Genomic DNA, 72,089 nt, shown 5'->3' on the forward strand with positions numbered 1-72,089 from the left:
CATTCTAATACTGTACAGAGAATTTGCTCAGTTCAGTATTCAAACAAACTATTATGCGAATCGACTTTGGAATTTTTATCCAGAGTTGATTCCCTCATCCCCAATTACAGTTCACATTTTATTTTTGGGTAAAATATTCCTGTTTGTGGGGAGACTTCTGTTACCTAAACCAAAGATAAACATGAAACCTAAATGTTTTACTGAATTACGTTGATCAGGTAATATTGGCCATCTGTAAACCGCTAAACAAAACAGTGCCGTGTTGGTGAAATAACCAAGTAACACAAGACGAATGCAATGAATTCTAGTTAGAATTATTTTTCCCCAGGCAGTGAATTAGTTAGAAACACCCAATACTCTATCATTTGACTGAATTTGCAGGACTAGACACAGCGTAGGCTTACATCTAGGTCAGTGCTTTAGACAAAATATTGATTATACTCAGAATGGGTCATTTATCAAAAACCAGCATATTTAATATCATGAGGAAATTTCTAACAATTTTAGGTGTGTACAAGAGTTTGCTGTAAATTGAGAACAGTTTAAAAACTAAGCCCCAGATTTAAAAAGGCATCTGTGCCACAACTTTGTCTAAAAATGTGATGCATCTTGAGTTTCTACAGGAATTAGACAGTTATGAAATTTACGTGTGAGCCATTGTTTGCATGTAGGAGTAAAAACAAAGACCATAACTGTTTGCCATTCAACTTTTATTTTAATAAAATCAGTAATGCACAGCACATGCAGTGCCAAGCATCTATACTAGTACAATAAGCAAAATCTAAACTAATGCGACTTGAGGGTCAATCTTGACATTTAGCAAGTTCAAATGCATTCTTTGCATATAAATGAGTGAAACCTTATTCTTGTTAAAAAGGTATTGCCAAAGTTACTTGCTAATATGTAATCATTGAGGACACAAGTCACAGATTTTTTCAGTATGACAAAGATAAACCACATGTTTGAGGATTGCAATGTGCCAGACATTCACTGAAATAAAAAAAAAAAATTAACCACACAACTAAACAAAACTCACGCAACAAACATCTGAGAATCTGGACACTTCACATCAGTGTTTTGAAGTGTTGCATTAATATCTTAAGACAAGTGTATCAAAACCTTGGCATGTTTAATTTCAAATTGCCAATCATATTTCAATTACACCAGAACGTTATGGCTGCTCAGCCAATACTGGGTCTGCTTAATTTGACTTAAGAGTTTAATATGACTTAACATTAAAAGCTCACACTACCCCGAAATATATAATTTCACGCATACGTTGACATTCAACATTCAAGTGCCAGTGTTTTTGTACTGTCTTTTGGTCAAGTTTCTTTAAGCTTTCAAAGAATCACTTAGGCTTACAAAAATAAATATTTGTCAAAATGTTCAATAAATATTACACAAAACTAGCAGCAAAAAGTATCTAGAAATCCATTGTGTGCAAAATAGTTGCTTCCCCATCTATCACTCCCATGGTCCCAAATAAATCTCAATCCTGCCCTAGACTCTAAGCAGTGTTTTTGCCATTGCAAAGAGACAAAAATAAGATTTGAGGTTAAGGACACGTACACAAGACATATAAAAATTCTCTGAATGTGCAATAAAAGAAGTTTAGTATAAAGTTATGGGCAAAAATGTACAAGGGCCACCTATATTTTAAATAGCACCATAACAATTACCTCAATACTGTCAAGTGCACCTACAAAAAGACTTAGAGCAAGGCACAAAACACTTGTAAAATCTATTGCACTTAGATATTTTTTTTTTGCCATTCCTATGCCACCAACGTTGTTTGAATTCAACTACGGAGCTAAATTTCAAGTGGCAGAGGTGTCAAGGTGGGAATTACTCTTTGGCCAGATTTAGCATATACATACTAAATACAATGGAAACCTATGCAACTAAAACTGACTATACTGCACACATTAGCAGATTTTATACCTTGTGCAGTCATGTACATTTGTTCCCCCAAAGATCTTAAGATTTCAATTTACTCCTCTGGAGCCATTTTACAAAGTCTACTGTAAGCCAAGTATGTTTATAACCTCTCAACGCAGCTTGAACAGAGTAATGTGGATCTGCATTAAAATAAAGCCTGCTGCATAATTCTTCCTGTTCACTCCCTCTTGACCAAAAAACATCAACACTAGCATGCGTTATTAGACCAAAATCAGCCAGGCCTGTCACAGAACCACAGACTGCTGTGGTCAGCCATTCTGCCTTTTCCTTCATGACAGGCTTAAAAATTAATTTAATGATGATACCTCCAAAAACTACTTCAAGTCTCAGATAGTTTAACGTTCTCTGTAATGTTCGGCCCATAGCTGGCTAAGCTCACGAGTTACTCTCCTGCCTAAACATTGTTCAAGGAATTGCTGTATTGCATTCTCTGAAAAAACAGTGCCTCACGTGTACGAACATACACCTATGTGACTGGAATGGCTTATTAAAAAAGACTTCAGGTTCTAAGTACCTTTCCAGGATAGAGTGAGCATATCAGAACTTAACTGAGTACAGTTTGCCACATTAGAAGCCACTCTGATATGCGTTAAGGTTTTGTTGCCTCAAGAAGGCAGACTTAACAGAAACCCTAATGCAGGCTCACTGCACGAGTTTGTTTTTTCTTGTAATATTAAACTTGTGGATGAAAAGATTCCTGTTTCGAGTGGTATCACACCTGTGTGCCAAGGTTTGATTTCGCCCAAGTTCAAGAAATTTATTTTCGCATAACAATTTAGATCTTGAGCAATACTGAGCCAACAGGACATCAAAATAAAAAAGTTGTCTAAAGTTAAAGGCACAGTACATTAACAAACAAATTTATCCTCAGTCAAAAATAAATGCAGTTGTTGGGAAAAGGGGTGGACTTGGGAATTAATCCAACACTACAGCAATGAAATCTTCCAACACCATCAGAGTAGGTCTCTTTTCCTATTGTTTGTTTTCTTCATGGCCCAGAGCTCCCTTGAAAAGAAAATTCAGTGGAGAATCACAGCTGGTAATGTACAAGTTCTTGAAGCTACACAAGGTATAGTCTGGCTAAAGTTACATGTGGTTTCCATATTAGCTTGTTTGGTTGAGTCATTTTTTGTGGTAGACTTTAGTTGCCCCACCAGTCGACCTGGGAGCTGCCACCATAGTTTCCACCATAACCATCACTGTTATAGAAGCCACCGTATCCACCTGTGATCAGAAAGAAAAAAAATAAGTGATGAGATTGTGTTATAAATGACAGATTCTCATTAGTGCATTAAAAGGGGTTTTCCTACAAAAGCCATTCTACTTTTGAAACCAGCACTTTGATTTCAATACTTCAGCAATTTCATGTAGTTAAAAATTTTAGTATAGGTTTTTCACTGAACTCTTAGCACCACCTGCTTTTTGCTTTGTTTCCAATTTCTGTCCTGCTTACTGAGATGATAGCACAAGCTCAGTGCCATCCATCAACAGCAACTAGCTGCAGTAGAAAGGACAAGCTGCCAGCTGGAAATAAATCTAGCAAAGCAATGACAGGTGAGATCTCTGGATCCATGTGAGGTACAGGGACGGTTCTATGTTTGTTAGGAAGACACTACAAGATATTGGATTTTCAACTTTTTACATTATGGGATAATCCCTTCAACGCTTACCTCCTCCAAATCCCCGGCTACCACCACCATGACCACCACCACCACCGCTTCGGCCTCCACGACTGCTGCCAAAGCTGCTGCCAGTGCTACTGCTCTGCCTATAGTCTCTTGCACCAAATCCACCACTAAACCGACTATGGAGGAGAGAAAAATAAGGTCACAAAAATTATATACAAATACCCTGTAATTAAATTTAAAACTACAAAAAATATATATAAATAACTGGTTTATACCTCTTTGACCGTCCTCCCCTGGTGCTGGTCTTGTGATGCTGTTCATAGGCCATGTTCTCCAACCAAGATGGCACCTCTTGTTTTGCTTCAACCAATAGGTCCAATAAATCTTTTGTTATATTAATGTTTTTTTCATTGAAAAATGATGTTGCAAGACCTAAAACAAAATGGCAAGATGATTAAAGAAACCCACAACTATTCAAATGCAAATATAGCAAATAGTTTCCCAAAATGGTGCCAAAATTCTACAATTCCACACTACAGAACACTCACCAAGATTACCCACACGGCCTGTACGACCTATTCTGTGTACATATTCTTCAATGTCACTGGGCAGGTCAAAGTTTATAACATGCTTGACGTTTGAAATATCAAGACCTCTTGCTGCCACCTGTAACAGAGAAAATGGTTTGCACACAGCACTACTAAACACAAAAGACTTTTATGCCCCCTAAAATTCTTAAATATGCTTACGGCTGTTGCCACAAGGATTGGGCTTTTTCCAGATCGGAACTGATGAAGTGCTTCTTCACGATCTCTCTGAGATCTGTCTCCATGGATACTTGTGCAAGCATAGCCTTCATGGTAAAGGAAGTCCTCAAGGGCATCGGCACCCTTTTTAGTTTCCACAAACACCAGAGTTAATGAATCCTTGCCTGAAAAACATGGTCAGAGTGGCTTAATAGCACTTAATTTACCAAGTTTAAAGTTTGAATTCTAAATCCAAGGTAGAGTCTCACCTGTTGCATTGAGAAGGTCCAATAAAAATGACCTTTTATCCAATTCCTCCACCCAGACCACCTTTTGTGTAATATTTTCAGATGTGGAGCCTACTCTGCCCACTGCCAAGAAAATGTATTCCTCCAAGAAGTCTCGTGCAAGAATCTTTAAAAAGAGGGAAACCATTACATTTAGAAAGTCAGTTTTTTTTTTCTTCAGAATTTAAATCCATTATGGTAATTTGTCTTCAGTACCTGGATCTCTTTGGGAAGGTAGCGCTAAACATCATGGTCTGACGAACACCTTTGGGAGGCATAGTGTCTTGCTCAACAATTCGTCTAATTTGAGGCTCAAATCCCATGTCAAGCATTCTATCAGCTTCATCCAACACAAGATATCTTTAAAAGATTTTAAAAAGTTTCAATATCAAGGTGTGATCAAACAGCATTAAACATACTGAACAGTAACCCTTTCAACATGATGATTTATTTATTTTTGCATTTGAGTGTTTACATCCTGCCTTGCTGGAGCCACCACTTATTTTTCAGTTCACAGCTGTATCAGGGCTTGTTTCTTGTGGGACAAGTTGTACTTTCTAATGGCACCATTTAAAAGGGTTTCCCTGATTACCTATTCTCTGGATAGGTAATCAATATCTGCTTGGTGGTCTGACACCCAGGACAACCCTGTCAATCAGCTGTCTTGAGAAAGAACTGGTGCTCTTGTGAGCACTGCTGCCTTCTCGCAGCTTGCCAAGCACAGCCTCATACATTGCATAGTGGCTGTGCTTGGTATCGCAGCTCAGCTCAATTCAGTTGAAAAGGAGCTGAACTGCTCCTACACCACATGAACGATGAATGCAGCGTCACAGTCTAGGAAAAGCAGAGAAGACCACACTGTCTCTAAAACAGCAGATATTGCGGGTCCGACACCCAAGCCTCCTGACTAAGACAACCGATAGGTCAATATAAAAATCTCAAAACCCCTTCAATATTGCATACCATGTAGTGGTAAAACTAGAAAAAATTCCAAGTAGGGTGGAATTTGAAAAGCCACAATGCTGGCACAGAATTGAGTTGTTTTTAGGGCACTCTGCTGTAAAGCCAACCTGTTTCCTTTCATTCTCCATGTCATTGCAATGATAACCTTTATACAAATTTTAGTTGTGTTTATACTTTATGCCTTGAAAAGAAAAAAAAAATGTACCATTAGCATATTCTGACCCCTCCCATAACTTTTATATTAGTCTACAGTGCTGAGTGGAGGCTCATTTTTCTGAATTTTCTACATAATTCAGCTGATACCATATTGGATGGCCTTTTATTCAAATTTTGAGGACCCATCATATTCTGCAATTTTGATTTTTATTTCCGTTATGCCATTCACCTTATGGGATAAATCCATTTATATTGTAATAGTTTGGCCATTTTGGGATGGGCCAATGCCTATATTTACTTTTATTCTGGGGAAAGAGGAATAATTTATATATCTTTAAACTTTACGCCACCAAGGGAACCTCAACAAGCTATCAGATTGTCATTTTCATTCCATAATGTTATTCAATTAACTACTGAATAGAAAATGCTGTATATTCCAATGTAGTGCTGCCACCTGCAGGTCTACAGTGGAATATACCCATGAAGAGCATCAGAGCCTCTAGCAGGCTTGCGACCTTTCACAGCCAACAAACTCACTCAATCGCTGCATGGGGGAGCCATTCCCACCTTCAAATGAGTTAAATACAATTCCAAACTAGAGGAACAGAAAACTTAGAAAATTAGGTACAATCTATACTAATAGATTCACATACTTGCAATAGTCCAAGCCGATCTTTCCCCGTTCCATCATATCAACTAAACGGCCGGGTGTGGCCACAAGCAAGTGACAACCTCTTTCTAAGTCTCTAATCTGCTGGCCGATGTCTGCACCTCCATATACAACACATGGACGAACTTTAGATCTATAAGCAAACTAGCAGAGGGAAAATAAAATAATGAAATACTTATAAGATACATTGAACAAAGACTTAATGGAAGGGCAAGGTGAAATGACCTACCTTTCTGGCCTCTTCATAGATTTGCACTGCCAGTTCTCTTGTTGGAGCCAATACAAGGGAAAATGGAAACTGTTTACGCCTTCCATATCTTCCATTATCCTAAAAAAAAAAAAAAAAAAAGCAGTTTAAATAAATAAAAAAAACAAGTGGTCTGGGACAGACATCCCATCTACTATCTGTTAATAAGCACAGTGTTAGTAAAAGTACCTTTAAGTGCTTCATGGCGTCACCAGGACCTTCTGTATATATCTGACTTAAGATGGGGAGCAAAAAAGCTGCCGTTTTGCCAGATCCTGAAAGCACAAGATTTCCAAGATCAAGTACAAGTAATACAAATGCATGAAATGGACTGCAAAATAGCTAAAAAATACTTAATGCTGGTATATGGCATTTAGGTCCCGCTTTATTTAAGAGAAAAAGATTGATAAAATTAGAGATTGTTTTAACATTTGCAAAGTGATTTTTCAGGCAGTATCCCTACAGAGGAGGAAAAAAAAAAAAAGTTCAAATCTGTAAATTCACCCTTCGGCTACTGTCACACTAGCGTTTTGGTTTTCTGTTTGTGAGCCCTGAACGGATTTCACAAGCAGCCAAAAATGGTTCAGTTTTGCCCTAATGCATTCTGAAAAGGATCTGCTCAGAATGCATAAGTTTGCCTCCGTTCAGTCTCCATTCCGCTCAGGAGGCGGACACCAAAACGCTGCTTGCAGCGTTTTTCTGTCTGCCATGTCGTGCACAGAGCAAGACTATATAATACGAATCCGTCCGTCAAGGCTATAGAAAACATAATACAACCGGCTCCTTCATGACAGATGCATGCGGTTAAATAATTGTAACTAAAGTATTTTTGCAGATCCATGTAAATCCTCAGAACGTGCAGATTTCATCCTTTTCAACGGAAGGGTGAGATCTACAGCAGAACTGCATCAAATCCACACCAAACATCACAAGTAATGTGGATTTAGATGTGAGCAGTGTGCAGGTAGCATTAGGGCTGCAATTACATGGTCCTCATGTGGTTTTGCCATGCACGGTTTGTACAGGTGAAGCTCAATGTCAATGCGCTTTGCATTTACAAGCCATGGTGGACTAAAACTGCATTGCAAAATCCCTGAAAAGACAAATGCAGTTTAGAGTGGTCAAGAAGAGTACCATTTAAATACACCCTTAAAAGGGAACCAGTCAGACTTTATTCTGCTGTTAGTATGGGCAGCATAAACTAGAAAAAGGCGAGTTGATTTCATCGGTCTGTCATTTATAAGTTAAAAGTAAGTGGCTGCCGAGAATCATCAATCATTGCAGACTGGGCCTGGAAAAGAGTCACGGCCACCTGAGAAGAGTCCTGGTTATTCATGAATTCCTGCTCTCCTTGACTGACAGTCTTCTACCTAGTTTTCTCCCTTTCTCTCTAGGAGAGAACTGCCAATCAGCAGATGGGCGGTAGAGCAGGAGATTATGAATAACCATGACTCTTTGCTAGATTTGACTTTTTCCAGGCCTGTGATGCAATGATTATAATGCTGGTTTTAGGCGATAACTTACTTTTAGCTCATGAGTGACACCCCGCTTCATGAGTGACACCCCGCTGAAATCAGCATTTGTTACCAATTTATGCTGCCCTCTGAGGTCAGTATTAAAGGGGTTGTCCGGGTTCAGAGCTGAACCCGGACATACCCTTATTTTCACCCCGGCAGCCCTCCTGAGCCTGGCATCGGAGCATCTCATGCTCCGATGCGCTCCAGTGCCCTGCGCTAGATCGCGCAGGGCACGGGCTCTTTTGTTTTCAATAACACACTGCCGGGCGGTAACTTCCGCCCAGCAGTGTGTTCGGTGACGTCACCGGCTCTGAGGGGCGGGCTTTAGCTCTGCCCTAGCCGTTTTACTGGCTAGGGCAGAGCCAAATCCCGCCCATCAGTGCCGGTGACGTCACCGGGCTGCCTGTCAGCCCCATAGAGAGCCCGGTACGTCACCGGAACTCAGAAAAATGCCTTTGCCCTGCGCGATTTAGCGCAGGGCAAAGGAGAGCATCGGAGCATGAACTGCTCCGATGCTCATGTCAGGGGGGCTGGCGGGGGGAAAATGGAGGTATGTCCAGGTTCAGCTCTGAACCTGGACAACCCCTTTAAGTTAATGACAGGTCCCCGTGCAACAAATTGCTGCAAAAAAAATAAAATAAAAATTATGAAGTACAAAAACTAAAGTTAGTTTTTTGGGATGGAGGGGGGGGGGGGACCCGATTGGACCGCTATCATAACAGTGAGGTTAAATATGGTAAAAAAAAAAACATACCAGTCTGCGCACAGGCCATCAAGTCTCGCTTCCCTATGACGATTGGAATAGCATGCTTCTGTACTGGAGTGGGCCGTGTGTAACGTGTGAGTGCAATGTTTCCCATAATTATTTCTCCCATGTTGACATCGTGGAACTTTTGTAGGGTTAAAAATTGAAAGAAAAAAAGTTATTCTGGGAGCAATGTACTACACAAACCACATGTATCAAGCTAACACCATTTAGTACATTTTGATATAAGCATCAAATTAACCTTAGCACTACAGATGAGTGAATTTCACATTTTGAAATTCATTCATGCTTCCTTTACTGGTAAAAGGTGAATTGCTTTAGGGATTCTGTTATTCAGTCATAGAATTGCCTTATGGTCTGTGGTGTCTTTAGAGCATTCCGTTATTCATTCCATCATAATAAAAGATGAATCCCGTTTCCGTCATAGGAGAGGACTCCCCTGCATAACGGAAACAACCTGTTTTGCAGCCCATAGACCTCTACTATGACTGAATGAATAACGGAAGGACTCTAAAGGCTTTCCGTCACAGAACTGCGTGATGGTCTGTGGTAATGGAATCCCTAATGCAATTAACCTTTTACCGGTAAACAAAGTGAAAGTTCCAAAATATGAAACTCATCTCTACTTAAACACCCATGCCATTCTAGGTTGTTTTAATTCATTGTAAGAACCAATATGAATTCAAACTTTTCTAGTTTCTGGTATTGTGCCCACTTCAAATCATGGCATTTACTGTATATAAAATTGTACTTTTGCAGGTCAATTAGGTCCAAAACTTGCTGCTGGCCACAATGTACCATCATAAACCTCTGATGGAATTAGGTGGATAAGGTGTTCCCTAGGAGTTTGATACTGATTGGCTATAGGTCAACAATTTGATAGGTGGGGGTCTCATAGTACCCTGCTAATTAGTCCTCTTGCTTAGCCAGTAATATGTTCAGCGGGGACATTAGGAAAAAATTGCATTAAGACATTAAAGTGAAAAGGCTTGGGCAGCTATACCAGGTGCAGCGCTGTGTTTAGTAGGTTTTGATAGGCCACCAGTAGTGTTGAGCGAACTTGTGTTTTAAGTTCGGCGTCTAAAGCTCGGGTTATCCAAGAATCCCGTTATGGATTCCGCTACCATGGACCATAATGGAATTTACAATCTATAACAGGATACTTCGATAACCTGGACGCGAACTTTAGACGCCGTACTTAAAAAACACAAGTTCGCTCAACACTAGCCACCAGTATTTGGCAACAAAAAGTCAAAACCTTTTCTTATCTCTGAACTTTTTAGGCCAAAAATATCCTGGTTAAGAGTAGATAATTTAGCTTTCTAAACCCTACTCTGATGAATTTAGGAGCATTTAATATTTAAGCTTTTTTTAACTACACCACAATATTACTTTGAATTTACACTAAATACCCTTATATTCCCAATTGTGTTATAGTACCGCCACCTGCTGTCTTGTTTCCATTTATCAGCCTTTTTAAGGGCCCTTTCACACTTGCGTTCTTGTCTTCCGGCATAGAGTTCCGCCGTCGGGGCTCTATGCCGGAAGAATCCTAATCAGTTTTATCCTAATGCATTCTGAATGGAGAGAAATCTGTTCAGGATGCATCAGGATGTCTTCAGTTCAGGACCGGAACATTTTTTGGCCGGAGAAAATACCGCAGCATGCAGAAACGACGTTTTGCTCCGGCCAAAAATCCTGAACACTTGCCGCAAGGCCGTATCTGGAATTCACGCCCATTGAAAGGTATTAATCCGGATCCTGCCTTAAGCTAAATGTCGTTTCTGAGCATTACCGGATCCGACGTTTAGCTTTTTCTGAATGGTTACCATGGCTGCCAGGATGCTAAAGTTCTGGCAGCCATGGTAAAGTGTAGTGGGGAGCGGGAGAGCAGTATACTTACCGTCCGTGCGGCACCTGGGGCGCTTCAGAGTGACGTCAGGGCGCCCCACGCGCATGGATGACGTGATCGCATGGCACGTCATCCATGCGCATGGGGTGCTCTGACGTCATTCTGGAGCGCCCCAGGAGACGCACGGACTGTAAGTATACAGCTCCCCCGCTCCCCACTACTATGGCAACCAGGACTTTAATAGCGTCCTGGCTGCCATAGTAACACTGAACGCATTTTGAAGACTGATCAGTCTTCAAATGCCTTCAGTTCACTTGAGTTTTTCCGGATCTGGCGTGCAATTCCAGCAAATTGAGTACACGCCAGACCCGGACAACGCAAGTGTGAAAGAGCCCTAAGCTGTGTTCACATCTGCGTTGTAAACTACGGTAGTCTGTTTAGCCACACGAACAGACCGCTGGAGTTCACTGTATCTGGCACAGCCAGATAGCACCAGGCACTGTTGGATCCCCATTCACTGCAGTGGGATCTGGCAGTAATCCAGCCGCTTTCCAGCATACGTGCTGACTTAGCAAAAAAAAAGTTTTAGCCAAGTCAGATTTATGATTGGCCCTTTAAGACTAATAAATGTGGTTTGACGGTAGCAGTTTATCCGTCAGTTGGCAGCTTTACAAAAGTTGCACATCTTTACAAAAAAGTCGCACTTTATGAAAAAGTAATATGTGCTATTAAAAAGTCCCATAAGATAAGCATGGTCCTCACTGGAGTGAAATTGCAACTTTTTAAATAACCCCAATAGTAAATATGTCTAGAGATTCATTTACATAAGAAAACATGCCAACTTTCAGAAAACTGGCGAGCACAGTGCAGAGCAGAAAAAAGTCGCAAATGTGTGTGCAGTTTTAGCGTTTGCGCATTTTTTGGGGACCTTTTCACTCCATTATTCTGACCTGAGCTAATGATAAATCTGGCCCAATGGCTGTTTTTTTTTTATCTGGAGCACTGCAAAGGTTCAATGAAACACTTGTCAGGTTGGTGCCATCCTGGAGGAGACACATTATGGGTAACAGATTCCTGTCCTGCATATACAGTTGTGTTCAAAATAGCAATGTGTTCAAGTGAATAAAGTCAAGATCCTTCGAAAAGAAAATGTCAAATTTGAGTTCCTCTAAAAAATAAAATAGAAGATATTAGACTGTTTAAAAAAATGCAGTGTTAGTATTCTTTACTGATGCAAACATTCACTATATAAACTGAAAAATGAAGACTTCGCTTTCCTTTGAATCACTTAATATTTAGTTGTATAACCAATGCTTCTGAGAACTGCTGTACATCTGTGTTGCATGGAGTCAACCAACTTCTGCCACCTGTGAACAGGTATTCCAGACCAGAATGATTGGACTACATTCCACAGTTCTTTATTTCTTAGTTTTGCCTCAAACTGCATTTTGTCACCCCACAAGTTTTCTATTGGATTAAGATCTGGGGATTGGGCTGGCCACTCCATAACAATCTTGTTGGTCTGGAACCAACACAGCACATGTCTTTTTTCAACAGTGGGACTTTGAGGGGCTTCTTGCAGATAGCTTTGCTTCACATAGGTGTCTAATTGTAACAGTACTCACAGGTAACTTTAGACCTTTGATCTTTCTGGAGCTGATTGTAGGCCAAGTCCTTGCCATTTTGGCTATTCTATCTGCGATTAATTGCTACAATAGCGCTTAGCTTTTGCCTCACTAAGGCTGGGTTCATATGGGCGTTGTAAGAAAAGATGCGGGCGCGCTGCGGGAACATGTGCAATTTTTCCCTGGCATATTTGGTACCCAGACCCAAACTACACAGAAGTTCGGGTTAGGTGTTCTGTAGATATTACTTTCCCTTATAACAGTTCAGGGAAAAATATAGCATTCTTAACACAGAATGCCAAGTAAAATAGGGCTGGAGGGGATAAAATAAATAAAAATAACCTCACCTTAATCCACTTGTTCTCACAGCCCGGCTTCTCTTATCTGTGAGGAAAAGGACCTGTGGTGATATCACTGCGCTCATCACATGGTCAGTCACATGATCCATCACCATGGTGGTGTGACTGACCATGTGATGAGCACAGTGACATCACCAGTTCCTTTTCCTCCTGGACAGCAAAGACAGAAGAGAAGGCAGGCTGCATGAAGTGGATTAAGTATTTTTTTTATTAACCCCCCCTCCAGTCCCATTTTACTAAGCATTCTGTATGAATGCCATTTTCCCTTATAACCATGTTATAAGGGAAAATAATGATCGGGTCCCAATCATCTCCTAGCAACCATGCATGAAAATCACCTCATCCGCATTTGCTTGTGATTTTCACGCAGCCCCATTCACTTCTATGGGGCCTGCGTTGCGCGAAAACCGCTCATGTGCACAGCCCCATAGAAATGAATGGTTCCGGATTCAGTGCGGGTGCAATGCGTTCACCTCACACATTGCACCCGCGCAGAAATTTCGCCTGTGTGAAAAAGGCCTAAGACTACTTTCACACTGGCGTTTCTGGGTCCGCCTGAGATCCGTTTCAAGGCTCACAAGCATTCCAAAACAGATCAGTTCAGCCCCAATGCATTCTGAATGGATAAGGATCCACTCAGAATGCATCAGTTTGGCCGAGTTTGGTCTCCGTTGTGTTTACTGTCACTAATAAGCAGCTTGCATCATTTTGGTGACTGATGATGCGGAGCCAAACAGATCCATCCTGACTTGTAAGTCAATGGGCAGGGATCTGTTTTTCACTGACAATATGGTGCAATTGAAAACAGATCCATTTCGACTTAGACTTTTTTGAATGAATAATGCAAACGGATCAGTTAATAATGGATACAAGCGTTAGCATTATTGGTGTGGATCCATCTGTGCAGATACAAGACGGTCTGCACAAAACGCAAGTGTGAAAGTAGCCCAGGTTGGGCTGCAGAATCGCAGCAGGACTTCAACACTGCTGCTAGCTTCACCAACTGGCAATGCAATATATGTGATACCGCGCAAGAGGTTTGTACCTAGAATGAAGTATATTATAGTGCAGTGAGAGGCGGGTAAGGAAAAATGCAATTGCTGATGTACCTTATAGCTAGTCTTCCCAGCCATACCACACGATCCTACAGTATTCACTTTCCAAAACAGCACTTCTGTGCTGGAGTCAGTGTCTTCTTGTTGAGTCCAGGCTCTCACCACTAGTAGGTAAGTTTTTTCAGGTTAACAGCATGTGCCCCAGCCAGTGACAATGTAGAAAAAAAAAGTAGGCTAGTTGCGCTTGTTCAAAGCACTAGTGACGTCACTCCTGCAGCTACAGAATGCTGCAGGTGCCAAGAAAACCTCAAACATGTTTCGGACAAATGCTGTCCTTCCTCAGGGAGCATTACAGGGCTCTTCTAGTGCTCCCTATTTATGTGCTCCATAGGTACCCCTCTTTAACCCCTACAGTGCTGCCTTACTTGAACGCAAAGGGTGCATCAAGGAATCCATATTAAAAATCCATTTTGATTTGGCTCTAGACATTTATGAAATCTCTGCCCTTTTTATTCCTCCTAACCAATTCCACTACAAAAATTTGACATCCTGTCACGTCACTACAGAGAAACATAATGGAAATTTTTCTGGCTCATTCATGTTTTCGCTGCACGTTATATATACGTTCCCCCATCCTTTTCTTCAGTTTGCATATTTTGTTGGGCAGATTATATATTATACTGCTACTGTTGCAGGTTATAAATTGCTTGATGTCCTGCCTATATGAATTTACTGTACTTTCTACACGTTGTAATTTTGTTGTCCTGTACTTTTACATCCCATGCATTTTTTAGATGGTGAATCTACATAATTGGCCTTTATCCTGTTTTCCCTGGCCATTTTGTGTTCCTGTACATTTACTCGTGAATGCAATTAAATTCTCTAGCCTTGCGGAATACAAATTTTGGCTCTACTGGGATAAAATTTCCCAATTACTTTATCCCCCCCTTAAGGGTGTTCCAATGCTTTTTGATTATTCTGAACTGTGGCCCTTGGCCATTAACCCCTTAAGGACCGAAGACGTACCGGTACGCCCTATTTCCCGAGTCCTTAAGGACCGAGGACGTACCGGTACGTCCTGACTTAAAATCTGAATTCCGGCGCCGCGGGGGTTAATCGAAACGGGATTTCGGCTGAAATCATTCAGCCGGCATCCCGTAACAACGCAGGGGGGGGGGGGGGGGGGTCATTGGACCCCCCCGTATCGGCGATCGCAGAAAACCGCAGGTCAATTCAGACCTGCGGTTTTCTGCGTTTCCGGTCCATTCGGGTGTCCTGTGACCCGATGAACCGGAAAAAGACTGCGATCGGTGGCGTAATTTTACACCACCAATCGCAGTCCGGGGATTTGCAGAGGCGGAGCTGGCCCTGGTGCTGAACGCCGCTGTCCAGGGTGCTGATTGGTGCAGGGGAGAGAGGCGCGAGATTCAAACTTCCTGCGCTCCTCTCTCCCCTCCTCTTCCTGTCCAGCACCCTGACCGTGCAGCATCGTCCAGCACCAGCTCCTGTGTCCCCCTAAATCGGCATCCATCACCCTCCTGCACCCATCGCCACCCAGGTAGGTTAGGGTCAGTGAGGGAGAGGCACCTTTAGGCAGGGATAGAAGGGAAAAGTTAGAAAAAAAAAAAAAAAAAAAAAAGAAGCACATTTATTCCAAACTTTTTTTTTTTCAACTTTCAGACCCCAGACCCCCCCTGCCACTTGCCCCCCCCGCATCCCCCCCACCACCAGCCCCCCCCCCCCACCCACCAACCCCCTCCCCCCACCACCAGACCCTTCCCCCACCACCACTTTTTTTTTTCCTGCGTGCGCTGACTGGCTGGCACTTTTTAGCGTCCGTCCACTGTTAGCGCATCGCCCGCCCCACCACCCCACCGACCGCTGATCAGCGTTGAACCGCTGATCAGCAAGTTTGAACTTTTTTTTTTTTTTCCTAACACTTGCCCATTTTTTTTGCCTGGACTTTTTAGTACGTGAACACCCGTGCCCCCACACACACGCACATAGAATAAAGGTTTACACGCACGCACACACATGGCCCGCCGGGTGTTCTCGGCCGAGGAGGCATATGCCCAGATTGCCTCCGACTCTGAGAGCCCCAGTGAGGATGAGGATGACCCCACGTTCCTTTTGTCATCCGCATCCTCCTCATCATCATCGGATGACTATGAGCCACCAAGGCAGCGGAGACGCCGCCAGGCGGAGCCAGGGGCCACACATGCTAGGGATCCTGTGGCCCACCCTAGTACGAGCCGCCCTGGGGTTCGTACTGGTTTCCCGGCCCACCAAATAAGTTCACCGGAGCCCCCTGCCGATGAACTTAGCTGGTGTCCCCCAGTGGACTTTGAGCCTGAGATTCCGGATTTCGCTGGCAATCCTGGAATCCAGATTCCCACAGTGGGGTTTACTGAAATAGACTTTAGTTTTTTTTCAGTAACCCACTGGTGAATTTGATGGTGGAGCAGACGAATCTGTACGCCCAACAGTTCGTCGCTCAAAACCCAGGCTCAGTTTTGGCTAGACCCGGTGGCTGGACGCCGGTCAGTGCAGCCGAGATGAGGACATTTTGGGGCCTCGTGCTGCATATGGGTCTAGTCCAAAAACCCAGTGTCAGGCAATACTGGAGTGGGGACATCCTGTACCAGACCCCACTGTACAGTATGGTCATGACACGTCACCGGTTTGAGGCCATCCGGAAATGTCTGCATTATTCCGATAATGCAGCATGTCCACCCCGAGGTGATCCTGCCTATGACCGGCTGTACAAGATACGGCCGGTCATCGATCACTTTGGGGCCACATTTCAGCAGGCCTACGTACCTGGAAGGGAGGTCGCGGTTGATGAGTCTCTCGTTGCGTTCAAGGGGAGACTCAGTTTCCGCCAATACATTCCCACAAAGCGGGCGAGGTATGGCGTGAAGCTATACAAAATTTGTGAGAGTACCTCAGGGTACACTTACAAATTTCGTGTGTACGAGGGGCGAGATTCCCGGATTCAACCACCAGAATGTGTCCCCCACTCTGGGTGTTACCGGGAAACTCGTGTGGGACCTTATGTACCCACTGCTGGATAAGGGTTACCACTTGTACGTGGACAACTTTTATACCAGCATTCCCTTGTTCAGGTCCCTTGCCGCCAGATCCACGTTCGCTTGTGGGACCGTGCGGAAAAATCAACGCGGCCTCCCTGCCTACCCCCTCCAGGTACCTATCCCCAGGGGTGAGATCCGTGCACTTACCAGTGGAAACCTGTTGCTGGTCAGGTATAAGGACAAGAGGGATGTCCTTATGCTGTCCACAATCCACGGTAACAGCACCACCCCAGTCCCTGTGCGAGGTACCGCGGCAACGGTCCTCAAGCCCGATTGTATCGTCGACTACAATCGGTATATGGGAGGAGTTGATCTCTCTGATCAAGTCCTCACGCCATATAACGCCATGCGCTAAACCCGGGAATGGTACAAAAAAGTTGCGGTCTACATGGTGCAGGTTGCCATGTACAACTCTTTTGTACTATCCCGAAGCGCTGGCAGCACAGGGACATTCCTCCAATTCTATGAGGCAGTCCTCAAAGACCTGATCTTTTCGGACCGGGAAAGAGCAGGCCGGAGTACCTCGGGAACTGGAGGCGCCCGGATCGTCCCTGGCCAACACTTTCCAGGTGTGGTCCCCCATACTGGAAAGAAGGGACGAACCCAAAAAAAGTGCAGAGTGTCACAAGAGGGGGATACGGAAGGACACCACAACTCAATGTGACACGTGCCCCGATCATCCGGGCCTCTGCATTATCGATTGCTTCAGGGAGTATCACACTTCCATGGAGTACTAAATTTTTATAATCCCCAACAGTTCACTAGAGAACATAAAACACTATGGCTCTCAGACTTGAGACACGAAAACAATTTTTCTTTCCCCAAAAAATATTAGTTTTAGTGCAGGCATCCTCAAACTGCGGCCCTCCAGATGTTGTAAAACTATAACTCCCAGCATGCCCAGACAACCTACAGCCATCATCAGGGCATGGTGGGAATTGTAGTTTTACAACATCTGGAGGGCCGCAGTTTTAGGATGCCTGCTTAGTGTCTCCAAAGTCTGAGAGCCATACATATTGGGCATCGTCGCGTGCGTAAAAGTCGTCGCTATAAAAATAACTTTTTACCAAACGCCTCGGATGAACGGTATTAAAAATATAAAATAAAAACGGTGCCAACACACCTATTTTTGGGCAAAATTTAAATCCAAGTCCATTTTGCCGGTAATAAAGCAAGGGTTAACAGCCAAACAAAACTAAACATTTATTGCCCCAATTCTGTAGTTTGCAGAAACACCCCATATGTGGTCGTAAATGGCTATATAGCCGCACGGCAGGGCATAGAACGAAGGGAACTCCATACGGTTTCTGGAAGGCAGATTTTTACACCATGTCCCATTAGAAGCCCCCCCTGATGTAGCCTAGACTAGAAACTCCAAAAAAGTGACCCCATCTAAGAAACTACACCCCTCAAGGTATTCAAAAATTACTTTACAAACTATGTTAACCCTTTAGGTGTTCCACAAAACTAAATAGCGAATGTAGAAACAATTTTAGAATTACATTTTTTTGTTACATTGCCTCAAAAAAGAGTAATATAGAGCAACCAAAAATCTAATTTACCCCAAAAATTGTCCCAAAACAACCACCTTATCCCGTAGTTTCCTAGATGGGGTCACTTTTATGGAGTTTCTACTCTAGGGGTGCATCAGGGGGCTTGAAAGGGTACATGGTGTAAATAAACCAGTCCAGCAAAATCTGCCTTCCAAAAACCGTATGGCGTTCCCCTTCTATGTCCTGCCGTTTAGCCAAACAGTAGTTTACGACCACATTTGGGGTGTTTTTGCAAACTACAGAATCAGGGCAACCCATTTTGAGTTTTGTTTGGCAGTTAACCCTTGTTTTACTCCTGGAAAAAGGAGATTTTTGTATAACTTACCAGTTAAATCTCTTTCTCGCTCTTCCTTGGGGGACACAGACCTTGGGTATAGCTCAGCTCCCTAGGAGGCGTGACACTAAGTAAAACTGTTAAGCCCCTCCTCCATCAGCTATACCCTCAGCCTGGAGATAGAGGCTACCAGTTGCGTGTCCAAGTAGTGAAAGGATAACAACCAATAACGGAAACAACCAGCCAGCAACCCAACGGGGCGCCAGACCATAACCCTGTAACCAAACACAGAAGGGTGGGTGCTGTGTCCCCCAAGGAAGAGCGAGAAAGATTTAACTGGTAAGTTATACAAAAATCTCCTTTTCTCGCCCATTTTCCTTGGGGGACACAGACCTTGGGACGTTCAAGAGCAGTCCAAGAAGGGAGGGACCACAAACCCAAGGCGGAACACCAGAGCATCAGGAAACCGCTGCCTGCAAAACCAGGCGGCCCAAAGCAGCATCCGCTGATGCATGCGTATGCACCCTATAGAACTTTGTGAAAGTGTGCAGAGAGGACCAGTGGCTGCTTTGCACAACTGTTCAGCCGAGGCCCGATGCCTCTGCGCCCAGGAAGCTCCGACTGCTCTGGTGGAATGAGCAGTGACGCCGAAAGGCAGAGGTCTGCCCTTGGCTCGATAAGCCTCAGACACCGCCAGTTTAATGAAACGGGCAATAGCCACCTTGGAGACCGCCAACCCTTTGCGCGAACCCTCCGGAACCACAAACAGGGAGTCCGTGCGCCGAAAGGACCCGGTGACCTCCAAGTAAATCCTCAACGCCCTGACCACATCCAGACGGTGCAGTTCCCGTTCTCTGGGGTGGGAAGGAGAGGGACAGAGCGACGGAAGGACGATGTCCTCATTGATGTGAAAGGCGGAGACCACCTTTGGCAGGAAAGTCGGGACAGGCTGAAGCACAACCTTATCCTGGTGGAAGATCAGGAAAGGCTCGGAGCAAGAAAGAGCCGCTAACTCCGACACCCGTCGGAGAGACGTGACGGCCACAAGAAAGATGACCTTGCAGGACAGAAGGCGAAGGGAGACCTCCCGTAAAGGCTCGAAGGGGGCTGATTGGAGCGCCGAGAGCACCACATTCAGGTCCCAGGAAGGAACTGGAGGGCGGTACGGCGGAACAGAGTGAGCCACCCCTTGTAAAAAGGTCTTAATTGGCCCTAGAGGGGCCAGGGGACGCTGGAGAAGAATAGACAGCGCCGAAATCTGACCCTTCAGAGAACTGAGGCACAGCCCCAGGTCCAGACCCGACTGGAGGAAGGACAGGATTGTGGGAAGAGAAAACCGGAGAGGTGGGATGCTCCGGGACTCACAGAACCCCAGATAGGACCTCCAAACCCGATAGCAGATCCTAGAGGATACGGGCTTACGAGCCCGGATCATGGTGCGGACTACGTCCGCGGAGAAACCCCGTCGCGTTAAGACGGCGGTCTCAATAGCCACGCAGTCAAACGTAGCGAGCCTAAATGCTCGTGGAAGATCGGTCCCTGAGAGAGAAGGTCTTCCCTGGAGGGCAGTGGCCTTTGGGTGTAATAAAGCGGACGTTAGGCCGAGTCCAAGCCTTGGATACCACAGAAGAAAAATCAGCGTGTATGGGAAAAACCTTGGAGGCCTGTTTGGGGCGGAGAAAGGACACGCCGGCCTGTTCAGAGCTGGGGGGGTCATCGTGTAGCTGAAAGGTATCACGGATGCTAGTGACAAGATGCCCCACCGCGGACGTCAATTTGGACGGAAGCTCTGAGTCCATGTCCACGTGCGAATCCGCCAGTTCTCCCTCAGAATGCGTATCCCTTTGAGAGGATAGACTTGACTGAGCTCGCACGCATGGCGGAGAGAGCGAAGCATCTGGAGAAGATGTGCGCTCAACCCTTGAACGTTTCTGAGTATGCCGGGCCCTGGAAGATTTGCTGGGAGGCAGGGAACCAGTGGGGGCGGCAGAAACGGTAGTCCCAGCGGGTGCGACAGGGATTGTGGCAGCCTGCGGGAGAGGCGGTCTATCCACGAGACGGCCCACTACGTGTGTAAGGCTTTCCACCGCCTGAGACAGAGACCTAGCCCAGTCAGGGGGTTCAGAGGCACCGGGGGGCGCAGCGGGAAGCGGGCCCTGCACCGGGGCCTGACATGCAAGGCAATGCGGCTCAGATTGCCCACGCGGAAAAAGTTCCTTACAGGCGGTACAGGCATGGTACCAGGGTTTGGGGGGCACCTGTGGGATCTGACATGCTGAAGTGTGGTTGTACTCTAATATAGAGACCACAAAGGGTTATAGCAGCTATGACCAGGAGGGTTAGGAGAGGGTTAACTGTCCTACCAGTGCCTCAGAAGAACGTCAGGAGATGGCCCAGATCAGCAGCAGCAGAGAAGCAGTGAACAGCAGTGAGCAGCAGAGAGCGCCCACAGAAGCCGAGCGATGTACACAGGAGGTTAGAGTCCCCTACCGTGTCCCAGCTTCCTGTCAGGAGTGAGGAAGCGCGGGAAACCTCAGCAGAAAGCGCGGGGAACAAGCTCCGCCCCCTCCAGCGCTTGAAATGTCTCCTGTGAAGGAGAACGTAGCTCCGCCCCCAAAATGACCGGGACCGCTAAGCCCCGCCCCCCGTTCTCGGCGGGAAGGGGGAGAGAGAGAAGAGAAAAATGGAGTCAGCCCCGAATGAGGGGGAGGGGGGAGAAAGATAGCAGCGTGGGGGGGAACGGCGTGGGGGTGCTGAGGATGCTGCTGTGCTGCATTGTCCTGCAGATGAGCGCTCAGAATGAGCGACCACGGGTGCCCCCCTTACCCAGAGGGGTAGATGCTGCAGATAGGGACGGGGTATGGGCTGGAATAGCCATCTCACCGTCCGACGTCTTCACCCTCAGTCCTTTCCAGCAGGGTCGCCCCTTCAGCCACTGGCACCGCAGTGGCAGGAAGCTGGAAGAGGGGCTTGGCGTGCGGGCGACCCCCTAGCTGGCGGGATGTAGGGGAGCCATTGCTGCCCAGATCCTCCTATTGCTTCTGTGGGGGAGGCAGCAGTGCAGATAAGTTGGCACTGGCGCAGCTCAACCCCGGGAGAGCAGAGAGGTCTAATGCGTCTCTGGTATCCCTAGGAAAAAATAAAATAAAATTAGAAGAAAAAGTAAAAATAACAAGGAGAAAACAGCCCTGCAGTAGCAGGGAGTGTCTTGCCTCCTTGGACACTAAGCTAAAACTGGTAGCCTCTATCTCCAGGCTGAGGGTATAGCTGATGGAGGAGGGGCTTAACAGTTTTACTTAGTGTCACGCCTCCTAGGGAGCTGAGCTATACCCAAGGTCTGTGTCCCCCAAGGAAAATGGGCGAGAAAAACTGATTATATTGGAAAATTTTCCAAAAAATAGAAATTTCTAAATTGTTTCTCCATCTGCCATTAACTCTTGTGGAACACCTAAAGGGTTAACAAAGTTTGTAAACCCAGTTTTGAATACCTTGAGGGGTGTACTTTCTTAGATGGAGTCACTTTTTTGAAATTTCTATTCTAGGGGTGCAACAGGGGGCTTCAAATGGGACATGGTATAAACAAAACCAGTCCTGCAAAATCTGCCTTCCAAAACTCATATGGTGTTCCCCTCCTTCTATGTGCTACCGTTCGGCCAAACAGTAGTTTACGACCACATATGGGGTGTTTTTGCAAACTACAGAATCAGGGCAACCCATTTTGTGTTGTTTGGCAGTTAACCCTTGTTTTACTCCTGGAAAAAATTGATTATATTGGAAAATTTTCCAAAAAATTTAAATTTCTAAATTGTGTCTCCATCTGCCATTAACTCTTGTGGAACACCTAAAGGGTTAACAAAGTTTGTAAACCCAGTTTTGAAAACCTTGAGGGGTGTACTTTCTTAGATGGAGTCACTTTTTTGAAATTTCTATTCTAGGGGTGCAACAGGGGGCTTCAAATGGGACATGGTATAAACAAAACCAGTCCTGCAAAATCTGCCTTCCAAAACCCATATGGTGTTCCCCTCCTTCTATGTGCTACCGTTCGGCCAAACAGTAGTTTACAACCACATATGGGGTGTTTCTGCAAACTACAGAATCAGGGCAACCCATTTTGAGTGTTTGGCAGTTAACCCTTGTTTTACTCCTGGAAAAAATTGATTATATTGGAAAATTTTCCAAAAAATAGAAATTTCAAAATTGTTTCTCCATCTGCCATCAACTCTTGTGGAAGACCTAAAGGGTTAATAAAGTTTGAAAAAACAGTTTTGAATACCTTGAGGGGTGTAGTTTTTGGGAGGTTTCTATTATCTAAGCCTCACAATATGACTGCAAACCTGAACTGGTCCATAAAAAGTGGGATTTTGAAGATTTCTCAAAAATTTCAAAATTTGCTTCTAAACTTCTAAGCCTTGTAACATCCCCAAAAAATAAAATATCATTCCCAAAATGCTACAAACATGAAGTAGACATATGGGGAATGTAAAGTCATCACAATTTTGGGGGGTATTACTATGTATTACAGAAGTAGAGAAACTGAAACTTTGAAATTTGCTAATTTTTCAAAATTTTTGGTAAAAAATGTATTTTTTTATGCAAAAAATTAACTTTTTTGACCCAATTTTAGCAGTGTCATGAAGTACAATATGTGACGAAAAAACACTCAGAACGGCCTGGGTAAGTCGAAGCGTTTTAAAGTTATGAGCACTTAAAGTGACACTGGTCAGGTTTGCAAAAAATGGCCTGGTCCTGAAGGTGAAAATGAGCCTGGTCCTTAAGGGGTTAAAGGATATAATTAGTGAGGGAATTTACATTTTCTTCTGTTTCTTTTATTATCTCTTTCGGTAAGTTCTCTGTTCAATTGGCCAATTTCTATCCTTTGTTGCATTAATTTTCCATTCTCAAAGCCTTTATATTCAAATTACTTTAAATTCTGCCTCCCTCATATTCTTCCGTTTCTGTAGTTTCCTTTAAAATTTACTCCTTGGGACACTCTCTAACCAGTGCGGTAAATGATAACTCTCCCTAGCAATAAAACTATTTGCATCAGTGGGCTTGTTAAATGTTTTTGTATAGATCCCACTTAGATATATTAATAAATCCCAAAAAGTAATTTTTTTATCACTAAAGGTTAGGGCAAACTCAAAATTCATTTTTATTAATATCTATTAAAAATTCTTGAAACTTATCCCCCCCATACAAACAAAAAGGTAGTTGATAAAACGCCACCTGACAAGGCTGGGCCGGAGCTTCATCCCCATGGCGGTCCCCCATATCTGGAGGTAAAAATTCTCATTGACCTGGATTGTTCATGGTTTTTATTGCACTGAATTATTAAAGATTTCTGGTTATTTGGAAGCTGGACCTCTTTTTTACTTAAATTCTCATTGCATGTAAAATAATTTGTTAAAATAAACATGATGCACTCCCCTATATAATTTTTTTGGGCATTTCCCTTTTGCTTTTAAAGCATACTTGACTGCATCATACCCTTTTTTATTTTCAATCACTAATACTCCCTGAGTAAGGACAGAGTCTGTCTGAAAATCATTGGAGGTTTTCTGGCACCTGCAGCATTCCGTAGCTGCAGAAGTGATGTAACTAGTGCAACTAGCCAACTCATTTCTACACAGCATTGCGTCACCGGCCACGGTGCATGCTGTTAACCTGAAAAAAAGAAGAAAAAAAAAAACTTACCTACTAGTCGCAAGAGCCTGGACTCGCAACAAGTCGACATGAACTCCAGCACAGAAGCACTGTTTTGAGAAAATACGAGGCGTAGGAGTTTTGGAAGAAATTTTGAGCCACCAAAATAAGTATAAAACCCAAATAAAATAATTTACACAGAAGCACTGTTTTGGAAAGTAAATGCTGTAGGATCTAGGTACACTGTTCTTCTGAACAAAGTCTGGAACAACCCATTTTCCTCAGAATTTGAGAGAAATGCACTGTAACCAGCATGTACAACATTTGCTGCCTTCCTTAAATAAAAGCAATATTTGCCACCTGTTTTTTAAAAAAATTATTAACAATCTATGACCTCACTCATTGAGCTACACTGCTATTTTGAACATGCCCCTTTCAATTAGTGATTGAATTACAGAGAATCAGCAGCATGCAAGTCACGACTGTTAGGTTTCTATTACGCTACTACACCTGCTAGTAAAATTTGCCATGTAGAAACATTTCTACCAAAAACAGTGATTGATCAGGTTAGGGATGTCTGGCTTATGTTGAACACAACTGTCATTTTTGTTTCCTTTTTTTCTGTGGACAGATATGAACCGTTTTTATTATGTGCTCCTTTGACCCCCTTCACACGTCTGCAATTTTGTTCCGCATTTTGCAGAACGGAATTGCAGACCCATTCATTTCTATGGGGCCGCACAATGTGCTGCCCGGATACGGAATTGCAAACCCGCACTTCCATTCCTGAAAATAAACTGAACATGTCCTATTGTCTGCAATTGCAGACAATAAGCATATTCTATTAGTGCCGGCAATGTGCAGTTGGCAAAATGCAGAACGCACATTGCTGGTGTCAGTGCTTTGCGGATCCGCAAAACACACTACAAACGTGTGAATGGACCCTTAGGTGATGTCGCATTTTCCCTGCACTTGTACTTGTTTTTAACTTAGGATTTTTTATCAGATAGATTCAAAGCAGACTGGCAACTTGTTTTATAGGCATTATGCTTTTGCCATAGGCTTACACTCTTGAGTAACATTAGGCTACCTTCACTCGTGTTTTGGGCAGATCAGTCATGGACGGATCCTTTCAGATAATACAACTGTCTGCTTCACTTCAGAACGGATCTGTTTATATTATCTGTAACATAGCCAAGACGGATCAGTCTTGACCACCATTGAAACTCAATGGAGGACTGATCCGTTTTCTATTGTGTCAGTGAAAACTGATCCATCCCCATTGACTTACATTGTATAAAAGGATGGATCAGTTTGGCTCAGTTTCATCAGACGGACACAAGAATGCTGCAAGCAGCATTTTGGTGTCAGTCTCTAAAGCAGAATGGAGACTGAATCGATTCATTCTGAGCAGATCCTTTTCCATTCAGAATGTATTAAAGAAAACCTTTCACCGATTATTACACTGAACTAAGTATACAGACAGGTAGAGCAGTGCCCGGGGATCTCACTGCACTTACCATTATCCCTGGGCGCCGCTCCGTTCTCCTGCTATGCCCTCCGGTATCTTCGGTCACTAAGTTATAGTAGGCAGAGATTTTAGTCACTAAGTTATAGTAGGCGGAGTCTGCCCTTGTTCTTCTGTAGCGCTGGCCAATCACATTGCAGAGTTCACAGCCTGGGAGAAAATAACTTCACAGGCTGTGAGCTCTGCATTTGGCCAGCGCTAGAGCAGAAGGGCAGACTCCGCCTACCATAACTTAGTGACTGAAATCTCCGCCTACTATAACTTAGTGGCCGGAGATACCGGAGGGAATAGTGGGAGAACGGAGCTGCGCCCGGGGATAATAGCAAGTGCAGTGAGATCCCCGGCGCCGCTCTACATGGCTGTATACTTAGTTCACATTGTAAATCGGTGAAAGGTCCTCTTTAAGGGCAAAACTGATCTGTTTTGGACCTCTTGTGAGATCCCTGAACAGATCTCAAACTGAAAGCCAAAAGATGTGTGAAAGTAGCCTTAGTCAGTATGAGATTTTTTTTTTCATAAATAGGCTGAGTTCCCTTATGGTTTGTTATCTGGAGCAGTATATCAGAAAAACAAAGCTCTGGCCATTATAAAGATATGCCATGCATATTTCATTATGTGTCCTATAATAAATAGTTCACAAATTTACAATGCACACTAAAGTAATACATACGCTTTCTATGTGAGGAGGACAGTTTGACCCTGTTGCTTCAACTGGGATGTCATCATACTTCTCGAAGTTTATGCCAGTATTGCTTCCAGAGAAAAGTTCTCTGAAAAGAAGAAATTAAAGTGATAAGTAGGAAGCCAAAGTGCATTACAAAAGCATAACCAAAGCATGTGAATTAATACTCACTGTTCTACGCGGTCATTTGGCGCAAGAGGCTTTGACCAGTCATCTTCTTCATTTCTCTCATCTGTCCAACGACTGCTTCTACCAAATCCACCCCGATCACTGCGATTTGCCATGCCATCATAACCATCTGTGCGACGATCCTCAGGTCTACACGCAGTATACAAAAAAAATATTTGTGTCGTCCCATGGAATGTCACAAGGATATAAATGGTGTGGACATGCAAGGACAAGTCCACATGGGACAGCACTGCTGCAGATTATATGTTCAGATTTGCACAGGTAAAATCCACAAGGGATTACAGATCAACTGATGAATCTGCAGAAAAAGTCACATTTAACATAGATTTGTCGTCATTTGCGGCGAGAACCGCATCAGAAGACTTCAGCCCAGTGCAGGCTTGCCCTACATTTGGAACCATCAAAATATAGTGTCAGGATAGACTGAAGGTATAATTCAAGTTAAATTATAGTTGTGGGAAGTACATAGGCTCTCCTTCATACAGCTGCACACTGCTCTGTGTCGTAGTGAAAGCTTACCTGAGGCTCAGTAGGTCCTTTACCAGTTTATGCTCTGGTGGCCAGGGTGCGAGAACAGCACAGGACTACTCCTCAGGTTTATTGGGTTTGGAAAGTTGTGCACACAAGTAAGGTGAGATCAAACACAAGGTGTTTAACAACCATTTAATATTGTTCCCCCCCCCCCCATATCAAGCTTTAAAACATTAAATTGTATTGTATAAATGTTATAAGTGTTAAAAAGAGGCACTAACCAAAAAGCATTATGAAAAAAGTCCTAATTATAATTAAAGGATTTTCCAGTCCCTTTAAACAGATAGCCTATCATGAGGATAGGCTATCAATATGTGATTGACAGGGGTCTGACACCTCATCTGTTGTTTCAAGTAGAGCTCCATCCACTAAAGATGGAGCAGTACATCCATAGCCCCTGACAATCAGATATTGATGGCTTTTACTGGATTGCATCTATTGTGATAAAAATTATGTTTGTAATTGTTTTGTTTTATGTAGTGAGAAAATCGAATGTAAAAGATGCAAAATAAAAAAAATTACATCTTGCAAACTTGGGGTTGTAGAAGTTACACATTGCCTAATAAATCTTCAATGTAAAAGCTACTCACATACAAGCTTGAAACATCTATGTTAGCAAGCTACCTTAAGGGACTCACCTCCGTGCCCCAGTGCCCCTATCATTAAATACACCTGGTCTGCCACCACGGTCAGTTCTTGACCCAAAACTGCTGTAGGCATCTTTGTCTCTACTGGAATTCCACCCAGAATTCTCTTTGTCATAAAAGCCTAAAGAGAAGAAAAAAAAAAAAAGTTAAAGCTTTTCATTTTATTCATTCCCCCATTACAATATTTACCATGTGGCATGCCTGGGAGCCTTAAAACTGCCTCAGAATGCAATTATAACTGATCAGCACAGCCCAGTATTACTGCAGGGGGTGAGGGAGCATCTGTCAGCAGATTTTTATCTGTGAATCTGGATGACCTAATACATGTGCACTTGGCAGCTGAAGGAATCTGTAGGTCCCATGTTCATATGTGCCAGCATTTCTGAGAAATATATGCAAATGAGCCTCTAGGAGCAACAGGGGCGTTACCATTACACTTAAAGTGCAGAGCACGTGGCAGTGTAAATGTCAAAGAGCAGAACCTCTAAGTGTAATGGTAACTCCATCTGCACATATCAAATACTTGTCAGCAATGTGGGAACATAAACATGAGACCAACAGACATTTTCAGCTGCCAAGTGCACAAGCAGGTTAACCAGTTTCATAGGTAAAAAAAAAATTGCTGACAGATACTGTTTAAATGACCAGGCTTTACATTCAGTTACTGTAGATGGCTGTCACCTGTAACAGAGGTGCCAACTGCTGAATACAGAAGGCTCAGCTCCTAAACCCTCCCAATCTGGCATTATTATGTCAAATGTCAAAGGGGTTAAAGCAGTGTTACTGTAAAAAAAAAATTTTAAAAAAAAATATATATGCTGTCAAATGCTTAATAGTGTTGAGCAAAGCAAGCTGGGTGCTTCATCCAAAGTAGCTCCATTTGAGGGTGGAGCATGGCCACTTGACCCTTCCGCTCCGTGAGTGTCACAATAACAAGAAAAAAAAAATAGTATTGTATATGTGTGTATATATATATATATATATATATATATATATATATATATATAAACTAATATAGCACAAGACACAATAATAATGCAGTGACTTCAATGATATTATGTCCCCAGATTTAGGCTACTTTCACGCGTATTCATCGTGGATCTGCACAGATGGTGTTCAGATACCATCTACATCCGTTCAGAACGGATCTGTTTGTATCATCTTTAACATAGCCAAGACAGATCAGTCTTGGACACTATTGAAAGTCAATGGAGGACGGATCAGTTTTCTATTGTGCCCGACTGTCAAAACGGATTCGTCCCCATTGACTTACATTGTGTGTCAGAACTGATCCATTTGGCTCAGTTTCGTCAAGCGGACAGCAAAACGCTGCAGGCAGCATTTTGGTGTCTGCCACCAATGTGGAATGGTGACTGAACCGAGGCAAACTGATGCATTCTGAGTGGATCCTTTTCCATTCAGGATGCAGTGCCAAACTGCCCTGTTTTGGACCGCTTGTGAGATCCCTGAATGGCTCTCAAACAGAAAGCAAAGACGCCAGTGTGAAAGTAGCCTTAGACTCCATGTGCTCCATCTAGACAATTCTAATATACATAACCTTGTTAAAGGCTACCCAGATGACTGGAGATGCCACCACGGAACCAAAAACTATACCTTTTATTCTATACCAAAACATCTATTCCAGAATAAATATGTTCCTCATAAGTATACCGGACCCAAAACCCATCAATTGGGAATCTCATGGTCAGACCATGCACCAACATCAATAGAAATTAAATACTACCATCTAGGTCCATCTACACCTCTTTTGCATCAAAAAGACTAAATCACCCAGAATACAGACCTAAATCCTCCCTAAAATAAATTTACCATTGAAATCAGATTGCAATCCCCTTAAAAGGGAAACCTGTCACCTAGAAAATGCATATTAAACCGCCAGCAGAACCTTATTGCAGCCTGTAACATGAATATGAAGGTCTGTATTTTCTGTACAATGTGGCAAAGGTCTAAAAAGATGTATTCAACTGACCACGCTATGTAAATGATAGTCTTGAAGTCCCCAAAGCATTTGATAAGATTTCCTTCACTACTGGACGCATAAAATGTAGTCTTGCGTGTGCGCCATGTCCTTCCTTTGGGGAGGTAAAGGGGTGGGGGCACACTTAACTTCAGGCAAGAAAGCTGCTGCCCCCTTGACTTCACGGCTATTGTTTACATAGCGTAGGCAGTTCAATAAAAAAATAAAAAATAAATGTATTTTCAGACTTGCCACATTGCACAGAAAAGACAGGCTGCTTTATAATCCTGCTACAGGCAGCAAAAAAGGTACTGCTGGTGTTTTCTAGGTGATAGGTTCCCTTTAAATAGGCAATGCACATAAAGCAGTAATAAGCAGAATACTCAAACAGCAGCGCACAAAAAAATAATTACATGCATAACTATTAACAAATCTTGAATAAAAACAAACCAGATTCCAAAATATTCAAAACTCAGGCTAGAACTACAACAAACTCCTGCCAAATATAGAAAGTTACTAAAATATATTACATTTCTATGCCAATAAGCCTGGAAAAGGCAAGAGAAGCCAAAACCAAAACAAAGGATAGCTTACCTAATAAATCAAAAAGTAATAAGCCCACAGATAGGAGGAGTTTTGACTTCAACTCTTTACAACCTTAAATGACCCAAATATCACTCAACCAACTATCACCAATATAACAAACTTTCTGAAATCTATCAATCCACCAAAGATTAATGATAACCAACTCAAATTTATCAACACCATTTAATAAAACAGAAATGTTAAATTCTATACAACATTTAAAAACTAGGCAAACCACCAGGGCCAGACGGCCTTACTAATAGACATTATAAAGTATTTGCAGAAGAACTAACACCTAATCTGGCCACCAAAATAAAATCCTTCCCAAAAGAAATGCTGACAGCTACAATTATAACCCCACCTAAAGCAGGAAAAGACCCTACGCCACCTCATTTTCGCCCAGTTTCCTTTATAAAACACAGACATCAAAATATACCGTATGCAAAAACCAAATGGATTAATATTCTTCCCTTGATAATTAAACCAAGACTGTTTTATTAAGGGAAGACCAACTACACGTAGAATAAAACAATCTTGACAGGATACACTGGGGCTACCTAGAATCTGTACTACACAAATTTGGATAATAAGTGAAAATAAATCACATTTTGAACATAAGTATTCTTTATAAAAAAAACTATTGGAAATAACCACACCACTCCCATGTCAATGGAACAAAAAAAAACCTCTAGGAATATACATCACATCCAGTCAAAATCTATATAAAGAGAATTATAAACCCTTATTAACTTCAATACCTCAAGAATTACTCATGTAAAAATACAACTATCCTGGGCTGGCAGAATAGCCTAAGGGTACTTTCACACTTGCGGCAGAGGATTTCAGCAGGCAGTTCCACGAATTTTACAAAGTATTGTGAAATTTTAGCATAGTGTTGAGAACTATACTCAAAGATGAGGTTTTACTGAAGAACCTACACTTAACTTCATTATTGTATAGTTCATTGTACATTTATTACTTTTTAGTCTGGCCAGACTTGTCATATTTAAGATTTTATGGTTGGATTAATAAAGTTCCATTTACTCCAGATAGTGTGAGTGCCCAGCCTTTTGATATATTTAGCTTTATAGATTGGGTGAATCTGTAGGCCGAGAGCACCCATCCGGGGAACCTGATGTAGTAGTGCTGCCTTTTTGATTTTTCAATCCAGCAGGCAGTTCATCGCTGGAACTGCCTGCTGGATCCGTCAAAACGTATGCAAACTGATGGCATTTATTAGACTGATCAGGATCCTGATCTGTATGACAAATGCATTGAAAGGCCAGATCAGTCTCTCCGGTGTCATCTGGAAAAACAGATCCGACAATTTAATTTTTTCACAGTCTGAGCATGCGCAGACCGCAATGCCAGATCTGTTTTGCCAGAACACTTGGGGCCAGATATGGCAATTAATGCTTTTCAATAGGAAAAGTGCCCCAAGTGTTCTGGAATCTTGGACGGAGATAAAACTGCAGCATGCTGCGGTATTCTTAGTCCTAAAAAGGAAAGACTGAACTGAAAACATCCTGAACGGATTGCTCTCCATTCAGAATGCATTAGGATAAAACTGATCAGTTATTTTCTGGTATTGAGCCCCTAGGACGGAACTCAATGCTGGAAAAGAACAACACTAATGTAAAGTACCCCTAGTCAAAATGTTTATCCTATTTTATATACATTCTGCACAATTGCCAAACTCTGGGAAAGATCTAGAAATGTATTCCTCCGAAGATTGGAGATCTGCGTTCAACGGACTAAGGAAAGCCTCACGAAAACTACTTCTAAGATGGCATCCAACACTGGTAAAAATAAACCATATGAATCCAAACTACTCTGAGCTAGGCTGGAAAAATTGTGGAGCCCATCTTCATCTATGGTGGACATGTCAAACTTTGAAAAATTAAAGATGCTCCATATAAATATCCAACCATCTTCAGACTGCTTTATTTTTATTTTTGTTTACAAAATCAACCTGTTCCACAACATACCAAAATAGTGGGATCTTGTTAAGACTAGCCACAAGAAGCCTCATAGCACAAAAATGGATACGTCCAGAAATCCCTACCATCTCAGAAGTATGGACATCAGTCTCACGGGCATACAGTATGGAAATTAAAATCATACACACCATCTTTAGGAAAAGCAAATATTGGTCTATGGAACCCAAACTATCTAAGTACCATACTAAACTGATTTTCCCTTAATCACATAATTTCCAGACCAATGTTGATTTTACCCGTTATATCTATATTAATATATAACTAATCTTGATATTTAAGATATATACATGTGGGTGTGTGCACATAGTGTACACATGTACACTATTGTCTTAAATATATTGTGCGTATTCTATGTTGACATGTATACAAGTGTAAATATAGATATGTATATGAATGCGTGTATATGGGCATGTGTGCATGCATATGTATGGATGTATGAAAATGTGCAGATGTGGATGCACATATATTCAAACTGTTATTTAGTTATGTTACTTGATGCCTGTTCACAGGTTTATTCATATTTAAAATCAATGTTAACTATTCATTAACTCATATCGGCATGGCCAACCTACCCCCTATCCCTAATTGTAATATCACTTGAGTGATTGCTAACTTGTGTCATTGTTAATGTATGGCTATATATATATATAGGACACACGGGTGTGTATATGCACATATACACAGATGTCTTTGTATGGATATACATGGATTAATAACTGAAAGCCAGAGTTTAATAAAATATATATATACAAAAATTTACTGATTAAAAAAGTAGCTTTGTTCAAAACTTTGGAATACTGTATGGAGATTAGTCTCCATACAGCACTAGAATGTATGGGCTCCGATAAGCCTAGTAAGTTATTCACAAAGTCGCATGTGACTACAGTAGGATTATGAAGTTTTGAACAAAGCAACTTCTGATGAAGCATCCGAAGCATGCTTCGCTCTACACTAAAGAGCTTTAACACTGGAGGAATCAATAGTGAGGCTGTAGACTGAAAAGAGTCACAGGGTAGTTACCTCTATCTGTACGACCAGTCCCTCTATTGCCAAATCCATTCACACGACTATCTCGGTCATCATTAGTCCCGTTCACGTAGGCATTTCCTCCACGACCAGAGTCCCATCCTGAATCTTGCAGAGGAGGGTGACAAATAAAATTAGTTGTGCTGACCGGAAACAACCCATCGTTGGCAATTAGCGTGTTCAGCGTAAATGGTGCTGTGTGGAAAATCACCCAAACCAACCATTTAGAACTAGTGTCTAAAAGCAAGCTAAAGCAAGCTGACGGGCCCCCAGTGTAATGCATGTTACATGCACATTAGTGAATTATTTCATAGCTGCCAGATTCCCACATGTGAAAATATAAGTTCATAACACCAGTGGTACCAATCACTTAATGCCAAGGATGTAGAAAATGATCACAATTTAGGCAATCTAAACCCTAGAAAACAAGCCTGCATTGGAGTCTGTCTGCTGAAGAGTCCACATTGGCAGTTTGTAAATGGTTAATAGAAGCATGTTTTTCAGGTCAGGCCTAATGCACATGACTGTCCGCAGATCACCGATCCCCAAAATCGTGACACCTTCCACATTATTCTCACCCTATTGCTAGGAATGACTATTCTTCTCTGCAATACAAATAAGACATTCTATAGTTTGCGGATTGGAGACACTGATGCGGACAGGACACGGATATCATGGGAACGAATAGGTCTATCAGCAATCTGCAACAAATGCAGACTGAACACGAACACAAGAAATAGGGTTGTGCGCATGATGCCCAAATTGCCTTTTCTCCACAGAACTGCGCAGCGGTGACCAATTTGAAAACCCTGCTGATCTGTGGCAAAACTGCAGATTGGTGTGGTTTTTGGATGCTACGTATTGACTCGCACTGAGGGCTCATTCACTACAGCATTTCATGGTGTGGACACTGAGAACAGCCCCTAACAGAGCAGAAATGCAGGCTTCTCATCTGAAACTAACCATTCGTTAATTGAGCCACAGTCATGTGGAACTGTCAGTGTCTTAAGAGTGTGCAGAAGACATTGCTTTAAACAGCCATTTAATTTGGATTCCACTGCAATTCACAGGCAGTTCATTGGCTAGCTTAAGCAGGCCAAGCTATTGAGCAGCCAACACACCAAGAAAGGTAAGCAACCGTACCATTCCTTTGGGACCACCAATCACCGTAGCCCTTATACACATCTACAGCTGGATACTGACACCTTGGATAACCTACATGATAACACATCTTTCAGAAGAAATTCTCCAGCCTCTTTGTAAAATGTATATACAAGTGTACAGGAGGGGGGGAACCTGATTGTTTACCTTCTGAAATGCTAGTACTAGGTTCACACCTGTGGCAGGAGCCTCCATTGCAGATTCTGCCAGAACAATGTAGACAGCATACTGATGCATGCATCGCTATTTTGTCTGGCAGAATTGCAAAACCTATAACTATTATAGTCAACAGGATCTGTTGGGTGACATATGCCAGATCAAGTGCACAAGTGTGTTTTTCCCATTCTACTGCTACTATACCGGCGGCCCTCCAGCTGTTGTAAAACTACAATTCCCACCATGCCCTGCTGCAGGCTGTCTAGGCATGCTGGGAGTTGTAGTTTTGCAACAGCTTGAGAGCTGCAGGTTGGCCATCCCCACTGTACCAGAACAGAAAAGCCAACGGTGATGTGAACCAAGACTAATCCCTCAGCAGCATACATCACGATTGACACTGACATACCTTTACAAGGGGACCTCGGTGTACAATACCTAAAATACATCTGCTTTGAAAGTTTAGTCCTATCCAGCAACAGATACACTGCTACACAATTTAGAAAGGTTGGCCCATCTGGGACATTGAGACCTACATGAGACTGATGGCATATCCTAACAATATACCATTGCTCTCTAAAATGGAGCTCACAAGGTGAAGGGAGAGCAGCCATGTATTCAGTCACCCTCCATTCACCGCTTTGGGAGTCCCACAAGTAGCAGAGCACACTCATATGGCCATTGTCAGTACTCACAGCAATAAATGGAGAGCATGTGCGGTGTGGTGGCCACTTCAGGGGCCCTATTCTCAGGAGGAGCAGGTCCTAGAGGTGGGAGGCGTACCCATACGACATTGACTGCACATCCTAGTTATATGCCACCACTGTTTCAGATGGGCCAACCCCTTCAACACTAAAATCAGCTCACCCAATGAAGAGCACTTACCTTGTCTAGCAGCTTCTTTGTTTCTTAGGTGAGGTGGAATATAACGGCCTTCTATGGTTAAAAGGAAGAGGTCAAGTTAAAAATGTGAAGGCAAGTACTTTACATGGGTATGATCCACGAAAAAATAATAACTTACTAGTTGAACCACTTTCAGAGTCAGCTGAATTCAAGTCTAGCCCAGCAAACTGATAAGAAGAAAATGTGTTAGTTAAGCATGAGACGAAGAATAAGGCCTTACCAAGCAGTATACCGTGATGTATGAGAGTACGAGCAGAGCTGTGTGGAATCACTTCCCCTCCAGTGTATGATGCATGGCTGCATTCTGTAAACAAGACATCTACTGGCTGCTTGTGGTACTGCAGCTGGGGAACCCAGCAAGATCTCAGCAAAGACAAAATGGAGGCCAACAAGAGATGCTTTCCTGAGGTTGCTACCCTGTCAGATACCACAGGAATTCAAGGACAAGCTCCCTGCTGTGGGTAAAGTTTCCTTACAGGCTGTAGTGATCACAAGTACATCATAATGGAAATCCACTACTGTATTTGAGGTACTGTTCACACTCTAAAGTGCCAGAGGTTCTGCAGCTGCATTGGCCAAGATTTCACATGCCAATCACGATACCAGAGCACTCAACCAAAGCTCATGGGGATGGGGTACACAAGCTAATATAGCAAGTAATGGCTAACCGGATCTTGCAGGCAAAGCAGCATAGTAACCGCCTCCAGGAAGCCCTAGAGAGCGCCCATCTGGGCTGGCGACGTCACTGGATCCACAAGTCTCCACTTAGCATAGTGATGTGAAGCCTAGTACATCACCAGCACAAAACAAGCAGCCTTGCAACACCGGGTGACAAGGGGGAGCATCGGAGCAAGGAAACCCTCCACTAATATGCAGTCTAGCAATAACAAACAGCTTATATATCCAGGTTATACCCAGAAAACCCCCTTTCAAGGGGTTGTCTCAAACAATGGGGGCATATCACTAGGATATGCCACCATTGTCTTATAGGTGTGGGTCCCACATCTATATAGAAAACGGAGCAACAAAGGTGAAAGAGGGCACACTGCACATGCGGAACTGCCCTCCATTCATTTTCTTTGGGGCCGGTGAAAAATAGCCGAGCGCTGGCCATTTCCACCAAACCCATAAAAATGAGTGGGAGCGGTGGCCGTTATGCACGGTACGCTCCCATTTACTTTATGGGGAGCCGGCTTGGTGGTGGCTGGACAGGAGTCCTCCAGCCACCATCTTGTAGGGCTCCGTTCACGATACAGGTGCGGGTCCCAGCACCTATAAGACAATGGGGGCATATCCTAGCAATATGCCCCCATTGTCTGATGAGACAACCCCTTTAAGGGTTTTACTGGCATGTGGCCCTTTTTATGTGACTGACAACTTCTTTAACGACTGGGATCCTTTCAAACGTAAACAAAATGCTAACGGCCAACAAAGCCAATCCAACCTTCCCAACTGGCAACTGCAATTGGGAGTCTAGTCACCGTCCCGCACCCCCTGAACACTGGAAGGAATTTATCAGATTGGAGTTGTATGCTGGTCCATTATATCCCCTGTGCTGCTGGAGGATGAACTTAGGGGCTCAGTTATTAAACAGAAAAGCACTTAAATTAGGCATATTTTTGGCCCGGGAGGCAGATCAAAGGCCCTATGCCCACCAAGTCTAAGGAAGTGGGCAACATTTTGATTGGACGGCACTCCTCGTTCTTTAGTACGGTGCTCAATGGTAGTGAAGGTCAATATAATATAGACAAACCATGGCACTCGTTAAAGGTTGAATCAATTATGCCTTTTAAAGAGGACCTTTCACCGATTATGACACTGAACTAAGAATACAGACATTAAGAGCGGCGCCCGGGGATCTCACTGCACTTATCCCTGGGCGCCACTCCGTTCTCCTGCTATGCCCTCAGGTATTCCCGCTCACTAAGTTATAGTAAGCGAAAATTTCAGTCACCAAGTTACAGCAGAACAAGGGCAGACTCCGCCTACTATAACTTAGTGACTGAAATCTCTGCCTACTATAACTTAGTGAGCAGAGATACCGGAGAGCATAGCAGGAGAACGGAGCAGCGCCCGGGGATAATAGTAAGTGCAGTGAGATCCCCGGGCGCCGCTCTACATGTATGTATAGTTAGTTCAGTGTCATAATCGGCGAAAGGTCCTCTTTAAATCATAAATCCACACAGGAAAAATCATAAACGGCCCAACGTTTCAGTCCCATCACAGGACCTTGCTCACAGCCTGGCTGGGGTGGACTTTGAGTCGTAATTACTTGGCCCTTGGGGATGTCGGACACCACTTCCACACTTTGGCTGAGGGGCTCGGTGGAGCTGGTGTTGTGCTTTATCCTCCTCCAGCAAAGGCCGTGAGCAGGGTCCTGTGATGGGACCAAAACTTTGGCCAGTTTATATAATTTATTCCTGGATGGATTTATGATTAAAAAGCATAATGGATTCAACCTTTACCAACAAGCGCCATGGTTAATCTATTAAGGAAGTAGGCAGGCCCATCTCATTTACCATATTCTATGCCTGTTTTAGGCATAGAAAATGGTCTAAATGAAGGAAGCTGTCTTACATTTAAACTGGTGCTGGATGCGAAAAGATACAGAAGCCAGTGCATCCTCAATTCCAGCAGAACCCCCGCCAGATATAAGACCAGCATCTAGAACACTAGTCTTAATAAATGTGCCTCGTCATAAATTAGGCACATCCTCTGGCACGCCACGTTTTTACAGCGGACGACATGTGGAGGAATGACCCCCACTTGGATTTAGCCAGTGTGAGCACTTGAAGTAGAAAGAAAAAAAAAAAGCACTTGGGGCAGAAGGCAGACCCTGGGCTTCCCCTCAATTCACTGAACAGCACAGTCTCTACCAGTCTGATGGGATGGCTTAGGGCAGGAGATCAACCGGAGGAACCTGATGTGACTGCCAGATCCGACATCTACTGATGTCACTCATACTATAAAAGTTAGATTTCCACTGCCGACCCATTTCTCGCATCCCTTGAAATAAAGTGTAACTGGACATGGCACTAGAAGAGCTAAGTGAGGATACACAGCAGCAGGAGAGTACGTCAGCCCTCCGCCAGGGATAGGCCTCACCACGTGTCCAGGGGCTCACCGGAGACCCAGGCCGTTCACCAGGCCTTCCCGTGGACACGGCAGAGCTGAAGCGGCTGAGGAAGCCGGCTGCGTGTCTTCCCCCTCCCCCTTTCCTCTCACAAAGGCCGCCATTGTGAGGATGCGACAGGCAGACCCAAGTCTCCACATCACAGCCCGACACCCCAGTCACACGAGCTATAAAACCGGATCATCATCAGGGAGGGACCCGAAACACGATCCCGGCAGCCGGGCGTGCGTCACCACCCTCCTAGGCCGCCAATTACACAACCGGCCCTGATGACGCACCCGAAACGCACCGCTCACACTGATTTAATAAGCGGCACGTCAGCTCCAAGGCGGCCGAGAGTCAGAAGAGTGAACGCTCCCCTCCCCCTCCCAGGGGTATCCCACCAGAGAGGGCGAGTTATGTAACTGCGCACACAGGCGCTTAGCCCCTAGACTAGGCCGCCATTGTCTACTTCGCCGGCGCACACCTACCGGCCCACACACACACACTTACCTGCTGGTCTAGACCGTGAACATTTTCGACGGCCACATGACTCATAACTAAACGATAAGAAGTCCGCGATCCCTCGAGCAGGAAACAGGTCGGGGTCAGAAGATAGACGAGGTAAAGGGAGGGACGGTAACGTCGGCTGCCTCACAATCCTCGAACTTACTACGTTTATAACTAACAAAAAGCTCAAACCTATAAAAAAAAATATATATAAATATATCTATCTCGTGAATATGCCGCTAGTACGTCAATCTGATAACTTGCGACGCGAACAGTACGGAGGCTGCTCCCAACTGAACGCCCGGGCGAGCCGGGCCGACTTCTTAAATACGGACGACGCTTCGAATGACGTCAATACGTCAGTGGCCGGCGTTCTGAGGTGGGCGGAGCCGGGTTGGCGCGCGCCCTTGAGGTGGATCTCGTTTTTGGTAGTAGCGCGAGTCTCTTGTCTCCGGGCAGCCTACAGTGACATGCGCCTATCACAGGCAAGGACGTGAAGAATCGCGAGATTTCCATTTAGCGGTGTTGCGTGGTGCACTAGTGAGGCTCCTGTATGGCACTACTGAGGAGCCGAGTGCGACATCTTGTTAGGGGGGAATGTAATGGTGTAGAGTGCTGGAGTAACTCTACACCATTACATGGCTGGAGGGCCAGGCCTGTTACAAGTTATACACTACCCACAGGATAGGACTGTCCAAGAGAGACTCTTAGGGTTCATTGCCTGAAAGTCCATTTTCCTGCATTATTTATACTCTTATAGTTTTCCTAGCCCACAAATTAGCTGAATAGAGAAATTTCCAAATAGCATCAAATAATAGAGAAGGTGGGGTCTAATATACAGCTAGGAAGCAAGCACTTTCTGGATCCATATTGTAAATGTAATAATGCAAAATCCCTCATAAAAAAGAGAGACTGTCCCTGCAAAAACACTGGATCAGAGCGATGACTAGCATGGGGCCCCCCAGAAATGAATGGAGTTGCGGCTTGGACATGCACGCTGGGGAACCCAGCAAGATCTCAGCAAAGACAAAATGGAGGCCAACAAGAGATGCTTTCCCGAGGTTGCTACCCTGTCAGATACCACAGGAATTCACGGACAAGCTCCCTGCTGTGGGTAAAGTTTCCTTACAGGCTGTAGTGATCACAAGTACATCATAATGGAAATCCACTACTGTATTTGAGGTACTGTTCACACTCTAAAGTGCCAGAGGTTCTGCAGCTGCATTGGCCAAGATTTCACATGCCAATCACGATACCAGAGCACTCAACCAAAGCTCATGGGGACGGGGTACACGAGCTAATATAGCAAGTAATGGCTAACCGGATTTTGGAAAATCTTGCAGGCAAAGATCACCAGACATGAAGGAAAGTAAAAAAAAAATCTAAGTCAAGTTTGCCATGCAAATGATAGGAAAAAAGCGGACGCGGATGACAATCTTGTGTGCCTCCGTGTTTTTTCACGGACCCATTGACTCGAATGGGTCCGCGAACTGTTGTCCGTGAAAAAAATAGGACAGGTCATATTTTTTTCACGGACTGGAAACGCGGATCACGGACGCGGATGACAAACGGTGCATTAGCCGAGTTTTCCACTGACCCATTTAAAATCACGGAACAACGAACACGGGACACAACAACGGTCGTGTGCATGAGGCCTAAGGGTACTTTCACACTAGCGTTATTCTTTTCCGGCATTGAGTTCCGTCCTAGGGGCTCAATACCGGAAAAGAACTGATCAGTTTTATCCTAATGCATTCTGAATGGAGAGCAATCCGTTCAGGATGTCTTCATTTCAGTCTTTTTGACTTTTCAGGACGGAGATAATACCGCAGCATGTTACGGTTTTATCTCTGGCCAAAAAAACTGAACACTTGCCTGAATGCTGGATCCAGCATGCGCAGACCTTTAAAAATATGAAAAAGATAAATACCGCATCCGTTTTGCCTGGTGACACCAGAAAAAAACGGATCTGGTATTGCAATACATTTTTCTGACTGATCTGCCTGCCGGAATCAAACAACGCAAGTGGGAAAGTACCCTAATAGTTATCCCTGAACCTGTGGATAGGGGATAACGTGTTATGCCTCTGATGTAGACTTTGGCTTCCTGGTTTTAGGCCAGGACACAACAGAGGCCTCTGCAATACAACGGCTGCCCAATGTGGGCCGCTCTCTAAGGGCTCTTTCACACTTGCGTTCTTTTCTTCCGGCATAGAGTTCCGTCGTCGGGGCTCAATGCCGGAAGAATCCTGATCAGTTTTATCCTAATGCATTCTGAATGGAGAGAAATCCGTTCAGGATGTCTTCAGTTCAGGATCGGAACGTTTTTTGGTCGGAGAAAATACCGCAGCATGCTGCGCTTTTAGCTCCGGCTAAAAATCCTGAACACTTGCCGCAAGGCCGGATCCGGAATTAATGCCCACTGAAAGGCATTAATCCGGATCCGGCCTTAAGCTAAACGTCGTTTCGGCGCTTTGCCGGATCCGACGTTTAGCTTTTTCTGAATGGTCACCATGGCTGCCGGGACGTTAAAGTCCTGGCAGCCATGGTAAAGTGTAGTGGGGAGCGGGGGAGCAGTATACTTACCGTCCGTGCGGCTCCCGGGGCGCTTCAGAGTGACGTCAGGGCGCCCCACGCGTCATCCATGCGCATGGGGCGCTCTGACGTCATTCTGGAGTGCCCCGGGAGCCGCCTGGACTGTAAGTATACTGCTCCCCACTTCACTTTACCATGGCTGCCAGGACTTTAATAGCATCCTGGCTGCTGTAGTAACACTGAACGCATTTTGAAGACGGATCCGTCTTCAAATGCTTTCAGTTCACTTGCGTTTTTCCGGATCCGGCGTGTAATTCCGGCAAATGGAGTACACGACGGATCCAGACAACGCAAGTGTGAAAGAGCCCTAATTAGGGTAAAGGGGCTTGGTCCACATTTGCTGATATGCAGTAGGTGATGCCAGTCTAAGAAGGCCATTAGTGTTAGATCATTGAAGCTCCTCTGCCCATTACTAGAATGACATGGTGGTGTTAGAAGGAGCTGTGCCGTTTATGCTCCACACGGCTTTTTATAGGTCACACAGTTGGCACTCAGGGGTGTAAGTAGAGTCCTTTGGACCTCAGGGCAAATTTTAGGCCTGGATGAAAAAACCTTCCCCCACAGAATAGTGCCCCAGAGAGTCATTGCTCCCCTTTTGTGATCTACACAGGCACTGTGCTCTTACTGCTCAAACACATTAATGGTGTCCTCAGTACCCATTTTGTGTCCCACAATATAATGTCCCCCTACAGTGTAATGCCTAGAGACTGCATATGTCTAGTTAGAGGCTGTGTCAGAGAGGTAACAGTAGGATGACTGCAGTCTAGACGTGAGAAAGTCGGTTTATTCATCAAAGAGAGCTCTTCACCTGCGAGGGGCTGTCCCTGCTGCCACATAAGTGTCAGTGCCGGACATCACGTGCCTTCACCGCCGCTACACGGACAGAAGCTCTACTGCGGCTACCGGAGCAGTGACTGATCATACACCGTCACCCAAACTCTTTTTGATGAACATATCACTGAACTACATTGGGAAGTTGCTGTGCATGTGCACAGGAGTCCTCAGTATGTAAGCATGGTGCAGTTTAAAATGTGTCTTACAGTCAGAGGTCTGAATATATTTTTACAGAAGTAGTAAAAACACTCCTGTGACCATTTTTGAGGACTATTTTTAGCCAAGGAAGAGTACAAAAGTGCAAATGAATAATACTAAGGCCTACATAATGATGAGGGCTTGTTCACACCTGCTCTGGAGGCTCTGTCGGGGGTTCCTTAAAAAAGACCAGACAAAAAAGTTCTGCATGGTAAAAAGACAGGATCCTGAACAGACTCCATTATAATCTATAGAGTCTGTTCAGATCAGTTACGTGCCCGATCTGTAACTTCCGTTATTTTCGTTGTTCTGCTCATCTAACAGAGCAGAACAATGGAAATAAATAGCGGTGGCGTGAACGTGTCCTAAGAGCTGGGTATTTATGCAGGGGAACCATTACTAGTAATATAAATAACATATCTCCCTTGACCCCTTTCCAACACACAGTCCCATGTAAATGACATCTCTCCTAACCCTTCAGCCTCTCCAACATATAGTCCTGTGTGAATAAAATCAGTCCCTCCAATGTACATCCCATGTAAATAACACCACTCTCCTACCACCAGCCCATCCAACATACTGTCCCATGTAAATAACCTCTCTCCCTCCAGACTGGAGGTTGTGAGCCCCTGGAGGGGTCTGGAGTGAATACCCAGCAGGCAGTATTGCCACGTGATAAACTACAGTCTCATACACAGTATACTGGATTGTAGCACAACATAGTGCAGTGATGGCTAATCTCCAGCTGTGGTGAAACTACGACTCCCAGCATGCTCCATTCATTTCTATGGAGTTCTGAGAACAGCCAAGCAAGTGTGCATCTTGGGAGCTGTAGTTTTACCACAGCTGGAGTGCCGGAGGTTAGCCATCACAGATATAGTGTATCTGACTTCTGCACTTTATCACGTAGCAATAATTGCCCTAGCCACCAGGGGCGGACTGGAAACTTAAAATGGGAAAAAAATCTAAAAGTGGCCCCATGTTATAGGCAGGTCCAAGGTGACAGAAGGTGGGGCAACACAAATAGGCAGAGTCAGCAATACCGTGGTGTATCATACCGTCCCATCTGAACCATATACCACAGTGCAGAACAATATACTACCCCAAAATCCCTCTCTGGTGGCCATCAATAGATACCATTTTATGTCCTCCTTCTCCTCCAGTGGTTTGTGATTAAGATATGGAGCAGGGGGCTTAGAGGTGACATGTGGGCCACAACAGTTAAATTCAGAAGGGCATGTTTGGTGCCTGCTCGATGCATACGTACCTGATTTTCACAGTGTTAATTACCGCTGAGAGCTCATTATATACCCAGCTAGTGGCAAAAAGTAGGGCTTGGTTGGACCCCTACTCATTAGTAGTTATGGCCTTGCGGTTCGCGGCGAACTTTGCTCGTTCGCGTTTCGCCGAACATGCAAACATATGGTGATATTCGCGCCCACCATATTCTTTTACATTGTGAAGAACTTTGACCCGTGACACATCCATCAGGTGGTACAGGGCAGCCAATTGAAAAGTTTCAGCACATGGACATACCCCCTACCTTATAAATAGACCCGATCTGGCTGCCATTTTACATTCAGTCTTTGTCAGTGTAGGGAAAGGTTGCTGTGTAGAGCAGGAACAGACTGTTAGGAACAAAAACGCTATCAAATAGGTCCACAAAAGTCAGTTTAAGGACCGGTATAGGTGTACTATTGATAGGTGTGCAGTACTGAGGGGTGTAATACACTTATAATATACTTTCTAACATAGAAAGTATATTATAGTGCATTTGTATTGTGCAGCAGTTGTGTGCGGTTCTGCAGCGATACTGCAGCTACACAGAGTGACAAACACTATTAGAAAAAATAATTATAACTGGTGTGATATACCAGTCGCCCCCCAAAAAAATTGATAGAAGCAGGGTGTATACCAATAATATACTTTCTATATAGAGCATTTGGGTACTACAGCATTTGTTTGCGGTTTTGCTGCGTTACCGCATCTACAAAGAGTGAAAAACACTATTGGAACCAATAATTTCTACTGGTGTGATATACCAGTCGCCCCCCCCAAAAAAAACTGATAAAAGCGGGGTGTTATATACCAATAATATACTTTCTATATAGTACATTTAGGTAGTGCAGCATTTGTTTGCGGTTTTGCTGCGTTACTGCATCTACAGAGAGTGACAAATGCTATTGGAACAAATAATTTCTACTGGTATTATTTAACAGTCCCCCCCAAAAATACTGATAGAAGCGGGGTGTATACCAATAATATACTTTCTATATAGTGCATTTGGGTATAGCAGCATTTGTTTGCTGTTTTTCTGCGTTCCCTCTGCTTCACACAGTGACAAACGGTATTGGAAAAAATAATTATAACTGGTGTGCGCATGCGCGTACGCGAAAATTATATTGCCGATATTCCACATTTAAAAAAAATAATGAATGGAGATTGCAAATTCAAATAATACATCTGGTTTGTCACTGTCCATGTTGTGGGACTATTTGTGCACTTCTAGTAATTATTTCTTGGCTGCAAATATAAGCTGAAGTTTTTCAGGTTCCCCTGCCATTAAAATGGGACCCGCCGCAAACTTGTGGTTCGCGAACATTTGAACGCGTTCGTGAACCGTCCGGGCAGAAGTTTGTCCATCACTACTCATCAGGCCACCGGGAAATTTCCCGGTAAGGTCTATGCCCAATCCACCCCTGCTAGCCACTGCAGGTCAAGGGATAAGAAACCCCAGGCATGCACCCTGTCCAATGTTCACTAATGCCCGCTGCCCACCAGGAGACTGCTTACCCCGCCAAGCAGCCACTCTGCTAGCAGTTTCATTAGAGATTGTAGCGCCGTAGCATGTCTCCCTCCACAGCAGCCAGCCTGAACTGACCAATCAGTAGCTTGCTTACAAATAACAAAGCTCCTTACTGTACAGAGTGTAGTGTGAAGGGGGAGATTTAGATATATATGTATATATGTCTCCATTAAACTATGCATACATACATATATATTAGCCATGAATGGCCAGTGGGGATATATGTTACATTATATATACATATATCCCCTGTGTATACAGGGAGTGCAGAATTATTAGGCAAATGAGTATTTTGACCACATCATCCTCTTTATGCATGTTGTCTTACTCCAAGCTGTATAGGCTCGAAAGCCTACTACCAATTAAGCATATTAGGTGATGTGCATCTCTGTAATGAGAAGGGGTGTGGTCTAATGACATCAACACCCTATATCAGGTGTGCATAATTATTAGGCAACTTCCTTTCCTTTGGCAAAATGGGTCAAAAGAAGGACTTGACAGGCTCAGAAAAGGCTAAAAAAAATAGTGAGATATCTTGCAGAGGGATGCAGCACTCTTAAAATTGCAAAGCTTCTGAAGCGTGATCATCGAACAATCAAGTGTTTCATTCAAAATAGTAAACAGGGTCGCAAGAAGCGTGTGGAAAAACCAAGGCGCAAAATAACTGCCCATGAACTGAGAAAAGTCAAGCGTGCAGCTGCCAAGATGCCACTTGCCACCAGTTTGGCCATATTTCAGAGCTGCAACATCACGAGTGCCCAAAAGCACAAGGTGTGCAATACTCAGAGACATGGCCAAGGTAAGAAAGGCTGAAAGACGACCACCACTGAACAAGACACACAAGCTGAAACGTCAAGACTGGGCCAAGAAATATCTCAAGACTGATTTATCTAAGGTTTTATGGACTGATGAAATGAGAGTGAGTCTTGATGGGCCAGATGGATGGGCCCGTGGCTGGATTGGTAAAGGGCAGAGAGCTCCAGTCCGACTCAGACGCCAGCAAGGTGGAGGTGGAGTACTGGTTTGGGCTGGTATCATCAAAGATGAGCTTGTGGGGCCTTTTCGGGTTGAGGATGGAGTCAAGCTCAACTCCCAGTCCTATTGCCAGTTTCTGGAAGACACCTTCTTCAAGCAGTGGTACAGGAAGAAGTCTGCATCCTTCAAGAAAAACATGATTTTCATGCAGGACAATGCTCCATCACACGCGTCCAAGTACTCCATAGCGTGGCTGGCAAGAAAGGGTATAAAAGAAGAAAATGTAATGACATGGCCTCCTTGTTCACCTGATTTGAACCCCATTGAGAACCTGTGGTCCATCATCAAATGTGAGATTTACAAGGAGGGAAAACAGTACACCTCTCTGAACAGTGTCTGGGAGGCTGTGGTTGCTGCTGCACGCAATGTTGATGGTGAACAGATCAAAACACTGACAGAATCCATGGATGGCAGGCTTTTGAGTGTCCTTGCAAAGAAAGGTGGCTATATTGGTCACTGATTTGTTTTTGTTTTGTTTTTGAATGTCAGAAATGTATATTTGTGAATGTTGAGATGTTATATTGGTTTCACTGGTAAAAATAAATAATTGAAATGGGTATATATTTGTTTTTTGTTAAGTTGCCTAATAAGTATGCACAGTAATAGTCACCTGCACACACAGATATCCCCCTAAAATAGCTAAAACTAAAAACAAACTAAAAACTACTTCCAAAAATATTCAGCTTTGATATTAATGAGTTTTTTGGGTTCATTGAGAACATGGTTGTTGTTCAATAATAAAATTAATCCTCAAAAATACAACTTGCCTAATAATTCTGCACTCCCTGTATATTTGTATGGGCCCAGTATTTGCCCATGTGTCCCTCGTGGGTGTATGTGGGCCCAGTAATATATGTGTGGACACACCTTCTCATTCAAAGAGTTTTCTTTATTTTCATGACTATGAAATTGTAGCTTCACACTGAAGGCGTCAAAACTATGAATTAACACATGTGGAATTATATACATAACAAAAAAGTGTGAAACAACTGAAAATATGTCATATTCTAGGTTCTTCAAAGTAGCCACCATTTGCTTTGATTACTGCTTTGCACACTCTTGGCATTCTCTTGATGAGCTTCAAGAGGTAGTCACCTGAAATGATTTTCACTTCACAGGTGTGCCCTGTCAGGTTTAATAAGTGGGATTTCTTGCCTTATAAATGGGGTTGGGACCATCAGTTGCGTTGTGGAGAAGTCAGGTGGATACACAGCTGATAGTCCTACTGAATAGACTGTTAGAATTTGTATTATGGCAAGAAAAGAGCAGCTAAGTAAAGAAAAACGAGTGGCCATCATTACTTTAAGAAATGAAGGTCAGTCAGTCTGAAAAATTGGGAAAACTTTGAAAGTGTCCCCAAGTGCAGTCACAAAAACCATCAAGCGCTACAAAGAAACTGGCGCACATGCGGACCGCCCCAGGAAAGAAGACCAAGAGTCACCTCTGCTGCAGAGGATAAGTTCATCTGAGTCACCAGCCTCAGAAATCGCAGGTTAACAGCAGCTCAGATTAGAGACCAGGTCAATACCACACAGTTGTTCTAGCAGCAGACACATCTCCAGAACAAGAGGAGACTGTGTGAATCAGGTCTTCATGGTAGAATATCTGCTAGGAAACCACTGCTAAGCAGAAGAGACTTGTTTGGGCTAAAGAACACAAGGAATGGACATTAGACCAGTGGAAATCTGTGCTTTGGTCGGATGAGTCCAAATGTAAGATCTTTGGTTCCAACCACTGTGTCTTTGTGCGACGCAGAAAAGGTGAACGGATGGACTCTACATGCCTGTTTCCCACCGTGAAGCATAGAGGAGGAGGTGTGATGGTGTGGGGCTGCTTTGCTAGTGACACTGTTGGGGATTTATTCAAGATTGAAGACATACTGAACCAGCATGGCTACCACAGCATCTTGCAGCGGCATTCTACTCCATTCGGTTTGCGTTTAGTTGGACCATCATTTTTTTTTCAACAGGACAATGACCCCAAACACACCTCCAGGCTGTGTAAGGGCTATTTGACCATGAAGGAGAGTGATGGGGTGCTGCGCCAGATGACCTGGCCTCCACAGTCACCGGACCTGAACCCAATCGAGATGGTTTGGGGTGAGCTGGACTGCAGAGTGAAGGCAAAAGGGACAACAAGTGCTAAGCATCTCTGGGAACTCCTTCAAGACTGTTGGAAGACCATTTCAGGTAACTACCTCTTGAAGCTCATCAAGAGAATGCCAAGAGTGTGCAAAGCAGTAATCAAAGCAAAAGGTGGCTACTTTGAAGAACCTAGAATATTACATATTTTCAGTTGTTTCACACTTTTTTGTTATGTATATAATTCCACATGTGTTAATTCATAGTTTTGATGCCTTCAGTGTGAATCTACAATTTTCATAGTCATGAAAATAAAAAAAAACTCTTTGAATGAGAAGGTGTGTCCAAACTTTTGGTCTGTACTGTATATATATATATATATATATATATATAGATATACATATATGCCCCAGTATTATATGCATATATACAGGTGAAACTCGAAAAATTTGAATATCGTGCAAAAGTCCATTTATTTCAATAATACAAATTAAAAGTAATTGCATTAATGCAGCTTAAAATTCTAATTTTGTGAAAAGGTTCAATATTCTAGGCTCAAAGTGTCACACTCTAGTCAGCTAATTAACCACCCCAGGACCGCCTAACGCAGGGATGCGTCCTGGCGGCGGTCGATTTGTTCCTCCTTGACGTATCGGCGCATCATCTCGCGAGACGCGAGATTTCCTGTGAACGCGCGCGCACAGGAGCGCGCGTTCACAGGATTGGGAGGTAAACGAGTGGATCTACAGCCTGCCAGCGGTGATCTTTCGCTGGCAGGCTGTAGATGCGATTTTATATACCTGGTCTAACAGCGTCTAATATACCTGGTCCTCTGGTGGTCCCTTTTGCTTTGATCGTCCACCGGAGGACACAGGCAGCTCTGTAAGTAGCACCAAACACCAGTGCACTACACCCCCCCCTGTCACTTATTAACCCCTGATCACCCCATATAGACTCCCTGATCACCCCCCTGTCATTGATCACCCCCCTGCAAGGCTCCATTCAGACGTCCGTATGTGTTTTGCGGATCCCCAAAACACATACGGACGTCTGAATGGAGCCTTACAGGAGGGTGATCACCCCATATAGACTCCCTGATCACCCCCCTGTCATTGATCACCCCCCTGTAAGGCTCCATTCAGACATCCGTATGTGTTTTGCGGATCTGCAAAACACGGACACCGCGGATCTGCAAAACACGGACATCGGCAATGTGCTTTCCGCACATTGCCAGAACTATATAGAAAATGCCTTTTCTTGTCCGCAATTGCGGACAAGAATAGGACATGTTCTATAGGCTCCACAAAAAAGCAGTGTTTGCCCGATCAGCCCTGATCTTGTGCGCACACTTGCGTTCAGTCCGCCCCACCGCAGTGACAGATTTTTTTTTTCTGATCACTGCAAAAACACCGCAAAATCGCTGCGGCGCTATAAAGATCACTTTTGAGGGGCATTGCGAGTTCATAGAAGATTTTTTTTTTGGCACAAGTTAGCGGAAATGTTTTTTTTTTTTTTTTCTTACAAAGTCTCATATTCCACTAACTTGTGACAAAAATTGAAATCTCACATGAACTCACCATACCCCTCACGGAATCCAAATGTGTAAAAATGTTTAGATATTTATATTCCAGACTTCTTCTCACGCTTTAGGGCCCCTAAAATGCCAGGGCAGTATAAATACTGTCAGCAGCAATGAAATACCACCAAATGAAAGCTCTATTAGTGAGAAGAAAAGGAGGTAAAATTCATTTGGGTGGTAAGTTGTATGACCGAGCAATAAACCGTGAAAGTAGTGTAGTGCAGAATTTTAAAAAGTGGTCTGGTCATTAAGGGGGTTTAAGCTAGGGAAGCTGAAGTGGTTAATCCATATCGCCTGAGCAAAGGGTACCTCAAAATTGTGACTTTGGGGTTTCATTAGCTATAATCATCCAAATTATAACAAATAAAAGCTTGAAATATCTCGCTTTGCATGTAATGAGTCGATCTCATATATTAGTTTCACCTTTTAAGTTGCATTACTGAAATAAATTAACTTTGCACGATATTCTAATTTTTCGAGTTTCACCTGTATATATTGTTGGATTTGCTCTGGTAGACAGCTTGCGGAAACAGTATAGAGGCAAAGACAACATCTTTAACTTGAACAGTTCAGTGTTTATTCACACATAAGGATAAGAAAAACAAAAAGTCAGTTTCAAGGAAAACAGTCACCTTGAGTCTGGTGTTTGTTCACACCATGCAGCAATGCAGAAGTCCTTGGACATAGCAGAAACCACCTGCTCTCACGCCAACAAGGTAGTAGGCCTTTACCCAGGCCCAAACTCCCAGGTCCCAACACAGAGACTGACATAGCTTCATTGTCAGAGAGGAATACATTCTCACCACCTGACAGTGCTGCCTGTGTTTTATAGCCCAAACCAAGACCCGGCCTGGAACATGGGGAAAAGCCACCCATCCTGCACTTTGACTGCTTTATAGCCATACTAAATAGCAAAACCATGTCAGCCAGCACTAGCTGCCACTGACACATTAAATTACTGGCTCTTACCTCACCGAGTCCAGAAATCTCGGTGACACATACCTTCCGTCAATGACGGACCCTTGCACTTTCCTACAATATATATTTATTGTGTTGTCCCTGTATGCCCCAGGAATATATATATATATATATATATATATATATATATATATTTATTTATCTTATACACTTATATAACGCTACTATATTCCGCAGCGCTTTACAGACATTAGCATCCAGCTGTCATTACAGACATAGGCACCAATGCTAACCACTGAGCCACCATGCTGCCCATATTATATATACATATATATCTGGTGGCCAAAATAATGTGCCCCCCCCTTCCCCAACTGATGCTGCTTTTCAATAGAGATCCTCTGCCTTTTGATAACATCTCCGACAGGTCCGGAGATGTTTAGCATTGCAAAGATAGGGGAACAAAGGGCTCCCCTGCCTTTGTACGCCGCGGAGCTTCGGCGCTGTAATTACAGCGCCGGAGATTTGCATTCTCTTCATAGGTAGGAGGATCAAAGCATCCCCCCGCCTGGAAGCACAAACCCCTATACCTCTGCAATCCTTGCCCTGCAGATTATTAACCCCCCCCCCCAGCCACCATATTCCCATTGCTCACATATTGTAATTAACCCCTTGTTTTTCCGTAGGAACAATATAGAGCCAGGTGGGTGTGAGCTGCTAATAGTGTGTGTAAGTGTATTTTTAGGTAGAGTTTGGGCTGTAATTGTGTAAGATATTGTATTGTGTTTAGTGTAGCTAGGTGTATTGTAGTGTAGTTAATATATTACTGTGTGCGACTATAAGTATATATATTTATATGTCTATTGATATAAATATATCTAGTTATAGCAATAATTAGACTGTAGACCTGTTATTGTGTGATAAATGCATTATTATACATTATTATTCATATTACAGCGTATAGTCATTTATTGTAGTAGTTGCTGCCATAGTAGTAATTCGCATGTAGTTCAGTTCAAAGTAAGTGCGACAAGGAAGTTAGTTATTTTATAGTATAAATAGGCGGAGTCATCAAGAGATGACTCGCACCTATTTATGAATATTAATTATTGATATTAACCAAAATATTAATAATTAATATTCCCCTTTTACATTGGCGAGCCAGGTAGGAGAATAATAAGGCGGGGTCATAGTAGATTATTTGTATTTATTAATAATAATAATAATAATAACCCAAAATATTAATAATTAATATTTCCTTTTACATTGGCGAGCCAGGCCCACTGCTAAGAATATGCTTTTGTGTTTGGCTTTGGTGAGGAAAATCGCCTACTCTGTGAACTAAGCAGGCAAGAGAGACACGGACAGTCGTTTGTGTGAGTCCAGGGCCTGATAGTTCGGACAGGTAAAGCGTTTTTTTTTTTTTTGTTTTTTTTTTAATCAAAACTAAACACAAGGCAAAATCTAAAGCAGAGAACCTAAATCTTTAGATTTTTTTTTTTGTGTAACAATAAAAAAAAAATTGTTGCCTTACACGAACGATTAACACATGCAAACGTCCACAGAAGATGTCTCATACAGTCCCTTGGAGAGAACCATCGCCGTTGGAGCTGTTCAGAAGAAGTCCGGCTGGGCGGAAGATGGCGTTCCGATACTAGAGGACCTCCTCCAAGCAGCGAACCAAGGACAAGGAAAGGACATCACCAAAGAAGATGGCATCTCAACAAAAAGTAAGTATGGACTTCTCCACACTGAAACATCTAGCAAAACACTGCTCATTCAACCCCATCCTCCCCACCACTTACAAATTTACAGAGCTGCTATGGTCCACTTTGTTGGACCAGGCATACGCTCACGATAAGGTATGCATCAGCAAAAGTGTCTTCAATACAACTAACAAACCGCTCCAAATGTTAGCTAAATTGGTTTACACCTTTGAAGATACCATTTGGAAAACTTTCACTGCAATTGTTGTGTTGAGAACATCAGACAAGTACACACGTTAGAATCTCAACTTCAAGAAAAGGCCCAGTGTACAGTCGAGAGGGGCAGAGAAATTTGTGTGTTAGAGTCTAGACTCTCGGAAAAGGAGAGGTTCTACTCTGGCATGCACAAGGAGCTGCTCAGACTGTACACTGAGATAAATCAGTTCAAGAGCAGCGCAGCATCAACAGATGCACTCATTGTTCTACTTCGAGAGGACCTGGCTGCAAAAACACAGACCATTGCGGATTTGCAACAGGTAGTCTCGAATCTGTCACGGCCTGGTGCTAACGGCATGTTGCCCACGAAACAGGTTTACGTTTCAGGAACGGCACAGGGGGAGACAGCGGCAACAGTGCCGATGTCTCCCACAAATCAAACATCCAACTCTCTAGACACTAGGGGACAGGTGGAATGGATGCTACAGTTCTCCAAAACACCCAGGGAGAACAGATATAGCAGCCGTATCCAGGATCAGGACAACACTTGGGGGGGAAGTGGTTGGCAATATACCACTTCCAATCCGCCAACACGTCCGGAAAGACAGGAGGAAGTGTATCCTAACCATACCAGTATGGAAAGGTTAAATTTCCTGTTATGGATCTGCTAGGAGATCCCAAAATACGATCCCAATGTAGATCCGTTCATTTCATGCAATATTTTTGAGGGTCATTGTAACAAATATTCAGTGGTTCCCGAATATTGCATGGAGTTATTCAAATTACCCACACACCTGAATCAAACGTGACGTTACTCCAGACATCCTGACTAAATTCAAACCCACTATACATGATGAGCCCATGTCTCTGTGTAGTCTGTTTGAAGCTATGTACAGGAAGGTTACGAAGGATCAAGGTATCAGAATTCCACAGGGTATGATTGTAGAAAAATCCCATATCTTGATACTGCAATCCGGCTGAGTGCAGCTAGGGAGCTATCCCTTATGATTATTGAGCAGTGTAGACAGGATACACTGCACAATAAAAAAATCTGTCAAAGTGAGGGAGCGTGTGCCTGTACATGTTAGATCTCAAGATGAATGTGTACAGCACACCAAATCTAATTCAACTGTTCTCTCCACGGCCCCATAAAGATGAATTGTCCTCAACGGCCCCGAAATAATCATGCTAATCTGGAAAAAAAACTGGCAATAATAATGGTTTCAAGATGAAACCCAATTATGCCAAATCAGTTGGGGAACAGCTTGAGAAAAATCTTGGACATTCACAAGGGCCATCGTGAATACCCCAGCCCAGACATTAGAGGGTGTGAAATCCTTGGATTCCACACTAAGTGTTCAGGGTAAGAACCCACAAGTGACAGTATGTACCTCACATGTACCTCCTGGGAGTCTTGTACAAATTGATTTAAGATAACGGTTCCCTAAAGATCTGGCGCCAGTATGTCCCATTATACTGGATTATTCAGGGAGACCCCACATAACAGCCAGGATAAAAGACCTAGAGACTAAAATCATGCTTGACACTGGTGCGGAAATTTCCATTACCAACGTCAAACATGGTTTACTTCCCACAGCCAGCCCTCAGTGTGTGGTGATCGGATTTGATCACCAATAAGGTTGGGTGAAGGCCCCAAAAATTGAAGAAGTTATTGTCCAGATTGCCAGATACATGACCCTTAAGATCCCAATGTGGTATTACCCCGGTTATGACAACATCATTGGAACCGACGTAAAGACTAGTGTTGAGCGAGCATGCTCGGCCGAACACTGGTTCGGCTCGAGCATCGCGATACTCGGCTGAATACCTCATATGCTCGAGTGTGTATTTGAATCCAATTTTTGCTTTTCACAAGAAGCATTGCCTGATGTGAATGATGCCGCGCACAAAAGAGCTCTCAGAAGACCTATGATTAAAGGGTTTCTATCACCAGAAATACTGAAATACTGTTATGTAGCTGACTGACATTAGCGATGCGCCCATGTCAGCACTACATAACAGTATGTTTCTAACGTTAGTCCCTGCCGCCGTTTTTGTTAAAAAATCACTTTTATTATATGCTAATGAGCCTCTAGGTGCTATGTGGGCGTAAAATCAGCACCTAGAGGCTCCGTCCACTCACTCTGTATTCCGCCCAGGTCCAGTGTTGTGCCCGCCCCGCTCCTCTTGATTGATGCCACTGTTCCCTGCATCGTTGGCGAAATCCCGCGCCTGGGCCGTTCACTTCGGCGCAGGCGCAGTGAGTGAAGGCCGCTCTCCTGATGCCGGCTTCCTCACTGTGACGTAGTCAGCGCAGGCGCAGTGAGGAAGCCGGTGTCACGAACTATGGATCCGACCGCTCCGGATCCCACAGCTCTGACGTAGTGGTCTGTGACGGAGTCTGCGCACACACAGAGACCTCACGTGACCGGGGTATTACCACTCGGCTAACACCCCCCACTACACTTCGGTAACTGCCACCACGTGGGTTCCCGGTCCACGAGCCGACTATCCGGGTCATTCACTATCACACAGATCAGTGGATGAACCGGATATCACTTACTGACCAACCGCAGTCAATCACCCCCAGCTACAATTCCTAAATGTAATTAACTAACTACCTGGTAACGTCTCTTCAAAGGCAAGGTACGTTGTTCAGCAGCTTAGAATATGGAAGACTTGGCTATTTAGATTTTATAATCTTTAAAGGGAACCTGTCACCCAAAAATCGCCTATTAAGCTGTTTACAGTACCTTATAGTGCTGTATAGTCGTTTCCTGATGCACTTTTTGTTAGTTTTGCCGCATGTATGCTCAGTCAGAAATCGATGTTATATTCAGCTGCTGCCCCGTGCTTCAAGTCAGGCTTGAAGTCACGGGGGCAGCGGCCTCGGCGTCTTACATGGCCCTCTCCCCGCCCCCTGCCTCTGTGACTGACAGCCGAACTCCGATTCCGGGACCGCGCTCAACGGCCGCATGCGCAGTAAAGGGCGGCAGGAGCGCGGTCCCGGCTGCCGCGCGTACTACGCGCCGTCTTACTTTCGCCGCACTGCGCATGCGCCCGACATCCTGTATCAAACGCGCCCGCGCCCAGATGCCGGGCGCGGGCGCGTTTGATACAGGATGTCGGGCGCATGCGCAGTGCGGCGAAAGTAAGACGGCGCGTAGTACGCGCGGCAGCCGGGACCGCGCTCCTGCCGCCCTTTACTGCGCATGCGGCCGTTGAGCGCGGTCCCGGAATCGGAGTTCGGCTGTCAGTCACAGAGGCAGGGGGCGGGGAGAGGGCCATGTAAGACGCCGAGGCCGCTGCCCCCGTGACTTCAAGCCTGACTTGAAGCACGGGGCAGCAGCTGAATATAACATCGATTTCTGACTGAGCATACATGCGGCAAAACTAACAAAAAGTGCATCAGGAAACGACTATACAGCACTATAAGGTACTGTAAACAGCTTAATAGGCGATTTTTGGGTGACAGGTTCCCTTTAATAAGCGGTAAAAAGCAGTGCAGACAAATCTAATGAAAATGACTATAAAACTACAGAATAATAATAACAATATAAATAATCACGACAGTTCAAATGAAAGGGAAAAAGATGAAAGAATACTTAGTTTCTCTGCAGGGTTTCAGATGGTCGTTCATATGTCCTTTTTGAATCCTTGCAAACCCCTTTTCAGTATGTATCAGGGGAGACCCTCAAAGTTCTTCTGATACAGGGATATGCCGTCAATGTCCAATTCAGTGTCTGGTGATGTTCCATGGGTCTCTCTCCTCTGTCCTTGTGCATGGGTTTTTATGAACTCTCCCATGGGCAGGAGACTTACTCCTGTCAGCCAATGGCAGCAGAGTGACTGTGAAGCCTAGTGAATGGCCCCCAAGTGTTTTATGACCCCATCAAAGTTCAGTTCCTACAATGAGGATTATACTTAAGCTCGTATCTCCCTGATACATCAGCATATTTTTATACAGAATACATATTTGCGATCCTTATTTATTTACCTACAGAATGAGACCACACACGGTAATGCTGGGACCTGTAGTTCTTCTACCACCCATAGGTCAGCTACAGAATCACATCCTCTAGTCATATTTGATACCCAATTAACCACAATACTCTGTAGAGCCTGGATCTGGTGTCAGAAAGGGCATAAGTTGATTCATAAATGAAATATGAAAGTGGACTGGTTTTATGCCCAGAGCTAATTAAGGGGCTATTATCTCTCCTCAAACCAGACCTGGAAATTAATGACGTCACGCTCCAGCCAGGCTTGACAGCGAGCTGATCTTGGACAGGATGAGCTGGGCCTGGTGTAGCTTTTATGACCTTTTATTGCTGGCCTTACAGAGTAGTGGTAATAAAAGTGTCCATCTATATCATAGGCGACCCAGGCTTCAGAAAGATGAGAGTTCACAGCTTTTTACATAGGCCAGAAGCATATAAGATGGCTACCCAAAGGAATTATGTATGTATGCCGGCACAGCCGGCACCAGGATCGCATCATTCACTCACTGCGCCGAAGACAGAAGTGAACGGCGCAGGCGCGGGATTTCGCCAACGATGCAGGAACAGTGGCATCAATCAAGAGGAGCTGGGAGGGCACAACACTGGACCTGGGCGGAATACAGAGTGAGTGGACGGAACCTCTAGGTGCTGATTTTACGCCCACATAGCACCTAGAGGCTCATTAGCATATAATAAAAGTGTTTTTTTTTAACAAAAACGGCTGCAGGGACTAACGTTAGAAACATACTGTTATGTAGTGCTGACATGGGTGCATCACTAATGTCAGTCAGCTACATAACAGTATTTCTGGTGATAGAAACCCTTTAAGAATTCTTGACTTGCATAAAGCTGGAAAGGGTTATAAAAGTATCTCCAAAAGCCTTGCTGTTCATCAGTCCATGGTAAGACAAATTGTCTATAAATGGAGAAAGTTCAGCACTGCTGCTACTCTCCCTAGGAGTGGCCTTCCTGTAAAGATGACTACAAGAGCACAGCGCAGACTGCTCAATGAAGTGAAGAAGAATCCTAGAGTGTCAGCTAAAGACTTACAAATGTCTCTGGCATATGCTAACATCCCTGTTAGCGAATCTCCGATACGTAAAACACTAAACAAGAATGGATTTCATGGGAGGATACCACAGAGGAAGCCACTGCTGTCCAAAAAAACATTGCTGCATGTTTACAGTTTGCACAAGAGCACCTGGATGTTCCACAGCAGTACTGGCAAAATATTCTGTGGACAGATGAAACCAAGGTTAAGTTGTTTGGAAGAAACACACAACACTACATGTGGAGAAAAAGAGGCACAGCACACCAACATCAAAACCTTATCCTAACTGTGAAGTATGTGGTGGGGGCATCATGGTTTGGGGCTGCTTTGCTGTGTCAGGGCCTGGACAGATTGCTATCATCGAAGGAAAAATGAATTCCCAAGTTTATCAATACATTTTTCTGGAGAACTTAAGGCCATCTGGGTGTTGCAACAGGACAACGACCCAAAGCATAGAAGTGAATCAACAACAGAATGGCCTAAACAGAAGAAAATACACCTTCTGGAGTGTCCCAGTCAGAGTCCTGACCTCAACCCGATTTATATATATACATATTTATCTGGTGGCCAAAATAATGTCCCCCAAGCACGGGTGCCCCCCAAGCTGATGCCGCCTAGATGACTGGACAATTATGTCCAGTGGCGTTCCTCCAGCGCTGTAATTGCCGCGGACCTCCAGTTTTGTAATTACAGCGCCGGAGATTGGCATTTAATTCACAGGCAGGAGGATCAAAGCATCCCCCTGCGAGGAAGCGTGCACCAGGACACGCGGGCTGGTGCGGTGACGTCATATCACCGCGCTAGCCCACATGGACTTGCCTGCAGGCGTGCGTGGGCCACTCGGGAGTGAGTGCCTCCGGATTTAAATAGACCGGTGGCTCTGCGCTTTGCAGTTGAGCCGAGAAGCCCCAATTGAGAATCAAGCCCTGCAAGACGAGCATCTACAAGCGAGAATCATCCCCTACAATGAGCAATTAACCCCTGGAGAACCTCTGGACTGGCTGAGTAACCCTTTACCCCTAGACCAATGAGCATTAACCCCTACATTTCCCTGGTAACCCCTGAACCACCAATCCATAATATGAACCCCCTGTTTCCCTATACCACCAACCAATTTACCCCTGCATTATACACTAACCCCTGCCCTGCATTGCCCCTACACAACATTCATCCCTGTAATAAACCCCTGATGAACCCCTGTTGTTACCCCTGCCCTATTTTACCCCTACAGATTAACCCCTGTAATCCTTGTAGCCCTGCAATCCTTGCCCTGCAGATTATTAACCCCCTCCCCAGCCACCATATTCCCATTTCCCACATATTGTAATTAACCCCTTGTTTTTCCGTAGGGACAATATAGAGCCAGGTGGGTGGGAGCTGCTAATAGTGTGTGTGTAAGTGTATTTTTAGGTAGAGTTTGGGGTGTAATTGTGTAAGATATTTGTCATGCCCTGCTCAGGTTATGTGCAGAGGTCTGCCAGGTTAGCAGCACGTGTGTAGCCTTTTGTTTTGGAGTTGAGCTGTATCTGCCTCTCTTCAGGTGCACTGGGTGGGGTCGTTGGTATGAGTTTAAATTACGCCCATTCCCAGTGTCCTGTGCGGGTTATAGCTTCTGTCTTGCTCAGAGGAAGGAAGGATTTGCTGTTCCTGCTCAGTAACAAGATAAGTTGGTTTTGTTTTTCTTGTGGTTTTCTGTCTATGCTGTTAGAGACGTCTGCCCCCTCCAGGTCCAGGCGTCTGTCTAACAGCCTATGAACGTGAGCATAGAAGTCTAGGGAGAGCTGGTAGGGATTTGTCAGGAGGTGACCTTTATCCCCAGATTCTTGCCTAGACACTTGTTTGGTGGTCTTCTGTGTATCTTGTATCCTGTCCAGCGTGACAATATTGTATTGTGTTTAGTGTAGTTAGGTGTATTGTAGTGTTATTAATATATTACTGTGTGCGACTATAAATATATATATTTATATGTCCATTGATATAAATTTATAGTTATAGCAATTAGACTGAAGACCAGGTTTTGTGTAATAAATACGTTATTATTCATAGTATCTGCTGTTTCACATAATAGACGCCTGGACCTAATGTCTGCAGTCGGCAATAATATCACAGACATTTAAGCCCACAGATGCCATGCTCAATTGGGCCTGAACAGTTCTTAGGTGAAGCAACAGGAGAGCCATTTATTCCCTGAATAAACCCATGCTATTACAGTAGTAGTTGTTATAAAAACATAGTATTGCATTGCAAAGTAAGGCATAAGCGATCTGAAGATTGTATATTCAAGTTCCTTAGCGGGTGGTTTAAAAAAAGGCCTTCATAGGAACATTGCTGTGGCAGGCCCTGGAGTCTTTAGAAGGCCCGAAGCTGCCACTGCAACCAAACCCCTCCCTCGATCTCAGCACATGGGAGCTATTCAGTCCCCTGGAGATCAGCGCTCCTGTGATTTCACTGTGCTCACAATTCACCATGGCATATGAGGGGTCAAAAGCCCGTGATTGGGGACTTTGCCTCTGGGTGTCTGCTGTGTAAAACAGAAACCTGGGAGCTAAGGCACCCAATCAGCTTCTGAGTGGGTTCCATCTTTAAAGTCCTTACTTCCGCCATTACATGTTTGGCTACTAGATTTACTATAACAGAATGGTATCTCATGGATGATCTGCAAGGTACACTAGGAGCATTGATCACCAAATTTTAAAATACTTACTGTAACTTCCAGTACTGTCTCCGGCTGTATTTCTGGAATAGTTAAAGTTCAAACAAACTCAATAGGAGTAAATGAACTGAGAATTCTTTCTACTGATCTTACTTGGTCTAGTATCTGAAATAGCTAATGTTTTTTTTTTTTATGTATATATTGCTTTCTTGTTTCTTTCTTTCTTTGTCCTGTACTTTTATGAGATGTGGTAGACATTTAGAATCTAGATGCTTGTAATATTGGCATGACATTTCTTTTAGAGGAGGCCATAGATATTTGACAGAATTCCGTTGACAGTTGAATGAACGTTCTTCTGGTGAATGATTATTTTAGTCCACATTGACCGTTACAGTTCTAAATGGGAATATATGAAAATGTGTCCATGTTTACTTACGTATTTTTGTGCATACAGTGACCATATTTGGTTTTAAAGGGGTTTTCCAGGATTTTAATATTGATGACCTATGAGCCATCCTATCGAAGTGAATGGTTTTTGTCAAGCCACATCTCATCACATTTGCCATGCTGCGGCCAGATCTACGCCGCTCCCCATTATAGTAAATGGGGCCGTGCGGACTTCCGGCAGCTCACTGATGTACACTGTAGTTACGGATCCGGCGGGCTGTTCTGCTGCCAGAGCGAGTAGCGCCAGTGTCTAGCCTTAGATGGCTGCTGTTCCTCTTTCTTCCTTAGCCTTTTCCCCTGGTCCCCCTGCTATTGGCGCAGGGAGGAGCAAGTGCTCATGGGATTTGTAGTCTCCTCCAACTTCTCAGCACCACTGTGCTAGTGTACGGAAGATGTTTGCATTTGTCCACACTATTACAGGCACTGATCTTGAGTCAGCTTCAGCCCCTAAGCAGACTAAAGCTATGACTGGTATCTTCTTCTCCACTCCCGCAACTGTCTTTGGGAACCATAGTATAACAGACACATAAACTCGATATGGGTACCTATGTTCACTCAGTCCCCAAACCACAAGTCCAGATAAGGGCTGTATGGGCACCTCCGATGTGTTTCTTGTACCATTTCTCAAAGGAGAATCCACTATCCAACAACACATTGCAGGGTTAATTATTGATACAGGCTGGCACCTGTGGGGTTGGTCCCACCAGGTCTTCAGGAAGCTGTTCCAGCTTAGCAAAAGCCGGGGATGGGGGGGATTTGGGGGACTGTGGAGTATGTCTTTGAAGTTGATGGGGGGCCAGTACAAGACTCTACTGGCTCCCTTTTGCCGACAGCCTGTCCTTCAGACGGGGAGTAAATAGAGGCTCCTTGGAACTCCACTTCTTCGGGCAGTGCCGAGCGGAGTGCCTGGGATCCCCACACACAAAGCATCCTTCTATCCTCCTGTTTCTACTCCTCGGAAGATTATCACTTATCTTCTTTGGGCACTGCTGGCATTTTTCAATGGCTGGCTCAGCAATCTGTCGTAAGCACTCCATTTTGTCAGTCGGGGCTTTAATAGGTGTGAAATCTGCTCCCCCTGCTTCTCAATGATTTTCAGAAGCTCCTCCTCTCGACACTATGACTTAGACTCTAGAGCAACAGCAGCCACTCTCGTGGATTTCAGTCAGACATCTTCTCGCAAGGATCTTGTTAGGTAGTACGGAGCTTATAGAGTAGGTCCACGCCATCCCCTGGGGACCAAAATGCATCCTCAAGCACAGCCATATAGTCTTGGGAAGTGCTTGGGGTTTACTCCGCCATGCAGCCTGGACCACTTCCATATCCGGACCCTTCAAACTCTCCACAATTCTCTGGTTCCTTACAGCATTAGTACACTGCTACTCTTCTTTATAATGCAGGGCAACAATTCTCCATGTGTCATATCCTTCTTCTCCTGCTGGGGTAAGGGTGACACCTGAGAAGGTTCTCAGACGGCGGTAGCTTCCCTCAGGCTGCATTTTTAGCAAACTGACTGACTAACTTCTCCATAACTACATCAACAGTAGCAGAGGTCTTCTCAGACTTGGCACAAGGTGGACTAGGAGGTAAACACCGTCGATCACACACACTATTGATCTCAGCAGTGCCTCCACTGTAACACCCCTTTGGGTAGCCCTCAGTAGGCAGGGTGTATGGTGGTTCTCACCTCACTAAGGCACAGTGGTTTCACTCAAATCTTGCTTGGAGCTCTATTGGATAGCAGAAGGGTTTTCCTCTTCTGCCAGGTGCCAGGGGTCCACTTGGGAAACCCCTGTCCGGCTCAGAAGACACTCTCCCCAGGAAGGAGTTAACTGATCAACAGATTTATTTGAGAAAGGGTGAACAATGGTGAAGAACATAAAGATAATGTAATAAATGGAACAAAAATAGATTGTAATTCTGTCTAGGGAACACCTTTGTTGAAGGGGATGGGCTATCTATAACAGTAAGCAGTGATGGTGGTCACACACACTCTCCTTTGAAAGATAAAGACAGTATACAGTACTTTTCCCATCTACTACTCCTAATACTTAGCTTGCTATGACCTACTGTTTAACAATGAACCCAGTCCAAATGTTCAGAAGCTTGGATGGCAATGGAGTCGGGGGGGCAAAATCCTCATGGGATGCAGGCTTGACTGTAGAGGTAATGCAGCAGCGGAGCGTTCTTTTCTCACACTGTAAACACATGAGCTGTCTGGGCTGTGCTGTAGGATTAATGCAGCAGCTGAGCTATGCTATCTGCCCAGAAGCAGGGCTCACATCTGTCTGTGGAGATCTCTCTCTTTCCTGTCCATGTTGCTGTCTCTAAGATGGCTGCCGTCCCATTTCCTTCCTTACCTTTCCCCCTGGCCGACCTGTTATTGGCTGCAGGGAGGAGCAAATGCTCATGGGATTTGTAGTCCATTTCACCTCAGAAGAATCAGCAATAATGCCTGCTGCTGTGAGTCCCTGCATGTAATGGACAGTTGTAGCATCCACTAGACCCACTGCTTTCTCTGCAGGGGTTACATAACCATGATGAATGTGGGCAATTTGCCCAAAGTCCTAAAAACAGTATATACTGTAGGTGATATAACATGATGTAAGCAATATAAAAAAGACATTACTACAAGATACTGTAAAAACAAAACAAAAAAAACAAGGTGCAAAAGTGCAAGTGCTCCCCAGTGGAAAAAGAAAAAGAGCAAGCGCTGTGCAATAAAACACATATAATCTGTGACTCTCATGATGCCAATTTGTTAATCATTCCCAATCTAACATGATTATACACGTAGAATAAAAATACTGCATGTTCCTCATGATCATACCCAATTAATAAAGTGTCAAGTGCTATCATTATTTCACATTTCTAAATAAATAGCAGTAATGCTGGCATCTTCAGTGCTTTTAGAACCAGTCAGCAGCTTCAATCCAACAAGCTGGGCCTTCCTGAACCACTTGCCCTTTTGTCCTTGTTACTGATGAGGGCTTTGCCCTGTTCTCCTGTTATGTGCTAATTTCCCACAAGAGGACTGAAGGAAAGAGTGCTGCATTTTTAAATATCGGCTCATCAGGGAGAGAAAGTTTGTCAAATGCACAATACATATAATTCAGTGAATGTTAACTCCGTCCTAAAAGTCTGCATGATCCTGCACAACTATACCAGGATTTGTGATAATTCATTGGATGACAAAGAACACTTGCCTATAGCCCTTGCCCATTTTGATACCTTCCAACATGAAAACTTGAAACAGCTGGACTGAGAGACGCACCTGAGGGGTTAATTGCTGGGGATCGCAGCGCCATGTCATAGAGGACAGGTGCCGGGTATGTGATACCACTGCCGGCACCTGCTGCCTACACTTAAATTAATGTGTTAATTATATTCATTGGTGGCACAGCTCGCCCCCCCCCCACCCCAGTATTATAAAGTATAATCATTGGTGGCGCAGTGCGCCCCCAACCCCCCCAGTATTATAACTATTATAATCATTGGTGGCGCAGTGGTAGCTTCTGATCGGAGCCCCAGCAGTGTAATCGCGGGGCTCCGATCGGTTACCATGGCAGCCAGGATGCTACTGAAGCCCTGGCTGCCATGGTCAACTCCCTGCTGCTGTGTGAACAAAGCACAGGGCAGCAGGGAGAGTGTGAAGTCCTATTCACCCTAATAGATCTCTATTGGGGTGAATAGGACAAGGGATTAAAAGATTCCAGGTTCTAGCCCCTAAGGGGACTAATAGTAAAAAACAAACAAAAAAACACCAAAATACAAAAAGTTTAAATTGCCCCCTTTCCCAATTTTACATATAAAATATATAAACAATAAAAAAATAAGCATATTACATATCGCCACGCCCGAAAAAGTGCAAACGCCATAACAGAAAAAAATAAAAACTGTGCGATGCGCCATTTTTTTGTCACCTTGTCCCCCCCAAAAATAGGATACGACTGTTCTATTATGGTCCAGACCTTCCATAAAATGCAGAATGCATGCAGCTTTTTTGGTGTTTTATTTTTTTCGTGTGGTATCGAGTATCGCAATACTTTTTTATGGTATTGAAATCAAATACAAATTTTGGTATCGTGACAACCCTAATTATTGCGGAGGAGCACGGGAGCCCATAATCCCTTGCCCAAACACCATTCTAGGCTTCAGGCCTAGAAGGCCTGAGGCCTATGTGGTAGTAAAAGCCCATAGCAGGCGGGCATGATGACGTCATCGCACCCACCTGTGCTGGGATGCAGAGCACTGACGTGTGCGTATCTGCATCGCACCATCCCAAGCTGTACCAGCAGTGAGTGAGTGCTGGTGAAAGGACACAGGTGCACTGGGGGACATTACTGGCCAGTAGGGGGGCACTGGGGGACATTACTGGCCAGAAGGGTGGCACTGGGAGACAGTACTGTCCGGAAAGGGGACATTGGGATACATTACTAGCATGAAGGGTGGCACTGGGGGACATTACTGGCCAGAAGGGGGGCATGGGGGACATTACTGGCCAGAAGGGTGGCATGGGGGACATTACTGGCCAGAAGCGGCATTGGGGGACATTACTGGCCAGAAGGGGGGCACTGGGCGACATCACTGGCCAGAAGGGAGGCACTGGTAGACAGTGTGGGTGGAAATTATAACTTTGGGGCATTTACTAATGTGGAGGCAGTGTGGGAGAAAATTGCTACTGTCAGGCAGTGAGGGGGAAAGTTACTACTGTGGGGGCAGTGTGTGGGGAAATTACTACTGTGGGGGGAAATTTCTATGTGGGGGAGGAGTTACTATGTGGGGGCAGTGTGGGGGGGAATTACTACTGTGGGGGCAGTGTGGGGGGAAATTACTAATGGGGAGGCACTGTAGGGGCATTTATATTACAGGGACATATTAGGAAACATTATTTTTGGGGACACTATACAGGCATTATTACCTGGAGCACAATCTAGGGTTTTATTATTATTACTGGAGGCACTCTAGGGGGCATTTATAATATCTGTAGACAATATAGGAAATTTCTTTGTACTGGGGTTCCTATTTTTTCAGCAGTATACTACCTGGGGCATTGGGTAGCACAATGGGCACAGTATTGGGAGTGGCAGCAGGATGACATTATTAGGACACCAGGATGGGGAAGTGGATGGAAAAATTTAGAAATCTAATGTGTCTGTGCAACAAACTCTGTAGAGATGAGATGGGGCTGAAAGAATTAGTCATGGCGGTCTGGGTCAAATGAAGGAGAAGAGGAAAGAGCAGGTCTATATGACAGAAGATGTCACTGGATGTAAGAGGTATGTGGTGCTGTATTCTCCTATATGTAGTGCTGGCTCACTACTGTGACCTGCTTCTAATCTCCTCCAAGTACTTTTTTTAATTATAATTATATGTATTTTAAATTTGGCAACAAAAAATTTAATTTAGCTCCCATATTTTCAGTTTAGGAGCCAATGGCTCCAGGTTATTATTTTTTTGTCTGGAGCACTGCAAGGACACGTGGAAGGCATTCGGGATACATAGAGAGAGAGGTAGCTGTTACTTATAAGTCACTTCATTGATCCTCCTCAAAACTACGGAGGGTCCAAGGAACCTAGGGGCAAACTTGGAGGATACCCATACCTTGTCTCCAGACGAGAACTGAGGCGGTTTTCTTTTTTCTTGTCTGCATTCATCTTCATGCGGGTCACCGCTTTACTTATGCAGACTTTGGTATCACGCCAAATCTTTAAAAATTCCCTAAAAGAAGAATCCGCCTCTGGTACCCCTGAAGATATAGAGACCGGGAGAGGCGTACGAGGATGTCCAAAAACGACAAAGAGGATCCAGTAGACTCACTAGTGTGGTTATTATAGGAGAACTCTGCCAAAGGTAGCAATTGTACCCAGTTATCGTGTTGAGCTGAAACAAAATGCCAGAGATAGTTCTCCAGTATCTGATTGACCCGCTCAACCTGCCCATTGGGATAATAACCGGAAGAGAAGTCCAGGTCGATTTCTAGCAGTCGGCAGAGAGCTCTCCAGAGCTTAGAGGTAAACTTGACTCCGCAATCAGAAAAAATATGCCCAGGTAAACTATGCAAATGGGATATATGTTTCACGAACAGTGTAGCAAGTACCGCAGCCGAGAGCAATCCAGTCAAAAGAACGAAGTGCAACATCTTGTATAAGTAGTCCACGATCACCCAAATAGCTGTACATTCAGCAAAAGAGGGCAGATCTGTAATAAAGTCCATTGCAATGTGTTGCCATTGAGCATCAGGAACAGGTAGAGGTAACAACAGCCCGGGTGGCTTGATCCTGGAAACTTTTTTTCGAGCACAGACAGTGCAGGTAGAAACATAATAACGCACATCCTTGGACAATGTGGGCCACCAGTAGTGGCGAGACACAAGTTCTGTGGTTTTGCGGATCCCTAGGTGACCGGCCAGTTTGGAGTTGTGCCCCAAGCTAAAATACGTCTCCACTTGGCAGACGGCACGAATGTCTTCCCGGGAGGGATGTCTTTTTATCAAGACAGGAGCCATTGTGATCAATCGGGCAGGATCTACAATACACTGAGGCTCCTCCTGCTGGTCGGAGAATTCAAATGACCTAGACAGCTCATTCGCCTTGATGTTCCTCTCAGTCAGGCGAAAGTGAAGCTCAAAATCAAAACGGGAGAAGAAGAGAGCCCTCCTGGCTTGACAAGGGTTTAGATGCTGGGCGGTCTGTAGATATGTGAGGTTCTTTTGATCGGTGAAGATTATCACTGGATGTTGGGCCCTCTCTAATAGATAACGCCACTCCTTCAAGGCAAGTTTTATGGCCAGAAATTCTCTGTCTCCTATACAGTAATTCCACTTAGCAGGTGAGAAGAGCTTGGAGGAGATCCCGCATGTAAACATCTTGCCCTTGGACCCTTTCTGTAGTAGCACAACACCGGCTGCTATGGAGGAGGCGTCCACTTCTAAAAAGAATTGGAGGGAGACATTGGGATGATGCAGAACAGGTGCAGAAGCAAAGGACCTCTTTAATTGGACGAAGGCGGCCTCTTCCTCAGGAGTCCAGTCTTTGGCATTCACCCCTTTCTTAGTAAGAGATCGGAGATGTAAGGGATAAAAAATTCGGGTTGAACTGATGATAAAAATTAGCGAATCCAAGGAGGCAATGTATAGCACGAAGACCCTGTAGGCAGGGCCAGTCCATTACTACATTACATTTTTCAGGATCCATCTGTAACCCGGCATCCGAGATGATGTATCCGAGAAACGGTACGGTAGATTTATCAAAGATGCATTTTTCGAGTTTGGCATTAAGTCGATTCTCTCTCAACCGCTGTAAAACTAAATGTACATGGTTCCGATGAGTGGTCAGATCTGGAGAGTATATCAGTGTATCGTCCAGGTAAACTAGACCTAGGTCAGACCTCGGATAAGCAGGTGGAGTGACAGGATGATCCCCCCGGAGTGCCAGTCCACAACTGGAGTGTGCTGACTCCAGGGGAGACCAATGATAACCGGATTCACGGAGGCTGGCAGCACATAAAAGGATATTATCTCTGAATGCAGAGCCCCAATTTGCAGCTTAAGGGGCATGGTGGCAGAAAGCACTGATTCTGGGAGTGGTAATCCATTTGCAGAAGCCACTGACAGAGGCCTTTCTAGACAGATGGTAGGAAGCCGGTACTGATGGACCAGAGCTTGCTAAATGAAATTAATGGCTGAGCCAGAGTCCAGGAACAGAAAGTTTCAGAGAGGGCTTCTCTTTGTCCAGGACCACCTCTCCAACTGATCCTAGACATTGACGTTTCCTGGCTTCTGTGGGCACTTACACACAAAGTGGCCCTGGCCTCCACAATACAGACACAGGTTCTCTGCTTTGCGGCGTGAACGTTCCTGGTCAGACAATCAAAGGCGGTCTATTTGCATGGGCTCTTCAGATGGGGTGGACGCTAGAGGAAGGACCGGCCTCTTGAAGGATGGAGCCAAACGAGGTGGTCTTCTGGTGTATGCGACCTCCTTAGAACGTCACCTGAAACGCATATCTATTATTGTGGCCAAGGAGATCAGGTCATTCAGAGTAAATTGACGGTCGCAACTAGCTAATTTATCCTTAATCCGGTCAGAAAGGCTCTCCCAGAACACTGCCAGTTGAGCCTCATTGTTCCATGCAAGTTCGGCAGCCAAGGTATGAAACTGGATAGCGTACTGACCCACAGACGAGGAACTCTGTTGTAGATGCAGCAGACCTTAAGCAGCGAAGGACGTGTGGCCGGGCTCTTCAAAGACCAGATTAGTGGTCTCTGGACATCTATGTTTCCAAATAGGATTTGCCCACACAAGTGCCTCATGAGACAGCAGGGACACAATGAAGGCAACCTTGGACCGCTCAGTGGGAAACTTCTGCCCATGCAACTCAAAGTGGATCAGGCACTGGTTCAGGAATCCACACAAATCCGGATTCACCGATGTGCGAATTGCAGGAGTAGCAGCGTCTGGCGACCCTGCAGTAGCTGGAGAAGAGATGACATCCAGACAAGCAGCAACATTTTGCATGATCTGCATCATGACATTCTGACGTTTACTCTCACATCTCACTTCATGTAGTAATTACTGCACGACAGGCTAAGAGTGACCAGCAAGGTCCATGTCCTCCGTGTACTGTCACGAACCAGCGGGTGTGAACCCACTGTGCCACATGTCCCACCTCCTCTAAGGGCAATTTCTAAGTGTACCCCTCGATTCTTCACAGTACCCCTGATGGTGGGGATAGACTTTCCTGAGGGAAACACCAGGTCGCTACCTCTTGAGGATGGTAGGCACACGAGGCAGCTGGTCCAGGCGGACCCGGAGTAGGTACCAGAAGTACAAGCGTAGTCAGGCAGGCGGGGTCGTTACCAGGAGCAACAGTGCAGGACCGAAGGATGAGGTAGAGGCGCAGTCAGACAGGCAAAAGGTCAGGGCAGGAGGTACAGGAACAGGTCAGACAATCCGGGTCAGCAACAGGAGAGTCAAGCCAAGCAGGCAGGGATCACACGAGTAGCAAAATCCAGGAACAAGTTATAAGGTATAATTCGGCGTATTGTCGTGCAAAGGTCCTTTGCGCCTTAATCTGTGACTTCTCCCCACTCACGCCAGGTCTAAAAAAGTGGGCATGGCGTGGGTGGGAAAGGGGACGGACCAGCCTTGTTTAGGTGTAGAAAATGGTCTGCTTCCTAGCTGTCTTACATTTAGCACACAGGTGGATTGGCCATAGACCTTACAGGGAAATTTCCCGGTGGGCCGATGCCCAGGGGGCCACCTGAGCCCTCCTCATGCTGGCCAGTGGAAGTTTTTGGGGATGTAATTTGTGCTGCTGGCGGTATTTTGTGATGGACTGTGGTATTTGGCTCTGTTGGGGTGGTATAATATGCCACAATATGGTATTGCTGGCAAGACTGTGTCACGGCTGTTTGAGAGTAACAAGAGCATACAGAGTAAAAAGAGCTACTGACCGGACCCAAACTAGGGAAGATAAAGGGTGACCCCTGTCAGACCCTCAAAGCTCTCCCTATGCTGCTAAAGCACATGCCCGGATCCAAATGGTGGAACGAGGCATGCCCGCGTACCTAAGACTGATGACCACTGTAACCCCTACAATAGTGGAAGGGGCACGGCCACCGGTGCCCTGCTCAGTATATGGAGAGAACCGTGGCCACCTCAGATCCAGTCAGAAAATAACCAGGTACACAACAATGTCTGCACACTTAGCTGAAGGAGCTGCAGCCGCAGAGAAGACGGATCCAAGGACAGCTGGCAATATCCGGAGTGCTTGCTGCAGCAGAACACAGGTCCAGTGAACTGATAGCTTACAAGTGAAGATACTCAAGCCAGAGCTACAACTGAAATGAGAAATATAATCCACGCCCTACAATAGGAGGAGGGGTGATTTAAAGGCAGGGAAATCAAATGCAGGAGGAACAGCTGGGAGTAAAGACCTCATCACAGGGGCGGAGAAACAGAGCAGTGAGAACTCCTCCAAGCTCTAAGTGACATCATCACAGGGGTGGAGAAACAGAGCTGTGAGAACGTCTCAAAGCTCTGGTAGTGACAGTACCCCCCCCCCCCCCTACGGGTGGACTCCGGACACCCAGGACCCACCTTCTCAGGATGAGCCCTATGAAATGCCCTGATGAGGCGAGTGGCTTTAATGTCCGACACCGGAACCCACATCCTCTCCTCAGGACCATAACCCTTCCAATGAACGAGGTACTAAAGAGAACCTCGGACAATGCGAGAGTCCACAATTCTGGAAACCTCAAACTCCAGATTGTCATCAACCAAAATCGGAGGAGGAGGCAAAGAGGAGGGTACCGTGGGCTGGACATATAGTTTTAAGAGAGATCTGTGAAATACATTATGTATCTTCCAAACCCGTGGAAGATCAAGACGGAAGGCAACAGGATTGATTACTGACAAAATTTTATAAGGCCCAATAAACTTGGGACCCAATTTCCAGGAGGGAACCTTCAGTTTAATATTTCTTGTAGACAACCACACCAGATCACCCACATTCAGGTCCGGACCAGGCACACGTCTCTTATCAGCCACACGCTTATACTTCTCACTCAT

The 72,089-nt window shown here is 44.5% G+C and overlaps 1 protein-coding gene across 2 annotated transcripts; it reads right to left on the reverse strand.

Moving 5' to 3' along the window:
• Positions 1 to 693: 693 nt before the first annotated feature.
• Positions 694 to 39,715, reverse strand: DDX3X (DEAD-box helicase 3 X-linked). 2 transcript variants are annotated; one of them, XM_044283610.1, is made up of 19 exons: positions 39,404 to 39,715; positions 35,897 to 35,945; positions 35,761 to 35,811; positions 34,705 to 34,776; positions 33,556 to 33,669; positions 27,964 to 28,093; positions 26,777 to 26,923; positions 26,594 to 26,693; positions 8,931 to 9,066; positions 6,849 to 6,934; positions 6,642 to 6,740; positions 6,396 to 6,556; positions 4,846 to 4,983; positions 4,606 to 4,757; positions 4,340 to 4,521; positions 4,139 to 4,256; positions 3,866 to 4,022; positions 3,633 to 3,766; positions 694 to 3,186 (listed from the first exon to the last, which is right to left on the reverse strand). In XM_044283610.1, exons 1-19 carry the CDS (start codon positions 39,446 to 39,448, stop codon positions 3,104 to 3,106), a joined length of 2,154 nt encoding a protein of 717 aa, XP_044139545.1. In that variant the 5' UTR covers positions 39,449 to 39,715; the 3' UTR covers positions 694 to 3,103. The 2 variants fall into 2 exon arrangements, with proteins under 2 accessions (XP_044139545.1, XP_044139546.1); XM_044283611.1 differs by lacking the exon at positions 34,705 to 34,776.
• Positions 39,716 to 72,089: the final 32,374 nt, after the last annotated feature.

The sequence above is a fragment of the Bufo gargarizans genome, chromosome 3 (genome assembly GCF_014858855.1).
Source record: "Bufo gargarizans isolate SCDJY-AF-19 chromosome 3, ASM1485885v1, whole genome shotgun sequence".
NCBI classification, from domain to species: domain Eukaryota; kingdom Metazoa; phylum Chordata; class Amphibia; order Anura; family Bufonidae; genus Bufo; species Bufo gargarizans.

Bases quoted from the DNA above. Each gene is read 5' to 3' on its own strand.
- DDX3X (XM_044283610.1), bottom strand. From the start codon at position 39,448: ATGAGTCATGTGGCCGTCGAAAATGTTCACGGTCTAGACCAGCAG. The intron at 34,777-35,760 runs GTAAGTGCTCTT...GTTATCATGTAG, and splicing joins CAAAGAAGCTGCTAGACAAG to GTTATCCAAGGTGTCAGTAT. The intron at 33,670-34,704 runs GTACGGTTGCTT...CTCCTCTGCAAG, and splicing joins TTGGTGGTCCCAAAGGAATG to ATTCAGGATGGGACTCTGGT.